Here is a 72,089-nt window from a genome sequence, read left to right on the forward strand (position 1 = left end):
CACCTCCTCCCGGTGCAACTTTCCTGGCTCTCCTTCTCCTGAGCCCTGAAACTTCATGGGAAAGTGTTTTTAATAAATCTTGCCTTGCACCCACTTTGCCTGGTGTTGTGTTTATCTCCCCGGAAAAACTTCACAATATTAGGGGAAAAAAAACAATATTAGAAAATTCTAATACTAGAATACTAGAAAAATATTAGAAATTTAGATTATATTAGAAATATTAGAAAAAAAGAAAACGATCCTGTTCTTTACTATCTGGAAATTTTGTTTCTCGTCATTCAGATTTTCGGCAATGGAGGTACTAACCTCGTGTTGTTTTTTGATAAGGATAATAATGTTAGTACTGGGGGCACCTGGGTGGCTCCGTCAGTGCAGCGTCTGCCTTTGGCTCAGACCATGATCCCAGGGTCCTGCGATCCAGCCCCTTAGTAAAGTTCCCTGGCTTCTCCCTCTCTCTTGTGCTCTCTCACTATCTCTCACTCTCACAAATAAATAAGTAAAATCTTAAAAAAAATAATAATAATGCTAGTGCTGCTAATAAGGGCTATAATTTATAAGGCTGTTATATATGAGGTGGAACTCCCTATATGAGAGTCCATTTCATTTTCCTAGCAACCCCAAAAGCATTAATGTTGTACAAGATTGTACAACGTGTAGCTGTGGGTCCAGGATTCTTAGTTTTGTGCCAGACTCAACATTCCCACTCCTTTCACTTTACTGGAAGGTTAACATCAGTCCAAATATCACTGGAATAAATAGTCTCTCATTTACACAAAGAGAGCCACCCATATATGCAGACATATATAAGAACTTTACAAACAAAAAGGCTCTCACTGTTTCAACCTCCCTAAGAACATTTGTATTACCCAGAAACATTTGAAAATCAAGATTCTCACTACTGTACAGTTATATCAAATGCCAAGAAATGCAAGATTCCCTTTTCAGAGATGCTGACTGCGACCTCGTGCCTCCCTGATTTATCCCAGATTTAGAAACAATGACCACGCTGGAGCAAACCTCATTCATTTCTGGAATGCTATATCACCAGCCAAACCTTCCAAACCCCTTGACACTGTCTTCAGTTTCAGTGATGGAGTTCCTTTGTTTGTTGTTTCTTTGCTTGTCTTTTTTTATTTTTATTTGCTTTGATGTCAATAATCCTGCTGATCCACGCAGGTGACCAAACTTTCATCCGTAATCTGTAGCATTCAAATTAAAGGAATGGTTTATAGATTCTAGGATTTTCTGAGCACCTCACATAAATCCTTCTTAGGCCCCTTATGAACAGATAAAGCCGGGAGCAGAGGATGAAGTTAAATTGATCCCAATCAATGTACCGCAAAGCACCATATTGCATGCACTACCAGTCTACAAACAAAGATCAGTTTCTCCCCACTTTTAAAATGAATCTTATTTTTATTAGCCTTTATGTTTTGTTTGTTTGTTTGTTTGTTTTTTGTTTTTTTCCTTAGTGCTACTTGAACCACAAGCTGGTGTTTCCTAGAAGGTATAGATTCATGGGGGTCATTTGTCCTTCGTTAGGTGAAAGACAGATTTTATATTCCCACAGAATTCAGTTTCTTGCTCCCTTCAACCAAACACTTCTAAAATGCTTACACTCCGCTACATTAAGAACAAATATAATCTTTTTATATGGCAAAATTCTATATCTCTTTAAAGAAAACAGATAGAATGAAAATAAGTGCACTTTTTTTCCCAGTCACATTAAACAGAAAGGTTAAGCTCCTACTGACAGGAAAGATGTATTTGCAAGTGATTAGTTATATTTCTATCATAGTACTTGTCTGTGTTCTTCCTTTGATGTTTAAACAAAGCTCTTGAACACGCTGGGCTGTATGCTCTGATGTTGATTTATAGGTAGAACTGAATTCCAAACACTAAGCCAGTAGGTAGGCTTTAATAAAAGGCACAGACTTTCCCCCTGCTGGTTAGTGTGTGACTAAGCGATATTGTTCCAGGGCCCCAATCTGTCAAGACAGGTGTACAGTGGGGGAGTCCTTCAGGCACAAAAACCGGAGCTAACCACAGAGGGCCACATTCTGCTCTACAGGAATGCTGAGTTTTAAACCCTTAGAAGAAAAAGAAACTGTGTGCATATGTGTGTGTTTTCTTTAAACTCTTTTCTCTTCAGTGACTGTGTGGACACACCTTCATTGAGAAGTAAGCTGTCCCTAGGAGGAAGAAGCTGAAGGTAATCGGACAGTCAAATGGCAGATGAAATTCAGACGAGGCACCGCCAGTCCTAAAGCAAGGACATCAGAAAGAATGGTAGAGCATCTTCTACTGGCTGATTCGTGCCTGACTGGCTGACATCTCTCAGTAGGCTAGAGAATGGGGATCCAGGCAGCATCATGGGTAGCTCAATGAAGCTATCTGCTCAAGGCACAAAAGGAGGAAAAATTAATGTAATAGAGATATTTGGTTAAATTAACAAAGGCATCCACATCTGGCCTAGCCCAGGGAGGTGTGAATTACTGTAGTCATTAAATGAGGGCACATGTAACACCTCACTCTGCCAACTTCATGATCTCAACACACATGAAATGCACAGGGCCACACCATCATCTGAAGTACAGAAGAGCAACTCACTCTTCAGTATTGCAGGAAATGCTTCGTTTTCACCTGGATATTTTGCAATACGTTTTTCAAGTAATGGATTGCAATTTCTACTGTACTTCCAGTCTATTTGGGGAAACTCTAGATGCAAGCCCAAAAATATGATGAATGTAAGCTTCTTGAGGAACTAGATCTTAAAAACAACAATCTAAAAGCACCAGAAGGTATTGCTTTTATAAAAGCAATCAATATATATGTGTATAAAACATGTGAAAAATACAAACAATAACACCAAATTACAGTTAACCAATTTTGCATTTCCTTCCAAATCTCTTAATACAATTAGCATAGGGATATATCAACATATATATGCACATATCTATTTTTTACAAGTGTATATATGTATGCATATGAATATTCATACTTACATATGCAGGTATAAATACATATCTACAATTCAGGGTATATATCCTGTTTTATAATTTCCTTTTTCTGTTTATCTTTTATTGTAAACACATTCCTTGAAAAAAACTAATTTACCACCTCATTTTAGTGGTAAAAGATTCTCAATAATTAAAAGTTTAGATTTTTCTACAAACTTCATTATTATAAACATATTACAAGAAATTTGAAATACAGTAGCAAATAAATATTTGCTTTCTGAATTAGCAAATGCATCCATTAGTGCACACTCACTTTTCTCAGTGCTCAATTTACCTTTCAGATATACTTAGTATTTTTTTCCTAAATGATGAGCCACTCAAAATTAGGAACTAACTTGGGACTTAGAAAAAAAACTTTCCTTATTCCTAATTTGCTCTAAGGAGTTAGACCAAATTGCATACTAACTCATAATTTTCTTATACATGAACCATAAGAGTGAGAAGAACTGGTATATACCTTTGCCTTCACTCCAAGAGGTGAGAAAGTTTATTAAAAAAATCTAAGAATCATAGGACATTGTAATAAAATCTTCTTAAAAATTGATGTTTGAAATTCAGATATCTCTAAGCAACACACTTTTCATAATGTTTAGTTCAACGTATAGTGTATCTACACTTAGTTCCCAATGCCGTAATGATAAACTAAAAGCTTTTGTTGCTTATAATTATTATTCCATGTATCAATATTTATGACCATTAGGTTAAGATTCCATTTTTCACCTGCCCACATGTATTTTGATTCTTTCCTAATTGATGCTACTTTCCTCTTCTTAATCACCTTTAAAAAAAATGCATCCTCTAATTAAAGGATGAACAATCAATGGCTCACAGGTAAAATATGATGGGTTTCCTGCTTTTGTATGGTCTTCAAGCCAAAAATATTTTTTACATTTTTAAAGTGTTACAAAAAAAAAAATAAAGAATATGGAACACTGACCATATGTGGTCAACAAATCCTAAAATATTTACTCTCTGATCCTTTAAAGAAAAAGAAAGCTGACCCCAACTCTAATCCCACCAGCAATCTAGGCTAATACCAGATTTTTCCAAAGAGATTCTTATAAATATCAATTTGCTGGTATTAATCGTGATGATGAGGTTGGTGTTGGAAGAAAACAAAGATGGGTATGGCATTCTGTACTCAACCAAGTTTAGGAAGCCCCAAATTAAATGAAATTAGCCCATTTGTGTTATTATAGCATGTCTTAGTTTTTTAATATGCTAATATGCATTTTGATCTCCCAAAGTGAGAAGACTATGCAACACAGCGCATTGCTTCTCAATCTTATTGATGTGGACGTTTTGTTTTATAGAGATAGTGTTCAATGAAAATTTGCTGAGGCACACTTATGAAATAAGTAGGGAAAGACATCAAAAGTAAAGGGAGGGTATAATAAATTTATTTTAGCAGAGTAATAAATTCTTATTACATTTATCCTATTCTTTTTTCAGGATAATTAGGCTAACAGGTTTTCAAGGTGACAGCTTTATCTACACAGAAATTCAGACTCCTTCAGATTTTCCAGGATCATTTTTTAACCTCAACTTTCTAATATTGATGATCAGAATTTGAGAGCAGATTAGGGATGGGAAACAGAAATATTTTCGTGTTGAATTATGAAAATAAGTACTTGTTCTTTTCATTATAAGTCAGTTTTCACATATCGTTAGATGTAACTAGTTCAATTTGTATGTATCTAGTTCAATTTTCCACCAGCAGCTCTGGGAGGGGAAGGACTCATTTAACAACACAGAAAATTTAATTACTAATAAAAGAAGGTAACTGATGAAGTATTATCTTTTCTAGTTCTCAGCTATCATCTATGTGGCCATATCGTGGGTGAATGTTTTCTATTTACCAGTTTTGTTTACACATTATTGACTTTCAAATCCTACACCTACTCTCGGACTATTTGCTCTAATCGCCACATGTTCCATTTGTCCATTTAGACATAAATATTGATGTTCACCTCTATTTCCACCCTTGACACACATATCACTGGAACATTTTAGGCAAACTATAAAAACTTACAGATAAAGCACATGCCAACCAACATGAAAAGATTGTTCAATAATTTCCCTTATAGATTTTTTAAAAATGGACTCTGTGCCCATTAACTCTTCAATTATTAGTATTTTGCATTCTGTAAGTCGGGCAATGGGACTAGAGGATCTCTAGAATTTATTCTGGAACTATAATTATAGGCTGTGTTTAGCACCCATTGTATATAATCAAATACTATTTAATTTAGCTTTCCATATATTCCTCTGCTTTCACAAACCCTCACATGCTCTGAAAGCTCCTCAAATCCAAATCTTCAAAAGAAAAATAATTTTTAAAAAAGCAGTCAGTTCCTTTTTTATAGAGTAAGGACATGGCATTTAACATTTCTTCTCTTGCCCAACTATTTTAACCAGCCTTTTCCATCCCACTGTTTGGATGTGGTCTCTATGATCTTTAATCATAAGGCACAAAAATTATTTTGCACAACTCCCAAAATAGCTTCAAAGATGAGAATGAAAGGTGGAAAAGAAAATTGAATAACCAAATTTATCCTTGAGTATATCAATCAATTTAACAAATATATCATTGAATAATGAAACCGAATTGTTCTGATTTCCTTTGTAACACCCCACTCAATACGACACAACCGCATTAAGTCAAGTTCCTTGTGATATGGTAATTTATAATTAGAAATATATATTTGGTCTTTGTCCCCATTTCTGGCACAAAGCTCCTAAAACCCTTAAAATTTCCTGAATCATGAGAACAATAAGTTATCTTTTGTTAGGTCAGTGAGGTGACACTTGTAAAGCACTAATGATGGGAACTGGTTGCCAGTGGAGCTCGTATGTTATTGGAATTTTGGGGCTTTCAATCCCACTTGATCCCTGGGAAGGAGGTTGAGGATGAAGATTGAATTCAATTGCCACTGGCCAGTGATTTAATCAATCATGCTTATGTAGTGAAGTCTTCATAAAAACCCAAAAAGTATAGGTTTTAAAGAGTTTATGATTTGAAGAACATGTGGAAGTCCTGGGAGAGCTGGAGAGGGCATGAAGCTCCACTCCCATCCCATACCTTGCCCTGTGCGTCTCTTCCGATTGTTCCTTGGTTATATTATTTTATAATAAACCAGTAATTCAGCAAGTAAACAGATTTTCTGAGTTCTGTTAGTCACCCTAGCAACTTAATCAATCCCAAGGAGGGGGTCGTTGGAACCTCTCACTGTTTGACTAAATAACTGTTTGACTAAATAACTGGATGCTAGAGTTGATGGAAGCACACATGTCCAACTGACCATGGCAACCAGACATCCCTTTTTCAGAATGATGTAGACCAGAATTTCATTCCAGGACTTCTTAACAAAAGGAGAAAACCAAGTACAATAATTCATTAAAGACCAATACACATTTTAAAATCATAGAATAACACTAATAACACTACCTTATAATTCCAGAGTTGATAACCAAATTTGCCTTTGCATCAGATGTTCCTTTTTTTTAAGTGTTCTTATAAATATAGGAGCACCTGGTGGCTCAGTGGGTTAATCCTCTACCTTCAGCTCAGGTCATGATCCCAGGGTCCTGGGATCGAGCCCCGCATCTGGCTCTCTGCTCAGCTTCTCCCTCCATCTCTGCCTGTCTCTCTGCCTACTTGTGACATCTCTCTCTATCTCTCTCTGTGTCAAATAAATTTTTAAAAAATCTTAAAAAAAAAAAAGGAAAGAAAGAAATATCTTCACTGGGGCACCTGGGTGCTCAGTCAATCATTAAGTATCTTCCTTCATCTCAGGTCATGAGCCCAGGGTCCTGGGATCAAGCCCCACATTGGGGTTCTTGCTCAGCAGGGACCTTGTGCTTCTCCCTCTCCCACTCCCCCTGCTTGTTTTCCCTCTCACTGAGTCTCTCTCTGTCAAATAAATAAATAAAGTCTTAAAAAAATAAATATCTTTGCTGATTTTATTTATTCTCACATACTCTGTGTAAGTTAATGCATGACTTCCACCTTCTGGCCTACCAAAGTGTGAAGCAAACTTCTTTGGCCATTAACATCACAAAATCAACATTGGTAGGGAGGAAAGGAGGATAAGCAGCAAATTTTGCATTTCTTAATTAAAGATACTACTAATTAAATGATGACTCCCTGCATGGTCTCAACAATTCAGAATAGTGAAGACATTGAGCATGAAAGAGACTACCTCCCCAAATAATAAAATATTCAGAGAAGAGGAAAGTGTTACTTTTTCTCTCTCCTTTTTTAGTTTATATACTTTTGTCATTTATACAAAATAATTCAGTCTAACATTATTGATATATGTGTTGCAGACCTGTTTTTTAAACATAGAAAGAAAATTTTCTTTTAGGATTCTATGATAATTTTATTCATATTTCTACTTTTCTTTTTTTTAAGATTTTATTTATTTATTTCAGAGAGAGAGCACAAGTGGGCAGAGAGGCAGGCAGAGGGAGAGGGAGAAGCAGACTTTCCATAGAGCAGAAAGCCTGAAGCAGGGCTCAATGCCACAACCCTGGGATAATGACTTGAGCCTAAGGTAGACACTTAACTGACTGAGCCACCCAGGCACCCTAGATTTCTACTTTTCATACATATGAACCATGTAGATGGCTCCATCCCAGCAATATTATCCAAAATTCTTTAGCTTAATGGAATGACACTGACTTATTAATATTTATAAGACTAGTATATAATTTTTACAAACCTCACTTAAATTCATGATAAAACACACCCATCTATTACTATATCAAAGCATTGCTATGTATTCCTAAATCTGAAATCAATCCTATTTCTTATTAATTTTAAAATTCCAAATTCTGAACTAGCATTTTCTGACTTCACTCTGACTACCAGGGCAGTATTTTCCCTTGTCAATTCTGAAATATGAAATGAGAAATCTGCTTTTATTAATCTAGTTAGAGGAATGAACTTCAGACTTCTAAAACGCAGCAAAGAAATTGAGTCAGGCAGGAAAAAAAAAAATAATGAGAAAGTTAGGATGCCTTAGTGAGCAGGCAGAGTCATTTTATGTAGAGGTTTCCCTCAAGCAACTAAATCGAGCCCAAACAAGCCTATTTCTCTGAAACTTGCTTTACCCGCCATTCCGTCGCAAAATACATTGTAATAATATCATAAAACAGCTTGAGACGAAGAAGGATTCTGATTGACTGTTCAACATTCCAAAAGGGTAGATTAATATCTGTGAATCTCACAGCTGAAGCATTTTAATGCAAACTTGCAGTTTGTGGGAATTGAATCTGTCCGCCAAAATCATTTATTTATATATAGAAAATGGGGGGGGGGGGAATAGACATTTCATAATAGCAATGAGTCCAGGGGATGCTGTTACCATGAGCTAATCACATCCCATGGGCATGATAGCAGTCAGCTGTGTCCCCTGTCTTGTATTGCTCCAGAGGAATGATTATCTCATGATAATAACCCTTATCGTGGCTTAGTGGGTAATAAAAAAAAAAAATAACTTTCTTCCCAAGTTCTTGGGTATTTATTTATCAGCTAACTTTTTTCCTCTCGAGCTCTGGTCATATGTTACTTTCTGCTTAGGAAACAAAAAGAAATTCTGTGTTCTTATATTTTCTGTTGACAAAGTGAAAAAACAAAAAACAACAACAACAATAACAACAACAAAAGAACCCCAAAACAAAAAACAAACAAACAAACAAATGTGTGTGACTACAGTGATTTGGCTGTGAAAGAGCAGCATTGCAGACAAGCTCTCATCTCCTGAGACCAACATGCGAAAGATCCATACTTGCATTGACATTTTATAGGAAGTCTAGACTGGCTAATCCACTTTGGAGAAACAAATATATTTTGTAGCATGGAGACAATAAGAGAAACAGACGCTTACACAACACCGCACTCGCTTTTGCGCCGTAACACACAACTATCCAAGAAGTAACTTAATTGGAGCTCACACACCATGCAACTTAAAATGGGGCTGTTCCCTTAGACACAAACCTCTCACCAAGGACCCTCACGCCGCCAAACTGCCAGGTTTGTCGACAGAGATTCAAGGTGGTGTCAGTCACAACAACAGGGACACCAAGGTTGTCAGTTTGTGCAGTTTAGGATGCAAATGGGAATGGGAATTGCTGAGGCAGAGTCATGGACATGCAGAAAATTGAAAAGGAATTTGCGCCAAAGACAACAGGGAGGAAGTGAAGTGGGAGAAAGATTTTACAACATAATTCTACTTGTTTATATGTGGCCTACAGGAGAATCCCCCAATTCTCTAATCTACCACATTTTCTAACAAAAATATTCACTTATTTTTTAATTTCAGAAGATGTATCATTAACACAATGTTTTCTATGAACCACAAAATATGAAAAGCACACTATTTATAAGCTGCACTTCCTTTTACACCCTGAGACCAACATCTAACATAGGCAGTATTTAATGTACGAGAAAAATTAAAGGTAAATCCAATGAAATAATATTAGCCCTGTTAACGAGCATAAAAAATACAAATGATGCAACTAAAAGAAACTAATGGTCTATGTATGTAATCACATGAAATCAAATATGTGAAAACAATGTTAAGAAATGTTGGTGCACAGAATTTTCATTCTAGAGAAGACATAAAACTCCACATGTTCGTATAAGTAAATGGAGACTGTAGTGTGCCGTGGGCTAAAAGAAAGAACAAGAGTCTGTTTTTTCTCCTGCTTGACTAGCAACAGGAAGTGGACCTGAGCAAGTTACTTTCTTTTTCCATTCATCAGTTTCCTCTTTTTTTTTTTTTAAAGAAAATCGCAGTTTAGATAAGTTCTCATGCTCTGTCCAACTGTGATTTTCTAAAAATTTATAATTATATTTGGATCACACGAGTTTATCTCACAATCTACCATAAACAATAATGGAGACAAAGAACATGACATAAACTAAGTCCGAGAGCAGAAAGAGGAAATTATACGAACATGGAGGGCATCTTTGGTTGTATAAGCAAGTTCTGGATCTGCCAAATTGGTCATCAGTTAAATAATGAGTTCTCTAAAAATATGTAAAACGTCATGTTAAAATTATTCACTACACTTGAAAAAAAAAACCACCTCTGAATTATTAGTTCAGTAAAATATCAGCATATTATTACTCATATATTCATGTATGACTGAAAATATTTTTACAAAATACAAAAAACAAACTACCTGCTTTCAATGTAAGATGGCAGGATGGTGATTTGTACAATCACACTTATTCTCTCTGCATACCTTTCGAACACCCCATAAAACTGATGGGGAGGAAAAGAACACTGAATTCAAAGAAACAGATAATTATGTTTATTTGGTTGGTCTAATATGTGTTAGGTCAGTGAATTCAGAAGATCTGGTGGGTAAAATCAATAAGATCAGAGAGTGTTTACTTTGGGACCAGAAAAGGAGATGTCTTACTTTAGTTGGAATTCTTGGAGAAGTAGGAAATCTACCTGAATCTCAATTGTGCCACTATCTTCGTCATCCATTATGCAGATATTCCTCACGTTGATGATTTATAATGAAGTAAGGAATGTGGAAAAGCATAATGATAATTAGGCATGAATGACACAAAGTCTAATTCTATCCTTCAGTGTACCAGAGGAAGTTTTTTAGGCGGTTTGGAAGTGGAAGAGGGTTAAAATCAGAGGGGATAGAATTTGTTTATTTTTTTAAAAGAGATTCTGGGAAGATGGTAGTGTGGCAGCACCGTTTTTCAGTCCCTCCTAATCAAAACTGACAAAACAGATAGAAAAGGCTAAAACACAGGATAATACTTAAAGCAAAGTTAAAATGGTGAGGGAAAATCACCATCAGCCACATAATATGGCATCTCTGTACATGAAGAAGGAAATAATGGGGCAACAATTCTTGGACTTGAAAATAAGAGAACCACAAAATAGTCGGCAGGTATTTATTGGAAAATATGCCAGCCATCTAGGGAATAGCAGCCAGAACTAGGTAGGATTTGATCTCTTCTACAAGGGGGAGTGTAAAGTGTCTTTTGTGAGAAGAACAAATGGGACTGGAAAGGTCTAGCCCTTATGAACTCTTCAAACTCACTAACCAGGGCTCTTCTAGAACTGAGCCCCACAGTGAGGAGGAACTTCTGGAAGTGGAACTGAAAATGAAAGAGAGAGGGAAGGGCAAGGTCGTGATCAAAGTGGTAGAGAGGAAGAGTCAGGAAATAATCAATGGAAGATGGAGTTCTGGGACGTTGGAAAAGTTTTCCTACCCGGTGCCTCTTGTTAAAAACCCAGTAAAACCAATGCCATCTAAAAATGAGCAACAGAAACTGATTGAGCTCAAATTCCATGCATATTTTTTCTTAAATAAAAGAAGAGAAAGCAGCAGAACAGTCCTGTAGGCAGCAACATTACACCAGGAAGACTTGCTTTTAAGAGGACAAATGCTATTTCAACACAAGTTAAAAGAGAAGGAAAAAATGACAATAATTATTAAAGAATGACATGGACTGGAATCAGGAAAATTTAAAAATAACATAGAACTAGTATAAGAGTTAAAAAGAGTCATTTCAGGAGCACCTGGGTGGCTCAGTCAGTTAAGCATCTGTCTTGGACTCAGGTCATGATCTCAGGACCCTGAGATTCAGCCCCCTATTGGGCTCCCTGCTCAGCAGGGAGTCTGCTTCTCCCTCTGTCCCTTCCCCTGCTCATGTTCTCTCTCTCTCTCTCTTTGTCTCAATTACACAAAATTCTTAAAAAAAAGTCACCTCAGAAATTAAGAATAAACTGTAAAGAACACATTAGCTAATAAATATAACAGATAACACGTAAGGGAAACTGGAGGTGAATGGAAATAAATTCAAAAACAAATAAAAAAAAGATACATGGTCAACAGAATTTACGAGAAAGTGACAGTACTGAGTATAGGTTAAAAAAAAAAAGATAAAATATATGTTTGAAGAAGAAAACCAAAGCAATAAAATAAAACAAACACTACAAAACTATTTCTCTGAATTAATAAAATATTTTAAACTACATATTGAAAGACCACATTGTAGACCTGGTAATACTGACTCAGAACAAACAACAATAGACATCTCCTAGAAGTATTCTTAAACAAACAGACAAAAAAAAAGTTATTTGTTTATTTAGATAAAAAGAGCATATGACTAATAAGAAAGAAAAATAAAGTATCATTAAACTTTCAACAACAATGTTCTACCTCAGCAGAAAATATATCTTTTTTTTTTTTTTTTTTTTTTAAAGATTTTATTTATTTATTTGACAGAGAGAAATCACAAGCAGATGGAGAGGCAGGCAGAGAGAGAGAGAGGGAAGCAGGCTCTCCGCCGAGCAGGGAGCCCGATGTGGGACTCGATCCCAGGACTCTGAGATCATGACCCGAGCCGAAGGCAGCGGCTTAACCCACTGAGCCACCCAGGCGCCCCAGAAAATATATCTTTAAAGTATTTGAGAAAATAAAACATGAAGGAAGGATTTTGTACCTAGTAAAGCAGATTTTAAGTAAAATGGTGTGAAAAACTACTACCAGCATTGCAAGAACTCAGAGAATATTATTCACATGATTCCAGATGAATTTATTAGAGAAAGAATTTCAGACATCAACAATGACTAGACAGACGTCAAAGGAAGACTGGTCATGAGAACTAAATCTATAGTGGTGACATGTAGAAGAGAGCAACATAAGACCTAAAAAAAGGATAAGAGTATACACTGCAATGACTGTAGGCTTTGATAGTTCAGATATAGTACAGTCAAAAAAATATTAAGGAAGACACATACTAAAAAAGTAATGTTTTCAGTAACCATATTGATTGTAGTACGATATTTGTTATTCTGAGATAGCTGTTCATATGAGATAAAATAAAAAGGTAATTATTAGTAATTAGAATATTCCTTCTAACCCAACATCACCTTATCTTTGAGAACCAAGATTTTTAGTGTGGAAGAAAGAAGATAAAGATGGAATAGAGAAAAAAGGGGAGAGGGGAAATGTAGTACAGAAGAGGTTGAAAAAAAAAGATCCATACTTCTGAACTTGGATTGGAAGTATCAAAATGAATTAAAAGGGCTTCTTAGAGAAAAAGTTGATTTCTGGGGTGAGAAAGAAATGTATATATTAGGCCTGGAACATTTTATTCTACCAGATAATAAGGACACTATTGGTGACTCTTAGAGAACTCAAGGACTGTCTTGAAAATGCTCCCACCAACCGCATATGGGAATTTTGAGTTTATTGTGATAATCACAAAAATTACAATGGATTAGGAACCATTAAAATGTTTAAATCCATGCTCATAATAATATTTTAAATATCAGCCACCCTTGGAAGACAATAAAGAACTGGTTTGTTCTCTTAAAATCTAGAAAATAAAGAGAAATAACCAAGTGTCAATTTTTTCCATTTCCTAGAACACAGGATAATATTCCCACTAACGAAGGAAAAACAAATGATATAATTAGAATATCATCATTTTTAATCTCTAATGAATAGATATAGGCACTAGGCATCAGTGGTTGCTAACATCATAAAAGGAAAGAAAACCAAATCCCATGTCACCTATATTTCTGGTAAATACCATCGATAGTTGTGCCAAAACAATGTAGCTGAGTGTGATCCAGTTTCTAAATCTCAGAGACAATTTATTAAAAATGCAGGGACATAGAAACATGCTGAACTGTACTACAGGTATATAATCAGCAAAGTCCAGGTTGTGGGAAACACTCAGCACAAATGGCATGGGCTTTTCAACAAGTAAAAGAAAGGACTAGATAAGAAACCTAGAATTAAAAGAGAGTTAAGAGACACCAAATTTAAAAAGAAATGAGCAAGATTATAAGTACATGGGGAGATACATCTGAATGATAAGCTTTTTAAAAAAATTCTCAATAAACACCATGTAAATTAGAATAGTGACTACCAACAGGAGAAGACTGGGATGGGGCATGGCACCTGGTCTTCTGGATGGATTACAAAGTTTTATTATGATTTATCTGGTGATAATGATAAGGTGTTTACCTTAGAATAATTCATCAGATCATGTTTTTATTTTTTCTACTCTTAAAACTAGCATTACACCATATGTTAACTAAAATTTAAATAAAAATTTGAAACGTTACAAAAGATCATATTTTTACTTGATGTATTTTTCTGAGCCTGTGTTTTTTTATTTTGTGACGAAAAATATAACAAAGAGGGGCACCTGGGTGGCTCAGTTGGCTCTCTGCCTTCAGCTCAGGTTGTACCGAGTGTCATGGGATGGAGCTCTGAATTGGGCTCTCTGCTCATTGGGGAGTCTGCTTCTCCCTCTCTGCTTCTCCCATTTCCTCACTCATGCTCTCTCTTGTACTCTCTCAATTAAATTAAAAAAATATTAAAAATTTAATAAATAAATATAAAACTGTATTCATCAACTTCAATAAAATGGAACTATTTCTTGAAAGACACAAAAATGAAAACCAACACAGCCATTGTTGGAGAAAAGGAGAAAACACAAAGCCATTAAAGAAAAGAATATATGCAATATACATAAACAGTCTCAATATTATGAAATCTAATCCAGTAATATGCACCAAGAATTATACACATAAACACGAGCTCTTTACCACAGGACTGCAAGGTCATATTAAAATTCAAAAATAAAAAAATTTATTAAACATATTAACAACCTAAAAGAGCAAATCCGTATAATTATCTCAATGGATACAAAATAAGAATTTGGTAAGATTTAACATCAATGTTGAGGAAAACTGTCAGGATGCTACCATTTTGAGGGAACTTCCTTAATCTGTTAAACAGTGTTTACAAAAACCTACAGATGGCCAAATGATGAAAATCAATATGATAACTCCCACTGAGATTGGAAAACAAAGGCAAGTCTGTCCCTTCTTACCACTCATACTAAATATTCTATTGGAGTTCCTAGGCAGTACAATAAAGAAATAAAAATAAATAAGAGGCACATATATTGGAAAGTAAGTAATAAAAATGTCTTTTTTTTTTCAGATCACATATGTATAAATTCTAAGGACTCTCCAAAAATCTATTTGACTTAATGGGTGAATTTAGCAACAAGCATACAATGCAAGGTCAATGTTTAAAAATCAATTATATTTGTATTATATTAGGAATATGTAATTGTAAAATGAAATAAAAATATTTCCAATGACATCAAAAAGCTTAAAATACTTAGGAATGGATTTACAAAAACAAATTCTGCAATACTTCTAGACTAACAATTAGAGAAGACTGTGAGAGAATAATTAAGGCCTAAATATAAAAAACATCTGACATGCTCATAGATTAAAAAACGAATAAAAATGAATCCCTAAAGACAGAAAGACAAACTTGATTACCTGGGACTAGAAGTTGGGAACTGCTTGCAAAAAGGGAGGGAACTTTTGAAAGTGATGGAAATACTTTATTTATTATATAACACAGTATTGATTGCAGTGGTACTTACAGAGTGTCTACATTGATCAAAACTAAGAAGTACATGTTTTAAATGGGTACCTTTCACAATGCACCTGCAGGCCTGGTAACTCCTTCGTATACAGTTAGAGCTCTCACTATGGTCACCAAAATATATTAAGTGAAAATATGTCTCCTCACCTCTTCTACCTGACACTTATTACTGGAAATTAGAGGACAAGGAGAAGATCAAACTTATTCTTGTGCTGGCTTTTAGAATTACTGAGTCCCTTATTGTGTGGAAATATTCTGACTTTATTTCTTACTTTGGTCTTTATGGCCATTCTAAGAAAATCCTACCTAACTTAATAGGGGTCCTAAATAGAGGAAATAATGAGTGAGCAATTAAATAAACAATCAAGACTTATCAGACATTCAAGAAAAATCAAGACTTACCAGACATTCTCATTTTGATGAAAAACAAGTAACTAAGAAAAGAAAAACTGAACAAACAAAAATAATTCCAACTGTAATGTTAAAAAATTTTCAATTATCATCCTAAAAGATGATTAGGAACATATTCCCTTAATAAATGTACAACAGTGTACCATGTAAAATACATCATCAGAACACAAAAAGAAACCAAGGGAAATTTTAACAAACAAGGTAAAAAATTTCTAATTGAAGATTGGAATATAGTTAAAGGAATCTCCCACCTGTTATTTACACATTCATCTATTTATTCAATATTTACTGGGACTTACTCTGTGTGGTGGGGATAATACAGTGAACTACACAAATTATAACAATGTCCACATGGACCTTAAAATTATATTTGCAAACAGAAAAACAGATGATTTATGTACAATTTAATGTCAAGAAGTAATACATATGATGAAGGAAACCAATGTAGGGAAAGGACATAAAGCAAATGGAAAATGGTAAAGCATAGTCAAAGAAGGCCTTTTGATGCACTAACATATATAAAGAAAGTGGAATGCAGGAAAGTAATAAGGTATCTAAAGTCTGGGGAAAATGGTTTTCAAGCCATAACCATATTCAAATTCCCCAAGAAAAGAAGAAGTGTAATATGGCTAAAGCAACAAGAACATCAGTGTGACTAGAACAGAATGAACTAGGCAGAGAATGACAGACAAAAAGGCAAGGGCTGTTTAAGCTTCAGGAAGGACTTTGTGACTTCTTACCCATGTGATGAGAAACCACTGGAATGTCCTGAACATGGAAGACCCATGGCCTGGTTTATATCTCATGATGCCTGTGTATGTAGAGTTGACAGTGGGTGAGGAAAAGCTGAAGTGTTGAAATCAATTAGGAGCCTATTGCAGTGATCTTGGTGAAAATTATAGTGACTAGTACTAGTATGTTAGCAAGGAGATTAGAATGATGTAATTGGATAAGTGATAGAGACATTTTAACAGTAGGGATAACTTGGATCAGATGTGGGATGTGAGGAAAAGAGAGAGAGTAAGGATGAATAAACATTATTTTACAAATTAATCAATGAAGTAAAATTGATTCCACTGTTGGTAGTGAGAAATTTTTAAATTTTTTTTTAAATTTTTTATAAACATATAATATATTTTTATCCCCACAGGTACATGTCTGTGAATCACCAGGTTTATACACTTCACAGAACTCACCATAGTACATACCCTCCCCAATGTCCATAACCCCACCCCCCTTCTCCCAACCCCCCTTCCCTCAGCAACCCTCAGTTTGTTTTGTGAGATTAAGAGTCACTTATGGTTTGTCTCCCTCCCAATCCCATCTTGTTTCATTTATTCTTCTCGTGCCCCCTTAACCCCCCATGTTGCATCTCCACTTCCTCATATCAGGGAGATCATATGATAGTTGTCTTTCTCTGATTGACTTATTTCACTAAGCATGATACCCTCTAGTTCCATCCACGTCATCGCAAATGGCAAGATTTCATTTCTTTTGATGGCTGCATAGTATTCCATTGTGTATATATACCACATCTTCTTTATCCATTCATCTGTTGATGGACATCTAGGTTCTTTCCATAGTTTGGCTATTGTAGACATTGTTGCTGTAAACATTCGGGTGCACGTGCCCCTTCGGATCACTACGTTTGTATCTTTAGGGTAAATACCCAGTAGTGCAATTAGGTCATAGGGTAGTTCTATTTTCAACACTTTGAGGAACCTCCATACTGTTTTCCAGAGTGGTTACACCAGCTTGCATTCGTAGTGGGAAAATTTTAAGAGAAATTTTGCTGATGGAAATCATGAATTTTGTTTTGGATAGGTAAAATATCTATTAGACATTTGGGGGCCAAGTAAAGAGTTTATATATAAGTGTAGAAGCTAAGCAAATACATAAACAGAGAGATAAAAGACACAGAGATAGAGACTCAACTCAAAAAGCCTATTTAACTCATAGAAAGAGCAAAAGAAAATGAGCTAAATTATTCTGAAGGCCATTAATGCCAACCAAGAGATATTTCAGACTTTCTGTTTTCTAAGAGCATGTTGGAATCTCACTCTCTGGCTTCCCTTTAGTGGGATGGAGGATGTAACCAGTTCAGGCCAGTGTATTGTTAACAGAAGAAAAAGCAGTTACTACCACACATTTAATTTCTGGTGAGGACATCCAGTGACTTCCTTTTTCCCCTAAACATAACAACTGGCCAAATTAGTTATGTTTTTGGTGACAGCTCCAAAAATCTGTCCTGAGTGACACCAGCAATACAGCCATGATAGACATGTAGCATCAGTGAAAATAAACCTATGTTGTTCTAGGACACTGATTGACATTGCTTGTTATGACAGAATGAGCTAATGTGTCTTGTTTGTTACAACTATTTCTCAAGGGAGAGGAAAGGAAATAAGACATTTGTGGATCCACACAGCCTCAGCTCTTTTGTCTTCTATGCATCTGTTCTTAAGTCATTACTTGAAAATATATTCCAGGAAAATGAGAGAGTAAAGGAAAAAAAAGGATGACATGGGTTCTAGGAACATATGATTCCATCCTCACAAAATAAAGAAGGAGAGTCTCAGGACGGGCAGGAGAACAGAAGTTAAAAGAAATGAAGACTCTGGGAAAAGAGGATGCTATTATATATATATATATATATATGTATATATATATATATATACACACACACACACACACACATATACATATATATATATATGTATATATATGAAGAACTTAAAAATATGACCAAAAATGTGCTAAAAAATGATGGGAGGGTTATAGAAACACTATCTACCTCCACCTCCCCTCCAAAGAAACAAAGCAAGTCAGAATTCAAAGATGATTCAAGTGCTACAAACTTTAGAAAAGTCAGGCAATTTCAGAGATAAGAATTCACAAGATCTATCAATAGGTAGAATGTTCAGGAAGTTGGAAGATACTGATAATAAGATAAAAATATAAATTTCACAAAAGCTGAAATGTAGAAATCAAAACTTTCCATGCCCTGTTGTAAACTATTTACAATTAAACTTACTCCTTTTCTTACCACACTAAAGCTATAAAATATGTTTTACTCAATCCAATCTGACAGTGAGGAAACAAATACCTGAGTAAGTTGTTCAAAGTCATGCAAGTAATAGTAAGTGGCAAAGTCATTGTGCGAACCCTAAAAGTCTAGTAAAATTTTAAATATTCTTCACTGTGGGATTAGAAAGACAACTAGACCCTCCAGTAAAGGCGCAATTCCAATACAAAAACCACTCAGCAATTTGAAGCAATTATGAAAGTATCTTAAGAAAGAAAAAAATCTATTCTGCATTAAAAAAAATGGTGCAGTCAGAAATATAGGTAAGAAATAAGTGCTCAATGCATAATACGTTGTTCTGTGGTAAACACTTCACATACTTATTGTAAAGTAAATTCTGGTTATTATTGTTCAATTATAAAATTAACTCATAGATAAAGCACCAGAATCTAAGTTTTCATTATGGAACAGAATTTAAATGGTAGCAACCTAGAGACTTGAAGATGTGTGAAAAATTGTTGTATGATGCAAGTCATATTGCAAATCAATAGGCTCTATGCACTTTTCAATAAATGGTACTGGGAAAATCAATTGTCTATACGGAATAGTAGTAAGTCCAAATAATATTGGATTCCCCAGAGATAAAGATCAAGTGGATTAAATGCTTAAGTACAAACAAGCAAAACTGCATAATAATCAGAACAAAATGGAGGAGAATGTTATGACCCTATGATAGGAAAGTATTTCTTAACCAAGGCGCCGAAGCACAAACCATGAAGAAAAAAGTGTTAAATTTGATCATGCTATAATCAGAAACATTCATACACTAGGAGACACTCTAACCAAAGCAAAATAAAACAAAAACAAGTCACAGAAAGAAAGAGATATTGGCCAAAGAATCAGTATACAGAGTGTATAAACAATTCCAGCAAATCAATAAACACACAAATTGGGCAAAGGGTAAAAATAATTCACAATTAAAAAAAAAAAAAACAAACAGAAATTTCAATGAAAAAGGAAAATAGTACTTTGGTTGCCTTCAGCTCATGTATTATATACAACATACTTATGTCTGTATGTATCTCTACATGTGCTCACAGAAAACTATGTATATGTAAATACATATATACACATACAGTTTGTTTAAGAATGCCGAATAAAATTACATTTCGGGGCACCTGTGTGGCTCAGCTATTAAGTGTCTGCTTTTGGCTCAGGTCATGCATGATCCCAGAGTCATGGGATTGAGCTCCCTGCTCGCAGGAAGCCTGCTTCTCCCTCTCCCACTCCTGCTGCTATGTTCCCTCTCTCGCTATGTCTCTCTCTGTCAAATAAATAAATAAAATCTTTTTAAAAAAATGCATTTTATCTTTCCTAAAGAACTGAACAGCACGAGTGATTAAAATTTGGGGAAAATGTAACACGTTTTTATCTATAGGTCAGATACTTCCCGCACAAGGGACATCTATGTTTCACAAGATATGTCTTCTCCCAGAGACAAATTCTTCAAAACTGAAATGTCCTGGGCTCACTGCATCTGTTTTAACTTCTCTCCCTAAACATCACTAAAACTAAAAACTAAAATTTAAAATTTAATTTTAAAAACTGAAAATGTCTCTCTTTGAAAGTGCATGGGGCACTGTTTTGTTTGAAGTGTACATATACCATATACTAAAGTACATATTCCATATGACAACCTTGGTATTGGGTGGGCTGGAGCAATTTCTCATTCTTCTTAGCATTGATAGGTCATGTTGAAGAAAAGTCTCTCAATTTTCTGACCTACACTGTTATTCAAAATAACTATCTGTAATGACAGGTTGTACTAGGATCAAGAGGAAGAAAAGTCAAAGACATTTCAGGCAGGTTCTGTAGAAGTTCCATTATCCTCTTAAATGACGAAAAAGAGAAAAATCCTTCCAGAATATACCAAAGCAGAATCTCCTATACAGAAATCTTAAATGGATTCTCACTCTAATCTTTTTGATTCACAGCTACAATAACTAGACATTTATTTATCAGATTTCAGAAGTAATCTAAATGACATGATTGGAAAAGGAGAATATTTTGCTAACATTTTGTAAAATATGGTCCATGGTCCCATATTTTTATTGTTTTCTGACTGTGTAGTTCTTTAAAAAAAAAAAAAAGAAGATTTTATTTATTTATTTATTTGAAAGACAGAAAGAGAAAGAATAAGTAGGGAGAGGGATGGAGAGAAGGAGAAACAGGCTCCCTGCTGAGAAGGGATCCCAGTGTGGAGCTGAGATCATGAGCTGACCTGAAGGCAGATGCTTAACCAACTGAGCCACCCAGGCACCTTTGTGTAGTTCTTTTTAAAATAAAATCATATATTATTAATCTTACCTATTTTGCTATTAAAAGTATTAATTTTGCAAAGACTGTAGGTAATAGAATGTTCTAGGGAACACTTTTTGGGCAAAACTTCATGATACAATATGTGCCCTTCAAAGACCACACAAGTTTTTAGGGCCACGGGGCCATTTTGTAAAGTATCTCCAACATAAACATTAGATGGCAAGAGACGATTGTCCTTTAAGATTCCAGAAGTTGTTTGTTTGCTTGTTTGTCTGTTTTCAAAACCAACTCGAAGAGAAAAAGAAGAAAAGGAGGAGAAAGAAAAGAAGAAAGTAGAGGAAAAGAAAATATAGCTGCTATTATACTAAGCATCTCTCAGGCACCATGCTAAGTAACATACAAATATAAATATCTGTATATAATCCTGGCACACAGCCAAAGGCATAATTATAATAACACTACATTTTACTGTTCAGGAAACTGATACAAAGAATATAGATTGGCTGCCAAAGATCACATATATATAAAACTTAGAGGGAAGACCAAGATTATGACACAGAGGTGCCTGGAAATCCCTGGCACTTTAGTGACGCTACTGTCATATGGGAAAATGATGTTCATTTGGATGACTCTCATTTGTAAGAGATATAATGTTGCCATGTAGAAAAAAAAATATGCTCCAGGCCATATGTACTTACTTGTTTATTGATTATAATTTCACAAAGATGTATTTAAATACAAGATAATGAAAATGAGGTCATTAGAAGGATTACCTTAAATTCTCTTCAACTCATGTGGGAGGGTGATTCCCAAACTTTCATATTTATGTCTATGTTTAGTAGTGAACTTGCTATCTACTTATGAAGTAAAAAGAGCTACTGTGGGGGCGCCTGGGTGGCTCAGTGGTTTAGGGCCTCTGCCTTCGGCTCAGGTCATGATCCCAGGGTCCTGGGATCGAGCCCCGCATCAGGCTGTCTGCTCCGCGGAGAGCCTGCTTCCTCCTCTCTCTCTCTCTGCCTGCCTCTCTGCCTACTTGTGATCTCTGTCTGTCAAATAAATAAATAAAATCTTTAAAAAAAAAAAAAAGAGCTACTGTGGCTTATATATTCTCTGTGGCTCCTTATCGGCATAAAAAGACTAGCAGTAAAAACTTTATCCTAAATGACCAGGTATCTGCGCTTGGATCTTAATTATACCCCAGGCAGGCAGGTATGGATTCCTGTGGTGAACCAGAGTCTAGCGGTGCAAGCATCTTCCCACAGTAGAGCATGGTGGTTATGGGCATAAGGTCTTAAAGTCACACTACCAGCCTTGCCACTTCCTAGGTTTGTGATTAGAGGCAAAGAGCCTTCCTTCTCTGCATCCCTATTTCCTCATCTCCGAACTAGGAATAATAAAAGCACTTATATAGCACAGGTTGCTTCCCTAGGAAACAGACTTAGAGAAGGATTTACCATGCAGGAGATGTATGTAAGGAAGGCATCGAGAATCCACACCTGTGAAAGGGTGTGGAGACAGCAGAAACAGGCAGAGAGAGAAGTTGCTTAATGCTGATCTAAGAACAGATTTTGACAATCGCTGGGAGGGCTCTGGAGCTAGAATAGTCTTTCAGTAGTGTCCAGGGTTGGACGGACGTGACCAGGACTTTTCATGCAGGTATGAATCAGTCATTAGATGTGAGCTGGCTTGGAAAGAGCATGACTTTGTACGAGGTAGTTATCTACAGCTGAGGCAATTGCTGTAGGAGCTGACTGCTGAAGACTCTGTCTCCTGCTCCCCTCTAAGCCTGGGTAGCAAGTACTTCCTTGAAAGGAAATCTGGCCCACATTTTATAGCATCCACCACACTACTTCATAGGAGTGCTGTGGTTTAGATGAGAGAGTGACAGAGAGAGGGAGAGAAAGGGAGAGAGAGAGAGAGAGAAAATTTTGGCTTATAGTCAAGACTATGGAAGATGTTGGCTATCATTATTATTGAATAGGCAAACTTATGCAAAATATACTGTTCATGTGGAAGAAAAGGATGAGCCTAGAGAAAAACTGGAGGTTTTAGTGGTTATAGTAAACACTTAATACCATGACATCCTTGGATAACATTATGCTTATTTGGGGAAATTAACACTCTCCCATTTGAACCATGTCGTTCCAGAGGGACTGTGAACCACAACACCTCATTCCTTCCTCTAACCCCAGGGCACAGTGGGCATGCAATTTACTGGGGCCAATAATGAAATTCCTTCTAAACACCAAGCCTAGTCTGGTCTGGAGTGGGGATATGATACAAACTTAGTCATTCAAATCCTAGTGTCAGAATATTCAATAGAAAAGATTCATTTCTCTCTAGCAATCAAAAAGCTTACAGTTTATGGACTCCATAATCACTGTAGTTAGACTCATATTTTAGGTCCTTGGAAGATATAACCATACTCACTCATTTGGCTGAGAAACTGGTTAAAGAGAACATATAACCCAGGATGCTGAAGACCTTGCCATGTAGTAACTCCAGGCACCACCATTTAGAAGACTGGGAAGCTCTGGGTGATTTGAAGGGAACCTGCCTTGGTTCATTCTTTGTGAAGACTAAGGTCAGAGTCTTCCGCAAAGCATATTACTCATAGAACCAGAAACCACAATTGACAAGTTACCTGGAGCATAAGCCTTCCCAGATCTAAGATACAAATCATTCAAGTCCCTTAATATCTCCTTGCCCTTTGCCTCCCTGTGAGGGCTCCTGCTCCTAGATCTTGTTTGCGGTTTGCACTTGTAGTTTGAGGTATAAACACTAGAGGTCTCTCCCTACTCATGAGCCTTTCTCCCTGCACACAGGGCTTTGCCTCATACTCCTGCCTTGCTGGGCTTGGGTTCATCCTAGTCTGCAGATCCTATACCAATTGTTAATTGTGCTAAGACTGGAAATGCAGAGTTTTGAATCTCCAGATCCTTCATCTGCATCCTAGAGCCATGTCACAGCCCATGAAAGGCAAAGTACATTTCTTTAAAAAAAAAAAAAAGAAAGAAAGAAAGAAAGAAAGAAAAGAAAAGAAAAAGAAAAGAAAGTTTCTATCAATATAGTGCTGCTCTCCCTTACCCCCTACTGAAAAAGAGCCAGTGACACTGGCTGGACCCAGTGTCCAAAATAACATGCAGAACTAATATTAACTCCTTGCTTTTAAATTCCCTTGGAGTTGACCCATCCCATTAGGTATTCCTCCTGTGACACTGGCTGGTCCCAGTGAGCCACAAAGACCGTTGTCAGCTGCAAGGAACATATTCAGAGTAACAATCGCACTGCTGAGTGACCACATTAGTGCATTATGCCTTAGACATCAATGTTAGCAGCTCCCCCTTGAGGTGTGCGGAGAACAGCCCATACAGCCGTGCGCTCAGACTTGGGTGCGACCAAATCACCGCCTTAGAGGATCACAGTCGGACAGAATGGAAGTCAAACCCGAGGAAGTAAAGATAAGGAGAGATTTTACCTATGGCCTGGACTAGATCTCTCTATCTCAGGCCAATTTCCCGGTGGTCTTCATTTGGTACTATAAGGAGGGAAGTGTATAAACCAAAAGAAATGTCAGGGCATGTTGGGAGACGGAGAATTCTTGAGTTACATAAGCCAAAATAACATGCAGAACTAATATTAACTCCTTGCTTTTAAATTCCCTTCGAGTTGACCCATCCCATTAGGTATTCCTTATTCCTAGAGCTGAAGACAGGCTGGGAAGGGTCGTAGAAGAAGTCTCTGGAAGGGTTAGGCTGGAGAGCAGCCTGGAATTTCACATGGAAACCAACAATCTTGGGTAGGCTGACTCAGCTAAATATTTGCAACTGTATTTTATGTCTGCTTACGATTTGCCCAATGATGAAATACGGAGCTCGAGTAATCAGACAAACTTAAATTTAACTTAAGCTTATCTTTCCTTCTTAAAGCTTCTACCACTATTCCCACTTTTCCTACCCAATGAATTGAGATTTGATGAGCATGGCGCCGCAAGGTGGAAAGCTAGTTTTGGAAACTGAAGTATGTTGAACTTGGCAGAAGATGTCCTAGAAACCTGGCAAGCAAAACCTTCACCAAAGTAACAAAAAAAGCTCTGTGCATTATTGACCTTACTAAGGATTCATCTCACAGTATCTGTTATTTAAATGTCAAGACTCCACATGCTTCAAATGTGATTCAATTTATAACTTTAAATTCACACAACTTTTCAGCATCACATAGACTACACTTGTGAAATAAACTCATAGAGCTAGAAATGTTGTAAAGTTAATGCTTTCTTTCATGGTCAGTTTTTAGGAAGAACATTGGGGGTTAGGTCCAATTACATGATTCAAAAATTTTCTGTTCAGGGTAATTTTCAGTGCTTGTCAACAAAATATGCTTATTCTTATTGGAAATGGTCTAGAGTTATAATGTGAGAATATGTGCTAAGTGGGACAATGAACTTCCCAACAGAAAAGGCCTTTAACCCCTGGAATGGTTACGAGGATGCTTCAGTCTTTTTCTCGAAAGCTTGGAAAAATTGAATTCACTCCCATCAACAAATCAGCTACAAATGCAACTCTCGGAGGGTTTACCACATAAACTCCCTAAATATTTTCTGGGTGATTATTCTGACACCTGTTTTGCACACACTGTATGTGTGAGTTGGAAGAAGACAGAGGTGCACATGCACATTCTTCCCTTTTCCTGCAAAGTCAGTGGCACACTTTGCCTCACTTTTTTAAAGTGTGATCTTGATGCTATTCACCAATGTTCTGCCCATGGCTCTACTCATAAAACAGTATTGCTTGCAAGGGATGTGCCATCACCCCTCTGGCCTAGAAGCCAGCCAGGCAACACACCTCTTGGATGCCCCATCCTCATTGTAATTCTGCCTGAGCTCTGCCAGTTCCCTCGCCTCTCCAAAGGTCAGCCTGAGGTCTGCACTCCACCGCTAATGGGTGCACGCAGTCTGCTCACTGCTCCTGCTGTGGCAGAGAAACTCGGTCCCTTTACATCTCTCTCTCCCTTGCTCTTTCCCTTCCTCCCTCCTTTCCCCTCTCCTGTGCTTGCTCCCTTTCTCTGCCTTGCAAATGACTCTGAGGAGCTAGGCTGGTGGATGATTTATATTAAGAAGAAAAAAAAAAAAAGCACTCAATTTTTTTTTTTTTTTTTTTTTTTTGAACTGGGCTCCCTGAGAGCACTCAGGGCTGCCTGGTACTGCTCAACGCCTACCTGCTCAACTGCAGGGAAACAAGCTTCTGAAGGCTTTAATGGGATTTTGCCTGAGGCTGTTTTATTAAGATGTCGGCTTTTTCTGCTGCCTCTGCAGCTGACACCATTCACTGTCAGCTGTCCCCTCCCCTTTCCACCCCCACTGACACCCCCCCAACAATGCACCAAATTATTCGCTTCATTTAGTGCTCATGGCTTGGTGTGGGCAAATTGGGAGAAGGAGCCCTACTGGGCCAGATGAACCAGGCAGAGGGGTGAAAAGCCACTGTGCTACTTAACTGGGGGTTTAAAGGGAGTGTGGAGGCAAAAAAAAAAAGGAAGACTAAATCAATGCCACTGGGGCACACTTCCATTCTATTAGGAAGAATCGTATTCCTTATCAACATACCCATTTTGGAAGTGCATTTCCATGACTCATTTACATGAAACCTTCGTTTGAGAAAGTCTGTATGCAAAGCCATGTGTAATTATCTACAATATATAATGTGCATTGTATACAATATATCTACAATATATAATGTGCATTGCAAAGCAGTTGGGAAATTATGCCATTCATTCAACTACATGTTTATTACAAGAGAAAAATCAGCATGAATACTTATCATTAATGGATGTGCTGAAAGAATATATATATGTATATATATGTACATATACATATTTTCTACCTTCTAGAGAGGAAGACTTGATTATAAAATGGAAATTAACATTGGTAGTGGTGGTGGTGATAAAGATAGTGGGTTTGTGCATTTCTATGTATATGTGTGATTGTAGGGGAAATGTGTGTTTGAGTTATGTTTACAAGATGGGGATAGTGCTTACAACCAAACAGTCCATTAATTACCTGCTATGTTTACAGCAGGAATAAATTAAATACAGCTTAGTAGTAGTAATGGTCAGGCTGTGGTAACAATGGTGACATCTAATTAGTAGTAAAATATTTATGATTCTATGGAACAGATCTATTAAGTGTTCAGGGTATTTTAAGAGTGATTTACAATGAGGGATATCGGGGAAAACCTACCATACCCCACTGTATGGATGGAAAACCTAGTGGCCTAATAGGCAATTGACTCAAGATAAAACTTAGTTCAGTATCAGATGCTGAGAAAACCATTGTATTCCATTTCTTTTGAATGACTTCTCTAATAACCAGGTATAACAGGAATTCTTTTGCTTAGAAGTGATTCCTCACTCAACAAATATTTACTGAGTCTTGATTTTCCATCTTCCACACATTATCCCATATGTTTGACTTAAAGTGAAAAATGGGAAGCAAAAATTGCCACTATGTCTCCTCTCATGGAAGTTCCAGTTTAGTGGGGAAGACAGGCATTGATGAAGCAACCAAAACTCTTACCTGCTGGAAGAAAGAGACACAATTTAATGAGAACCTTTTGAGGCAGTCTGGAAAATCAGATTAGGCTTCTCTGAGGACATGGTGGTGAGTCTGATATCTGAAGGATTAACAGGAGTTAATTCGGTGAAGCCATGTGTGTATGTGTGTGGCAGGGGTCTGGTGGGGTGGGTAGGGGGTTGGGGGATATACATGTACAGAAGCCCTCTGGCAGGAATGAGAGAATGCTTTTAAGGAAATAATATGTGACATTGTGACATAAGCACAAATAGTAAGTGGGCAGGTAATTCAGAGTGCTCCTAGAGAGGTCAGGTTCAGAGCTCAAGGAGCCCAGGAAGTCTTTATACTGAAAGCATTGAAAAGCCTTATTCCATTGAAGAGTTTTAAACTGTGGTGCTTTTTATGGGTGCCTGGTGGGGTGCAGTGGCTGTAGTATAACCCAATTCTCATTAGTAAGAGGGCCCCTCTTTCAGCATGAAGGAAAAACTGAGAAAGGCAGCACAAAGATATCTGAGGGAGTTTTACAAAAATCCAGGGAGGGACAATGGCAGGTGGAAGTTGACAGGAAAGTTGGAGAGAGGAGGACAATGTTGAGAGATACGTGATAGGTAGACCAGAAGGCTCTACTAACGTAAGGGAGAGAGCTGGAGATGTCAAGAATAATATCTAGATTTCTGGCTTGCAGGTCTGGGTTGCTCAGTTGGTTAAATGTCCGCCTTTAGCTCAGCTCATGGTCTTAGGGTCCTGGGATCAAGCCCCACATCGGGCTCCTTGCTCAGTGGGGAGTCTGCTTCTCCCTCTCTCTCTCTCTGCCTCTGTCCCCACTTATGCTCTCTTTCTTCGCTCCCTCTCTCTCTTTCTCTCTAAAATAAATAAATAAATAAATAAATAAATAAATAAATAAATAAAATCCTTTAAAAAAATAGATTTCTGAATTGAAAAATGAGTGAATGGTGGCCCCAGTTACTAAGACAGAGGAACACTGGAAAAGGTCCACTTTAGAGGAAGCAGTCCATAAATTTGGTTCTGGACATGCTACATGAGGTTCAGGTGGAAAGTTAAATTGCAAAGTACCAAGTACGAAGGCGTTGATTAGCTATTGATACACTCTAGTGCTCAGAGGAGCAGGGGAGAGGTCTAGCCTAGAGGTATGTGTGGCTTATCTGTGCATTGGTGGTAGTTGGTACCAAGGAGAACTGGTAACATTGATGAAAAGGAATAGAGGGAAAACTAAGAATACCAGCATTTGTTGGGTGGGTGAAAGAAATTAAACCTGAAAGAAAACAAAAATAGCCAAAGAAAGAAAGGAAGCTTCGAGAATAGGTCATGTCAGGAAATCAATTAAAAAAAAAAAAAAGTCAAAGTACTCAGAGGTTTCAGAGAGATGGCAGGTGCAAAGAAGTCTAACAACCAACCACCCACTGAATTGTGCAACATGGAGCCCATTGTTGTGTGAACACTGCTCGCTCCTCAGGACCTGAAAGTCCAGCCTAGGAACAGTGACCACTCTCTCAGTTTGTGCAGGTTGATCCCAATTCATACCTGTGTTCTCCATGCAGGTACCAATGCCATCTCTGTCACTTTCAAAGGTGTCACTCTTTAATTTTTTATGTTTTTATTAACATACAATGTATTATTAGCCCCAGGGGTAGAGGTATCACTCTTTAGATGATAAAATTTTGAGCACAAATTTTGAGTATAAGAAATTTTACATGTTTTCTATACTCTGTCCTTGAATTGCCCTTCTTCTACCCATAACCAGTCTCTATCAATTCTGCCTTACAGATCTAAAGTGTGACCACTCTCTTCCATTTCTGCTGCCAATGCCCCAGACCAAAACACACTCATCTCCTGCCTGTACTTCAGTAAAGAGCCTTTTCTGGCTTCCTTCCAATCTATTCTTTATGTAACAGCCAGTGTTAAAAATTTCATCATTAATCAGATCATACCACTCCCCTGTAGAAAAAGAATGAAAGAATGAATGGCAACCTTCAAAAGTTTTCCACTCACCTTAGAATAAAAACCAAACTCCTTAATACCACCTATAATGTTTGCCATGATACTGTATTGTACTGATTGTGTATCAATCAAGCTTCATTATTATTTCATCTAGCTAGTGTCTGTCCCCAAATGATGGTACAATTAAACTCATATAAGACATTCTGAGTGAGGCAAGCCTTCCCAATGTTGTGTGTATTGTTTCCTTGCCTAGAAATATTTGGTCCACTCTTTACTTGGTAAACTCCTTTTCATCTTTAAGATCTGAGTCTGAAAGCCAGGTCCTTGGCTATGTCCCATACATCCATGAACTAAATTAATTCTCCCTATTATTGTCTTATGTGATGTCCTGTTCTTCTCTTTCACAGCATCTTTCATAATTACAGTGAAACATTTATCTGCATCTTTATATATTTTAAATCTATAGATTCTAATTTCAGTGAAGAGAGGAATAATGCCTGTGTTTTTAATATGGCTGTATTCTGAACACACCACCTATTGCAACTTCTGGGTTCACAAAGTACATTTCAACAAATACTGGTTGTGTCAAACATGTGCTCAGCCCTATATTATTGTCCAGGTAAAGTTTTTCTGAGTTAATGACCATTCTAGAGTTAAAGCTTTTCAACTAAACAGTTTAATACAAGTCATTCTTTGGTTATCAAATAATGAGTTAAAGTTTATGGATCTCTGATAGAAAGAAAATGGATACATCCCACTAATGATGCTATAATTTGAGTTTAGATGTCAAGGTTGTTTGTAAGGGAAGTGTGTGACTGAGTTTTAGGCACATGTTTTTAAAAGAGTGAGTATTTTTTGCATGAACACCATTAATGTTCTTAGATACCCCAACTCTGAATAAGCAATCCCTTGATTGTTCTCAGCTTTCTTGGTCACCCTAGTAAATTCGAGAGCATAAATGACTGTCTCTCCAGAATAATCTGAAACAACCAAAGTGTTGATACTGCTATAACAACTTTAAGATCTACTGATGGAAAGCCTTTCTTCCTCTGGCCTGAGAGAGTATAGCTTTCAGGAATATGTTTATATATTGTACTTCTTCAAAACTGGGGGGAGACACCCATTTCCTGATTTCCAACCCTTAAGTCACCTCTAGATTAGGATCTTGTCTTTCTCTCTCTGCTAGGTTAGGGAGGTTCAAGGGCTAAAATAAACTTGTTTGAATTTTAGCCATCATTTTAGTTTGTGCCCCTTGAAAGCTATCCTCATCTGGAAGGAAAGAGCCTGCTCTAACTTTCCCCCTGCAGTTAGAATATTCATGTGTAATCTGTCAAATATAGGTATGACAGGCTAGGTACTGAAAATTCAAAAGCGACATATGAAAAAGGCCAAAGGTCAGCAGAAGAAAACAACTGGAATATTCACAATCAATTTGTAAGTAAATAGTTCTCTAGATACTCACAAAAGCTTACAGTCAATGTGTGTGTGTGTGCGTGCACATGCATACGCAAACACACAAAGCCTGGAGTCTCAGAGGCTTATGTCCAAAACTGGCCTGTAGGAATTGGAAATCCTCATCAATGGCCCATTTTTCTTTGTTCTATATTTTCCATCTCTGTAGAAGCTCTAACCACCTAGTTAGAAATATGGGTCAGCGATGTGGGTCAAATTCTTGATTTCTCCATCTGTCCCCTTCCTTCTATTTGTGTTAGTCCAGTTTCTTCAAGAAACAGATACAAACAGGATTAAGTATGCAAGGCTATGAAGGAAAATGCCCATGAGACAATGTGAAAGAGGTTGAGAGGATGGAAGACTTGTGAGACCGACATGCAGATATGAATGCAAATGAAAGAGAAGAAGAAGAAAAGTGGGAGGGATGGAAGAGAGGAACGGACAGAGGGAGAGAGGGAAAATTAGTGTCGGTGGAAGCTTCTTAGACTGTAGTATAGCTCTAAGTAATCTTTGGCAAGGCAAACAGGGAGTCTCTGAACCCATCAGAGGAGCCCCACATCTCCCAGGATTAACTGACTTACTAGCCCTGATGCACATATTTTGGTGCATCCATGGGACATGTGGCATCAGTGAAATGCAGCCACAGACTTGAACATGCAGCCCAGCTAGGGCTCTTGGTCAGTTATAATCCCAGCAGTTGACTATCTGCTAATCATATCTCAGGGCTGCCATACAACCCTCACTGGAGTTACTCTAGACCAGAACATCATTTCTCGGGGCGCCTGGGTGGCTCAGTGGGTTAAAGCCTCTGCCTTCAGCTCAGGTCATGATCCCAGGGTACTAGGATCGAGCTCCACATCGGGCTCTCTGCTTGGCCGGGAGCCTGCTTCCTCCTCTTTCTCTGCCTGCCTCTCTGCTAACTTATGATCTCTGTCTGTCAAATAAATAAATAAAATCTTTAAAAAAAAAAAAAAAAAAAAGAACATCATCTCTCAAATAGCCTAATGCCATAGCCTCATCTCTATTCTCCAGGGAGAATAGACACTCCAGGGAGTGTTGCCCACTCCCTAAACATTAACATTTCTTTACATATTTCACATGTGTATGTAAAAAGCATACACATTTCTCTTCATTATAATTTCTCCTAACTAGAGCCAAAGTTCTGTTTTTGTCATTATTTAATACAAATTAGAACATATAATTACTTGGTTTGCAAACCTCAGTGGCTCCCCAGTTCTCTCAAGATATAATCTAAATGTGTTATATTTGACCATAAAACATTGTATGACTTAAAAATCCCTCTTGCAGTCTGATTTTTTCAAGGGGTTACTTTTTATTTGGCATAGCTACTTCTGAATGCCAAGTCATTACCAACCGAAATTATCTTCTCTGGTTTTTAAGCTTTGCTGGTCCTGTTTGGGCTACCTGTAATGTCCTCCTCCATTTATTTAAAACTGTCTTTTTTAGATTTTGGCTAACATGTCATCTCCTCTAAAAAGTCTTTCTGAAGTCCCAAGGCAGGATACTCCTAATAGGTTCCTTCTCACAGAACCTAGAACCAAATTCTGACATTCTTCACGAAGCATCTTCAGCCCTGCATTGTGATTTCCTCTTTGCTTGTAGGACTCTTCCATCAATAGCAAACACTGAACTATTTCTGCATCCAGCTCAGTTTATGGTGAATAGCCCTAAATACCGGTTGAACACATGAATAAAGTAATCACATTTAATCCACATTGTAATACAGAATAAAAGGAGTAATAAACTGTTGATAATGAAGATCAGTATTAAAAGTTTGGATTCAAATGCATAGCAGAGAATGGGGACAGATTATTGTTACTCAATGTTATAGTGCAAATAAAAGAAAGTCTGAAAAAATAGTTCCAAATCTAAACTAGGAAAAATGTCATATTATATCTATGATGGGGGTTTTCATACAAACTAAAACACCCTTCTTATGAAATTTTTCACTATTAGTGTTTTAGCTTCTGAATTTGGTGAAAAATGTCTCCACTTACATGTGATATGAAAATGAAATTCTTCTAGACATTAAGGCATACATACAGATGCAGATGTGATCAAATTTCAAGTCTCCATATTTTTCAGGGTGAAAGTGATAGGAATACCTAGGTGATAAATTGACATAATATTATGTCTCAGATAAAGGAAAAAAATTAATATGATTAATCTTGGAGATTCAGAGATACCATAATTCCAAGTAAAATCTGTAAAAATTCCCAAGCATGATGACCACCATTGCAGCTGTACTGAGAGCCTACTATTATTTTCCTTCTTTCTCATCAATGTAACACTGTGGAAAATTCAATAATTATGTCAGTGCTAAATTCGGCTATATCCAGAACACAGTTTAAAGATTAGGTAGCTTTGTGATTCCTGGCATTATATTTTTTCATGACTTCCTGATAAAAAAATGCTAAATATTATTATGACAACAATAACAGTTAACTCTTTTGGGTATCTTAGATTTAACCTAAACTCTCAGTTATCTGACATTTAGGCAATATTTTTTTTCTTATTTGACATGTGTCATTTGTACAACATGATGATGAATACTGTCATAAAAAAGGCCATTAGATTATAAAAGGTGTTACAGTGTATTTTCTATTATTAAAGTAAAATTAAACAAGTTTCAGTTATATGACACTTTTCCCCTTCACAAAACACAGAAACTAACTGTGTTGTAGGACTCTTCCATCAGTAGCAAACACTGAACTGTAAAGAAACTGTAAAGAAAGGATATATGTTTTGGAATCAGGTAGACTTGGTAGAAACTCAGTTTCCCGAATTAAAAGCTTTAAGACCTTGTTCACTTATTTAAACTCTCTTAGTTTTCAGTAGCCATAACCTGGGTTGTCCAGATAGCAGAGATAAGGGTAAAGCTGACTTGCTGAAGCTTTAGATGATGCAATCTAAGGAAAGCAAGAGTGAGCAGAACACACGTATGAGTGAAGGAAGAATATAAGCAAGTCCAAGATGGTACGTTATCAATCTGCCCACCTCTTCAGGGAAAAACAAAAAACAAAAAGCAAAAACAAAACAAAACAAAACAAAAAAAACATAACAGGCAGGTGTTTTGTCATATGAGATATCTTCCAGACAGGCTTTGTGGAAATACTGCATTTTGGAATAATCTGTCAGAAAAATGAAAGGAGAGAGATTTATCCTGCTGATCTTTTCTAACTCCTGATTCATTAAAATTCACCTAATGCGGCATTAATTTCTCCAGTTATAGATTGGTTTTCCTTTAGGTTGCCCCAAAGCACACTGCTTCCTAGGACCCCAGAAAAGGTAGGAAGGAACCACACTCTCGGTGAGTTCAGACTGGATGGACTTGGACTTTGGGCATCAAGTGATATATGTTGTTCGGGTACACAGGGATAAAAAAGGACAGGAAATAATACTGACTGTCATAATGACGGCTATGATAATGATAGCTATGGGCATGTTATGCATTCTTTCTTTCTTTCATTTCGACAAGAATTTATAATTCTAAATGTCAGGACCATACTTGCTTGGGGGCTAAAATGATCAAGATTCAAATCCTGGTCCCCAGGAGCTTACAGACATGTGTGGGTATGTGTATGTCTATTTGTTGGTGTGCATGCATTCAGATCATTAAGATACTCAGAAAATTTATTGTGTAAATGTGAACATGAGTTGTTTTATTTGTAAGGAAAGAGTTGTCTGTTTGGAAGAGTCAAAAACTGCCTATGATTCTTACTGTATCATCGTTTCCAGTATTTCTCTTTACTTTGGGAAATGGAAAGTTTTTCTGGATTTCCCTCTTCCAGAAAAGAACCATGAGAAACAACTGTAGAAAAAAAAAAAAAAAAAAAAAAACACTGTGCTTACCATGTTTTTAGTGGGACTATTTCCTTTATGGTTTTGGTTTTCTTTGCAGTGATGAGTTAGCACCGAGTTCAGGGTCAGGTTGATTCAGAGCCAAAACAATTTTTGTTTTAAAGGTCCTAAGAGGAAGTCTCCTGAGGATGTCCAAATCTTATAATCCCAAGGGTCTATTGTTGGGGAAATACAATATCAAGGAACTGTCTTAACCCTTCTGCCTATTTCTAGTCCCTCTTTGTGTTCCTTCATCATTGTTTGGGATGTGAAATGTATTGGATTTGACAGAGACTTCAACAAAGATAGTTTCTATCCTTAGAGTTAAGACTACCCTCTAGAGTACCTAATACAATATTTCCAAGTATAGTTTGGGACCCTTAGTTAAAACCATAACCATTGAGGGGAAAAAAATTAAAAGCTGCCTATGAGTCAACTTGTATCTGAAAAAGAATAAGTGGGGGGGCAGTCAGCCTATTCTGCACAAATTAATATCTGTACCAATTTACCACCATATTTGCAGAAAAACTCTGTAGTTACGAGGCAACAGTGATTATGTCTCCCTGTTTTGTTCTATTTATTTACTTTCTTACTCCTTTCTTTTATCTCCTAACTGCTTGTCAAAGAAAAAACATCAAGTGTTTAAATAAAGGCAAACCTATCAAGAAATAACTTCTTGATTTTTTTTTAAGTCTGTGCACTACTTTTAAAACCCATTGCTGAACTGAGACTTGAGAGCAGTTAGAATTTCATGACTTTTTTCACAAGCACTTTGACTAATTTATAGATAGGAAGTAATGTAGACTGGTGGAATTGTCTATTTTGTGTCCTAATTTTGAGGAATTTTCTTTTTTTATTATTATCAGAACCTATTCTATTATGGAGTAACTAGGTATTGCCTCCAAAATTCTCAGGATCATTTCAGAGGTGGAATAGGGGTGCACCAAGATGGAAATAATGGCACGATGGGCAGACTTCTCTGAGCCAGGGTAAAAGCACAATAAACCCATGTGATGAAAAAAAAGGATTAAAAAGGAAAGAACATGATCACATTTAGGCACATCAGCTCCAACATATTTCTTAGTGGAAGGAGGCTGTAAGTTAACAAGTTAGAATCCTCTGAGTGCCTGTCATTCCTTGGTCTAGAGTTGATTGTTCATGAAGACATCGTCATCTTTTGGCCACTAAGGTACTAAGGAATGCCCGTAAGAATTCTGCCTTAGGCTTTGAGAGAAAAACTCCTTCTAATAGTAACTCATTAAAATGTTCTTAACTGAAAGAATTAAGGTCTTTCTTCAGTGCGTGACGTTCAGAGAGAGTGTGGGGTCCAGGAATAATTGGGTCCCCTGAACATTGTCCATTCAATTCTATAGTAAATATATTTTAAATTATTTCAGAGAAGGAGAACAAATTAGTCCAGATAGAGATTCATATGAGATTTAAAATAGCTGTAGTTGCATCTTGCTCTTACTACATAACTTTAAGACTTGAATAAGTTAATAAAGTTAAACAATATTATCATTAGCTTTAAAGCTTAAACCTGCATAGGAGTGGACATTGTTGGAATAGTCTTAAGGCAGGACAATTTTATTACCATTTTATTTTTAATCATGTCCCTGTCACTGATCATGGTTGCTATGCCAAGGGTACTCCAACTGCGAATGTATTACATTTATATGTCTTCCATGACAGAAAATGAAAGAAAGGCAATTCTAAGAGAAAATTGTCTCCCAGGTATGGTGAAAATGAGAATATAAATTTATTCACAAAAACGTTATAATTAAAAATTACAAGGTGAAATTTATTAACATATTACTAAATGCTAGAGATATATGGAGTTTAAGCTGAATTCTTTGTGTGTATATATTAATTCACAAAACACATCAAACCATCACTATCACTTATATAGTGTAAACTCATGTGTGCAAAGCCCTGCTCTGTAATGGTCGTTCTAAACCACAGAGATATTGGCAATGGCTGGAAATTTCGCAACAAAGAGAGATGTTGCTAACTTCTATTGGGTAGCAACCAAGAATACTACTAAATAAACATCCTGTAATGCACAAGACAGCACACTAAAACAAAGAATTATCCAGTTTGAAACATCCATGGTTCCTGTGTTGAGAAACCTTGTGTACTATAGTTAGGTAACACCAAGTGATATAAATCCTTTTTTTTGGTCCCCTCTCAAAGAGCTATAACATTCTAGGTGAAAACACAGAAACAAAGTAATCAGATGATTATACAAGGAATATATAGACAGAGCACTGGTTTAGTGACAGAAAAAATACAGGACAATGTTGCCCAGGAGGGAATTTTGAAGGAGTAATCAGCAGCCAGGAGAAGCCCACCCTGGTGAGGTTTTAATGAAAATTTAACATTGACAAATAAAGAACAGGGCTTAATGCCAATACGACTAAGATGCAGATATAGCCTCAGGTATGAAGGGGAGGGAGTCTACCAGGTAGCCAAGATAGAGGACTAAATTGGTGGAAGGTGAGATTAAAAATAAAAATTGTGACTCTTGGTTCTGGCTCAAGTCATGATCTTGTGGGTTGTGAGATGGAGCCCTGCATGGTGTTCACACTCAGCAGGAAGTCTGCTTGAAGATTCTCTCCCTCTGCCCCTCCCCTCCTCTCTTTTAAATGAATAAATAAATCTTTTTAAAAAATAAATAAAAATTGGGGCGCCTGGGTGGCTCAGTGGGTTAAAGCTTCTGCCTTCTGCTCAGGTCATAATCCCAGGGTCCTGGGATCGAGCCCCACATCGGGCTCTCGGCTCGGCCAGGAGCCTGCTTCCTCCTCTCTCTCTGCCTGCCTCTCTGCCTACTTGTGAATCTGTCTGTCAAATAAATAAATAAAATCTTTAAAATAAATAAATAAATAAATAAAAATTATGGCCAAAACACTCAACATTATACAAAGAAATTTAGGCGTCAGTCTATAAAATTATGAAGCATCATATATAAGGTTTTAAACAATGAAATGATAAAATACTAACTAACTTTACATTTTACAACTTCCTTATTTCTTTATTTTAGTATATTGTACTACATTTACGAAGCTGCATCAGTTTATCTTTCTTTAAAACTATTTTTGACATCTTTTGTTTGCTTGAAATGAACTCAGCTATATAAATGCCAAGCTTTTTTTTCCATAATAACTTTTTATTTTTATTTTTATTTAAAAAAAATTTTTTTCAGCATAACAATATTCATTATTTTTTACACCACACCCAGTGCTCCATGCAATCCGTGCCCTCTCTAATACCCACCACCTGGTTCCCCCAACCTCTCACCCCCACCCCCGCCACTTCAAACCCCTCAGATTGTTTTTCAGAGTCCATAGTCTCTCATGGTTCACCTTTTTAAGGATCTGCCAATTCATTTCTTTCATCCCATGTCCAGGCAAGCTACATATCCCAATTTTACTTGAAACACTGAAATACAAAAGACTATTTATACCTACCTGCATTATTTTTGTCATATTCTACCTTATAGTTATTTTGTTTGTTTCTTTTTGCATTCACACTAAATTCCTCATGCCAGGGAGTAGGACTTACCCATCCTGGCCATTTCAGTGTTTCAAGAGCTCAGTGAGCGTTCATTGACTGAATGTCCGTGGGCATCCAGGGGAAAGTGCACTCTGCATTTTGGGGAGATATGCAGCAGGAATTACTCAATTACCATTTGTCTATGTATAATTTCTTATAAATTTCTTATTAATTCCAGTGTTTGTGGTGAAACTTAATCATCAATAGTCAAATAGTGTTAATTTTACATTAGAGTTGATATTAAGGGAAAGAAGGAAAAGGAAGAGAGGTAGAACTACATGAAAAGTTATAAGTAAAGACAGCAACAAAAGATTTAAACAGTTGTGTGCAAATATGATTTTCAATTAAAAAAAAAATTAAGTCTCGATTCACAGACCTGTACCCCTGGGGATAAAAATACATGTTTATAAAAAAATAAAAAATTAAAAAAAAATTAAGTCTCACATGAAAGCCTGGTCAGTAGAATGGATAGAAACAGAGTTGGCTCATCAGAAGTGGCTCTTCCCTACTTCTACCCACTAGCCACTGAAACTCCTCCCCATTTGTCTATGATTCAACTGTGAAGAATTTAAAAACCAGCTGACAGAGCTCCTAATAGGAAAAGAACATTTTCATTTCAGTTCCATGAATGCCCCTAAAAAGATGGACACTCTGACATTTCGTTTTCACATTGTTTCCCTACTTTGGTTGCAGACCCAATCAGAGGTCAATTTTACATAATATGAGTTTATTTTTTTCCGCTCAGGTAAAGAGACAGTGATATTCATTCTTAACTAGAAAACTGAAAAGAGCAAATAGGCGTTTCTCACTAAGAAGGTCAAATTAGTTATATTGAAGTGACCAATTTTTTTTGCCTAAGGAAATACCCAGCTTTCATGTATATTGCATGAGTGTAAATTAGAGTTTTTCTGTGGGATTGCAGAGTTACTGACTTCACTATTTCTAGAAAAGAAGTGTTGCTCCACCTTTGGAAAATCTGAATCAGATCCTAGTAGTCATGGGTTTTCTCAGATGGGGGCTGACTATTCTCCCTACAACAACACTGATTGCTCCTACAGAAAGACAACTGGAATGTAAGATCTTTTTGAAATGGATTGTCTTCTACCTATAAGACCATTAGCACTATACAGATAAAGGCAGATAAAGCACATTACCTGGATATGGAGTTGTAGATGTAGATGAAGAACTCCTTACAAGCTAGTACTTATTTGTTGTATGGGCTTTAAATATCTAAGATCATGAAAGATATCTAAGATAATGAAAAAAATAGCAAATTTTATTTTGGACTGAGCAAATGGAATCATAACTTATGTTTTTCAATGTGCAGTCTGCAGTGTGCTTTTGGCATTTCTGACAGTTACTATTGTTTTATTCCTTTGGGAAATTAAGGCTGGCTACAGGGAACAGTAGAAGGGTGCCCCCCCCCATTGTATTCTTGAACCCATTGGGATCTACTTTTATGTAGCAATCACCAAAAGTGTACAAAATCATATAACTGGGGAGGCCTTGAATGAACATGAACCTTGGATGTCTCTAGTGTCCCCTCCCTCAATTATTATTTAAAGGAGTTGCTGGCCACCTTAGTTGGTAGCGTATGTGACTTTTGATCTTGGGGTTGTAAGTTCAAACCCCCCATTGGGTGTAGAGATTATTTAAGAATAAGTAAAATTTTTGAAAATAAAAAAATAAAGGAGCTCCTGGTTCTATGATTATAATTGAGACTATGTTATTTCCTAGCCCAAACCTCAAGAGACAGTGCAATGAAAATTGGGAAATAGGGGGATCAAGACAAGTTATCAGTGAGTTTAACTCAGTGGCTTTAGGTACTCATTTATTTATTTTTTTTAACTTGATCACCCTGTGAATCATGCCATGCTAGTTTTAGTTATAAAAGATGAGATAGTGAGTGATCTTGTCCTTTTCAAAAACACACACAAAAAAATGCCGTCTTTGATTTCTTTAAAAATTGCATAGATTTTTCATCTTGTTCTTCTTCTCTTTTTCTCTTAAATTTCTTAGTGGTTTTATTTGTAGTTTTGTGCAAAGACCTAGAAGAGAGGGAAGTAATATCAACCAAGCTTCAGCACTATTTAAAGTCCTGGTTTGCTATAATCTTTTAGCAGTGTATATACATATTAAAATTCATTTCATCTCTAATCTCTTTCAATTAAAAAGGCAGGGATGCCTTCAGCTTTATGAAATTTATGATATGAAACACCTTAGATATGCTAAAACTGTTAAACTGAATTTTATTTAGTATTTTGATTATAAATTAGGGAAATGGTACATTAACTCCTTTCTGAGGCTAAGATTAAAAAGGCTCCATTTATTTGCTGTTGTTGTAGTGTTTTGCAACATATGTTATATTTATAATTGCCTTATTAAATCTTATACATTGTAAGTGATAATCATATTGCCCAGAGCTATAAAATCATCAAAATATATAATGGCATTTTAAGTTGTTGTATCTACAAATGGGAATTTTTATTTTTAGCTTTTTAATAATGTTTTCAGCTGAGTGTTGGAAACAGTCATCAGCTATTCAGAAGGGAAATATTATTTCCACTAAGTATTTGGTAAGTGATATTAAGAGGAAATCATAGTCAAGTCTCAGCCAGATAAACATGGACATTACAGAATAATTCCACTGTAGCAAAGAACTGAGTATAGCCATGGTTTGATGGAGAGGACACAGATAAAATCAAGTTCATAAGGTCAGTTCAAGCACACACTCTCTACTGGCAGATTCTTCCTTTCTTATCTACTTAGTTATGCCCATGAACCTAAATTGTAATACCCCAGTTGATGGCTCCTTCTCCTCTCCTTTCCCCACTCCCCTCTTACTACTTGAAGAGGATGTTCTCAAGGTTTTATCCTTGAAACCCATCTCTCTTTTCCAGCAGCATAACTTTTACTATCAATATAGTTTTTTCATAACATTGTCTAAATGCAAAAGTGAATCCTAAATTAGTAAGTTACTTTTAGCCCAAATATCTTTCCAAAGTTCCAAAGAAGAATCAACAATGGTTGGTTGGATAAATTCTCCTGAAACTCTTCCTGATACCTTACTTCCCCTTTAAATTCGCCATGTTCAGAAACAAACTCATTATCTCCTCTCAGTAAAATCCCTATTCTAACCTATTAATTATTTCAAAAGTCTTGCACTGACTAATTCATAAAAGCATCTCCAGATTAAAAGGCAGATAGGGATTTTGACTCGGGCTCAGTATAAAATTTCCTTCACTTAAGTTTACCACCAAGCCGACCATTTAGCAATCAAAGGCAGAGACAAAATCAAAAACTTGAACAAAAGAGTCAATCACACAAGTAAGTTGGCACAGTCTCCAGGGCCCCTCCCTCTTCTATATAGAACCATGATTAAATTTTGGTCTTCTGGAATGCCAGAGTGGCTCTGTTGGTTAAGCAACTGCCTTTTGGCTCAGGTCATGATCCCAGGGTCCTAGGATCAAGCCCCACATCAGGCTCCCTGCTCCGCTCTCTTGATCATGCTTTCTCTCTCCATTTTTCAAATAAATAAATAAAATCTTAAAAAAAAAAAAATTCTGGTCTTCTGAGCACCCTGGATAAACTCCTCAGGTCAGGGAAGCCCAGGACCAAAGTCTGTATCTCTTCCTTCTGGAGGCTAGAAAAGGTATGCTTTCCAGAATAAAACTTGTAATTTATTCTTTTTACTTTATCACTGGGCCTATAGTAATCTTTTCTACCACAGGGACTGTCACCCTGCCTGGCTGTCACTCCAGCTTATAGCTTTGAGATCATCTTTGCTTCTTCCCTCTCTATTGTCTCCATATCCAATTAATTTCAAAGTCTTACTGATTCTACCTCCACACTGACCAGCCACCTTTCCCTCTTTTACTTTTACATCCCATCTCTCCAATTTAAATAATTAATATCCCCAAATGCCAGAAGTAGTAAGCTTCCCCAGGCATATAAAAACATTTTTTAAAAGACCAGCTTTATGCCTGCAAAGATATTATTGTTAAAATGGGTTTATATAGGTAGGCATTACATGGGAAAAGAGGAACCCCACTGGTCCCTTAGGAAAGGAATTTGTGTCTCTATATTGCCTAATGCAGAATAAGTGTTCATAAAATACAATTGAATTAAATTCAGATGTGTTTTGATTTATCTTCTGCAGGAATACCTTACTAATTGAGAATGTACTATAATAAATCCCATGGCTTCTCTAGTGAAATATCATTACATGGGATGTGTGAATTAATGAAGAAGAAGTGATGTGTTAGAATGTGTGAAAAACAAAATAAAACTTCACTTGTTGGATAAAATTATTCATAAGAGATCACAGTATACCCAAACAGCTGGAACTAAATTGTAAATATTTACTGGAGTCTCAAATGACAGACAATCCTTATTTATAAATGTTCAGCATAGGAAAAAATAAATAAAGCCATGAAGTATGAATCTATTATTTCTATTCTACCCTCAGACAGAATTCAAGACCCACCGTAAGTATGTCTCTGGAGTATACAAAGTTTGTCTTCATGATCCCAAACAAGTGTATTCGTCCTTACTTGAGGTAATCAACATCCCACTGAAGAAAAAGCAATGGAAGAACTATCCAGCATATGTTTTTCAAAGACCTCATCTGGAAAAGAGCCTGGGAAAAGATGATGGATAAGACTGGAAAATGTGCAATCCTCAGAAGGCAAAACTTTTGCATGTGAATGTGTCATGCATGCGTTCATAAAGTCATTCAAATTAGGAACCAAAAATTAGAATTATAAAATTTAGGCTTCCTAAAGCTTATTTTCAGTGGAAGATTTTCTTTCTTAAAAACAGGAGATACAGAAACCCCCATGAGAAAAAGCCATTATCCCTTTGAATCTTCTGTTTTGCTAGAACGTTCTGCAGGGAAACTGAAGAAAGGTATGGACGTGTCTAGTTAAACTGGACCTTGGGCAAGCAGAGCTTGGGGAATAGTAGATGAGAATTGGAAGTCCTGACTTAAAAATGTACCGCTCTTGTTTTCCATAAACTGAAGATGTGCGAAGTCTTCTGATTATTTGGGTAACTGAACTGGGGGCAATGTGGTAGGTGGGAGGAGAAAGTGAAACCAAAACAAACAAACAAAAATTAAATAAAACCTAGAAATAGCAGAGAAGTCCTTGGTTTTATTACTGGTTCTACTTATAATGAAATATGTCTCCAGGAATAATTTTCTTCCCTTCTGGGCCTTCTGTGTGGTTGTCTGTGGAAAAACAAAATCAAAAACAAAAACAAAAACAAAAACAAAAACAACAACCAACAACAACAAACACTGTGGAACTTGATCTTCAAGGACCCTCCAAGACCAACCTTCTAAGATTCCACAGCCTAAAGGTCTTCTAAGCCTGGGATGTTTTAGAATTCTGTCTTCATCCATACTGAGCTATAATATAATATAATATAATATAATATAATATAATATAATAATCCTGGTTCCTTAAGAGACTTTAGGCCTTCAGAGTGGAAACGCGGACTGCAAGGAGAAACCTCCATCTACAAAGGAGGACTTCACATTCAGTGTGAGATCCAAGGACTCTTAAGAGAAGTCCTAGACCAGTTAAATAATCGGTCTTATCCACATAACAAAGTAAAAAGATAAGAGAAAGATCACTATGTACTACTACAGCACACTGTTTGGACCTATCATTAAATCAAAAAAGTAAGGTATGAAAGAATGGGTTGTATGCTATTATTTTTGTTAGAAAGTAGGTACACAGATGTATAGATATATATTTTTTATGTTTTCAAAATAAAATGCTGGAAGTAAACAAAAGGCTAATACAATGAAAACCAGAGTTCTTTGGAAGATTGAAAGATTATAATTTTCAATTTGGAACTACATAAATATTTTACATATATTTTTAAATATACTTAATAAAACATAAAATTGATCTTCAGGAATTAAAAAGACACTGGAACAAATGAACATAATTGTATTTCTTATTGGAGGTAAATCCACACATAGAAAATTATTTCAAGCAATTTTGAAAAACAGTAATTTGTCTATACTCAGGACTATACAGGAGCACACCCACACTTACATGTAATCATAAAATGCAGTCATTGGGCTGGTGTAGTGATCTGGGGTTTATACTAATATAATTGAGAACTAAAGTTTTAAAAGTGAGTAAAAAGAGAGGCAAACAAAATCAAAGCAATTAATGGATGAACTCACACTCATCTAAAGTATATCTTATGATCCTAGGTTACAGCATCAGGGCCATTCACTTAGTTATACTCTTGATTTTATTTTAAACTGTAAGCAGAAATATGCTTATTAGATTAGTCTGGGTCAGTGAGAAATGCCTGACAAAACAGGACAAAGGAGAATAGCATATTAGAAATACATATGGTAGCTATCAGTTTTGCACACATGCTTTGTACAAGGTACTGTGATAAGAGCTTTCCATGCATTCTCTCATTAAATCCTCCCCAAAATCTTGGGATGTAGATGAAATTATGATCCCCATCTGTGAGCACTAAGCTGTACAGATTTGGGGTAAATGATATGGAAACTAAACAAGGAGTTTAGAATAATAGTATAATGGAAAAACTTTGGATTCAGACATAGCTGAATTTGACACTAAATTTTATCAATACATGTTTATGTTACTTAAATACTCCAAAACTTTGGTTTCCTCAAAGTCAAGAATAAATATTGTGATATCTACACAGGATTAATCTAGGAATCTAGACTGACTGATTTGCCTTCCTTTGGACTGGATAATAGAATGTTATTAGTGAAAAGACATTGCAAGAATAACCCCAAGAATAATTTCTGTCTATTTAATAGTTTTCTTCTATGAAGACCCTAAAGAAAAATTCCCACAGTGGCTTTATACATCTTTTCACTAAGAAATTACCAAGTAGCCAGGAGATCTAGATCCTAGTCAAACAAAAGTTGCTAGTAAGTTCAAGGTGGGAGGGTGGATATGAAGTAGCTGAAATACGTAAAGAAAATTCACTTCTTTTCTTCAAAGACAAATTCGGTTTTTACTAAAAGAGTGCTCAGACTACTAAAATTCCTTCCTTCATCAAAATTCTCTACTTCCCATGGATTATTTCTCATTTGGATCTTCTTGCAGGATTGGATCCTACCTCCTACCATTTCTTATCTCTTGCTTTACCTGTATCCCTTCTCTACCGAATATAAAAAAGACACCAATATAAAAAGCATGGTCTATTATTGGTCTTTAAAATCTCTTTTTATTCCACATACTTTACATTGATTCCATCTGCTGACAACTACTGGCTCATTTCTCCATGTTTTTTGTAACAAAACTAACCAAAATATGTATTTTCCCCATCTTCACATATCCTTTTCTCATCCCTTCCAAAGGGAATTCTATAGAAGATCTATAAAACTGCTATTGAAGGTCGTCAATAGTTAGTAACCAATAACCTTAATTAATAACTCCAATGGTCAGTTTTCTTCCCTCTCTGTATTCCATCTTTCAGCATTATTTCACATATCCATACCATCCCCTTGCCATACATTGGGTCCCATTGGAGGCAGAATCCATTCTGGAGGAAGTTGATTTTGTTTGATTAACACTGAGCTGCCTTACAGGCTAGTGGCTTTCTTGCTTTCCCCACTTTCATCTTCTCCACCACCTTATGTCCAGGCTCCAAATATATAGGCTTTCCATTCGTCTAAGGCCTACTCTTCCTTCAAGGACTGTTTTGCTCCTCTCCTCCTCTTATGATTACCTTTGTTCCAGAGTTGTGATATTATTCACCTACTTGGCACTTACTATATGCTGTCATGCATTGAGTTGCTTTTTAAGCACATCCCTACCTATTATCTATCTATCTATCTATCTATCTATCTAAGATCTATCTCTCATTTCTCAGTCCATCTATCCAACAAGACAAAAGTTTCTTTGTACAGAAGTCTTACTCATAACTTTTTTGTTTTGTCTCATGTGAATATGCACTTAACACAAAACCATTTGCTGGAAGAGATAATTTTTCCTGATCTTACTGTAATGTCAAATATGTCATAAATTAAGTGACTACACTGTTGAATTTGTTCCCCCATTATAAATAATGCTTCAATAAACACAGGGGTGCATGTATCTTTTTGCATTAGTGTTTTCATTTACTTTGAATAAATACCCAGTAGTAGAATTACTGAATCATATGGTGTTTCTATTTTTAATTTTTTGAAGAAATTTCATGCTGTTTTCCACAGGGATTGCACCAGTTTATATCCCCACCAACATTACACAAGGATTTCCATTTTACTACATCTACATTTTCACCAACGTATCTTATTTCTTCTCTTTCTGATACTAGACATTCTGACTGGTGGGAGGTGGTTTTGATTTGTATTTCCCTGATGATTAGTGATGCTGAGCATCTTTTCATGTGCCAGGTGACCATTTGTATATCTTCTTTGGAGTAATATCTATTTGGTCCTCTGAGCATTTCTTGAGGGAATTTTTTTTTCTGGTATTGAGTTACATGAATTATTCATATATGTTGAGTATTATCCTCTTATCAGATATGTCATTTGCAAATATTTTCTCCCATTAAGTATGTTGCCTTTTTAATTTGTTAATGATTTCCTTTGTTGGACAAAACTTCTTATTTTGGTGTAGGCTCAATAGTTTATTTTTGCTTTTGTTTCCCTTGCCTGAGGAGGCATATCTATAAATATGTTGCTAAGGCTGATGCCTATACTACTGCATATTCTTTCTTTTAGGAGTTTTATGGTTTCAGGTCTTACACTGCAACATTTTTTACAATAGCCAAGATATGGCTGAAACCTAAGTATCCATTAATTGATGATTGGATAAAAAAGATGTGGGATATATAGAGAGAGATATATCTCTCTATATATAGATAAATATATAGATTTATATATATTATATAGATATATAGATCTATATCTATATCTATATAGATCTACATAGATATATTTATATAGATATATCTCTATATAGATAAATCTATAAATATATAGATTTAATTATATGTTGAATTTAAAACAAAACAAATGAAATGTCATAAAAAGAAAGGCAAATACCATGTGATTTAATATTTATGTTGAATCTAAAACAAAACAAAACAAAACAAATCAACAAACAGAAAACAAAAACAGATTCATAAATATAGAGAGCAAAGGGGTAGCTGCCAGTGGAGAGGGGATGGGGGATGGATGAAATAGATGAAGGGGATTAAGAGGTGCAAAGTTCCAGTTATAAAACAAGCAAGTCACAAGGATGAAAAGTACAGCATAGGGGATATGGTCAATAGTATTTTAATAAGATTGTATGGTGACAGGTAGTGACTACACTTGTGCTTAGAAGTATGTGATGTATAGAATTTTTGAATCACTGTGTTATATACCTGAAACCAATATAACATACTGTACGTCAACTATATTCAATAATAACAAATTTAAAAATAAATAAAAAGTAAAAGAATAGAAAAGATATATCATGCAAATATTAATAAAAAAGCAAAAATTACTTACTATATTAATGTCCTGCAAAACAGACTACAGAGCAAATTACTAGAGATAAATTTCATAATAATGAAAAGATCAAGTCATAAAGAAAATATAATCTTCCTAAATGTGTACGTGCCAAACAGAAGAGTTTCAAAATGCATGGAGCAAAATGTCACAAGCTAGAAGGAATAGGCAAATTAACAATTATAGTTAGGGATTTTAATAGCCAAGGCTGATAGAACCGGAAGTAAGTCTGATAGCAACTGATGGAACTACTAGAGAGAAAATAAGCAGTGATAAAAGGGTGAACAGCACGATCAACCCAGAGAATCTAACTGAGTATGAGAAAGCCTTCTGGTAATGACATATCTCTGTGTCTTGATTGTGGTGATAGTCATATAAATTACACCTATGATAAAATTACAAAAAGCATAGCACACACGGCATACACAAAAATGGGTGCATATGTAAGTGGCTAGAGAAATCTAAATAAGCTCTATGAATTGTACCAATGTCAATTTCTAGGCACTGATACTGTAGCATAATTATGCAAGATATTAATATTAGAGGAAGATAGGTGAGGGGCTTGTGGATCCTCCCTATACATTTCCTTGAAATGTCATATAAATCTACAATTATGTCAAGATAAAAGGTTTTTTAAGACAGAAAAAATATTAGTGAAAAAATACATGCAGAATTAAAATCTAACTATTGTCTCTCCAGGTTATACTCACTACCCTTACTCACTGAAAGAAAACTGAGGCTCATGGAAAGCTCATTAAACATTCCACAGTCTTCTAGGAAGTGAAAAACTGAATAATTCTTCAAGTATCTACATAACACAGAGAAGGAAAATTTCTAATACTAAATTTTTATTTATCTGAATATCATTCACAAAGACATCTCAATTTTTCACCTCTATCTGCTAGTGAAGATATTCATGGAATAGGGATCCATTAACAATTAAAACTTCCTAAAGCAAATAATAGAAACTCAAAAACGCTGTAAATCAAATAAGGCTGCCTTACAGATACTATGTCATGAAAATTATCAAAGTCAGCTGAGCTTTTGTCTTTAGATGGAATTGGTGGCAAAATGTTAATTTGCATAGCGTGAAAGAAGCAGAACCTCCTTTAATACTTCCAGGGTCATGTCTAGCTTTAGCCACAAGCTCAACCGAAAACAAGTTCACAACCCTATTTTAAAAATAAATAAATGAATAAGATCTTATCGTCACTTTCCATAGTCCTCTTTTCTCTCTAGACATCTCTCATGCAAAAATGTGACTTCAAAAAAATTTTAATGATAAATGTTATTCAATATTTTTAATGGCAATTTGGTGACAGCATATTCAGCCTTTCCTAGTTAATATATCTAATTTTATAAAACAAATCACTTAAGAGGCAAGTCAGCTCAAAAATATTATGACAAAAATAACTCAAGCCTCAAACACTCTATGAGCATAAAGGCAGAACTAAAACCTCTGTAAACCAATCCATCCAATACTCCTGAAATCTACACAGTAAGGTGAATGTTTTTGCATAATCTATATAGAATTTTGATTTGCAGTTACAAAATTTCCCTCTGCTGTAATCTATATTCATTTTTAAAAGTCAGGCTGAACGGCATTCTACAATTTCATAAATTATCAAGCCATTTAGGATGCATAATTAATTGGATTGTTCTGTGCCATATTTATGAGGGTTATTCATGCACAGTATGAGATAATCATAAATTATTTTGTTAACAAAATCTCGAGAGACTTTTTAAAGCACTTTCCCTTGAGTAGCTTCCCTTGGTGTGACTGCTGTCTGATTTTCTCCCCCTTGGTTAAATCAGGAATGAGCTATTTATTACTTTATAATTATAAATCTAATCTGAAAAATACTGACACAATCTGAAGAGGAGGTGCAAAGCAATCTTGGGACTCGGGATTTTCAAATGTTTAAAACAATTTAATGAAGAGAATGAAAGGGGATTTGTAGATTTGATGTCTACATTTATATTTAAGTTTACCCATGAGCTGCTGCTATATCTTGATCTGCTTTTCTTGGCACAAAATTTATGAAAGCCCAGAGGTTTTTTTTAATAATTTTTCTGAAGCAAGTTTTTAAAAGCATAGGTCCAAGCAGAGTTCATGACCATAAATAGGAGAAAGAAAGGGAAGTTTTTTCCCTAAAAAATATAAGGCCAAAGCACATCAAATGATATTTAATTGGGACTGGAAATACTCCAAGTTTGACTTTCAAAAAAAAAAAAAAAAAACCTTTGATTTACAATAGTTCATGTTGGGCTCATGTTGAGCCTGCCAAAAAATCCAAGCTAGATCAGAGCCTTTTTTGAAATAAACACAAGCTTAATCTGCTGTAGGTATTTTCAAACTCCCACTGCTTTAGTTATAACATCATCTGTTACTGAATGATTTATAAATCACCCTCTATAGACAAATTTCTACAAGATGGAGTGTGAGATATTTTAACCTGAGGACATAAGGACACGTCTAACTCATACATTAAAGCCACATTTAAAACAACTCTTCTTGGAAACAAACAAAGACATTTCCTGCCCACGCTTTTCCAGGACCGTGACTGTACCTGAGAATGTACAGTACCTAAAATGTTCCTCCCTTGTTTCTCAGTGATCAGTCAATAAATGGTCACTGCCCTCATTCCCCAGTGCCAGTGGAAGACATTACTCGGAGTCTGCTGTGAGCCAGACCCTCCACCACGGGCTTTCCGAGAACGATTCAGATTCTGTGCTCTTGAGTCAGACTAGGGGGCTTGAATCCAGCTTCTGCATTCAGCTTCTGCTGTGGACCCTGGGAGAGTTACCTAACCCCTCTGTGCCTTACCTTCCCCACTGAAAAGGACTCCACTTTTTAGGACTGTTCTGAGGAAGAAGAAGTTAATACACATAAATCCCTTAGAACAGTGCCTGGCATGTTCAATTAAGTGTTAATTACTATTGCTATTTTTACTATTATTTTACTGTTTTTACAGAGGATAAACCTAAAGTTAATGAACTTTCCCAAGGTTATATGACATTTGAATACTGGCTCATCTGACACCGTGAACTTTGTGCCTAATCACAACCTTGCACGGACTCTTGGAGAGACCGCTCATTGGTCCACATGGGGACAAAAAGTAATAAGACTTTTCTTTGTTATATTCTCTGATATGCATCCTATAGCTAGTTTTAAATTTCAGCAGATCTAAAAATCATTTGTGCCTATGAACTTCACTGGAAGATATAACCTACCTAATATTCTATATACAGTTTGAGGGCAATCACTGAAAATGGACACTAGTTTATAAGCTTTGACTGTATTTCTAGGAGCAGATATACCACCTAATCTTGTGGTATGTGGTCTGTGCAATGTTAGTGCATCTAGATGGGAAGTGGTTGAATGGGTAATTAAAAGACAGTAGCAAGTCAAAGTAAAAACTTCTTATATTCAATCTGCAATCTAAAGTTTTTAGGTTCATAAGGAAATGTGCTGATTTCATTTGTAGAAAGACCATTTTTTAAAATTTTTTTATAAACATACAATGTATTATTAGCCCCAGGGGTGCAGGTCTGTGAATCGCCAGGTTTACACACTTTACAGCCCTCACCATAGCACATACCCTCCCCAGTGTCCATAATCCCACCCCCTTCTCCCTCCCGCCTTCCCCCCAGCAACCATCAGTTTGTTTTGTGAGATTAAGAGTCTCTTATGCTTTGTCTCCCTCCCAATCCCATCTTATTTCATTTATTCTTTTCCTACCCCCCAAACCCCTCACGTTGCATCTCCACTTCCTTATATCAGGGAGATCATATGATAATTGCTTTAGAAAGACCATTTTTATAACTATAAGACAGGTCTGAGACAGACTTTCAAGTTTCAAATCTTCATTCTACCCATATGATCTTGGATAAGGATTTAGCCAGATCTTTCATTGTACCTACCAGGTAGATTTCTGTAAAAATTATATAGGTAATGCTTATAAATCTTCTAAAGCACTTACCACAGAACCTGAATATTTGCAAACACACTCAATAAATATCAGCTGCTACTCCCAGTGGGGGTGATAGTGTTCTTTTTTATATCACACTAACTAGTCTTAACTCAGATTGTTTCTCAAACTAAGCCATTATGAACATGATCCATTAAAAAAAAAAAATGGCACTTCCATGGTTCTTCAGAAGGAAAACTGATACAACCTGAGGGCTTCAGAGGGGAAAGGAGTGGGAAGAGGTGGGTAACCCAAAAATAGGTATTAAGGAGGGCATGTGTTGGGATGAGCACTGGGTGTTATATGCAAATAATGAATCATGGAAGACTACGTCAAAACTTAACAATGTACTGAGTGGTGGCTAACATAATATAATAAAAAATAAGGAAAATTGATAAATCCTTTATGTCAATATATGGGTAGAGCTATAAGAGAGATTCTCCAGTTAAAAAAAAAAATACAAACAAACAAACAAAAAACCACCATATATCTGAAACTACAGGAAATGACTCTGTCATAAAGCAAAGCTATTTTCTCCACTTTACAGGTCAGCCCAGAGAATTTAAACAGCTGGACATATTGTGGATGCAGATCCAGCCTATAGCATCTGAGAATCTGAGAACCTGCACCAAAGAGGCCGATCATGAGCAGGTTTGCCCCCCTACAGGGATTTTGTGATATCAGCACAGTTAGAGAGAGCCCTATAGAAGCAGGCAAGGTGAATGTCCCAAGACAAAATATGAAAAGTCCTTAAGAAAGGAATGCAGACCAATTAAGTTATTTGCTATCTTGTTGGTAGTAATTGCTCTCTGCAATAATGGACTGAAATCTAATTATTATTATTAAGCAATTATATAGCACTTTATTTTTGCAAAGTGCTTTACAACAATTTTTTATTAGATATTCATCACAATAACCCTGTGAAAGAGGTCAGAATATCTCTAAGAAAGAAAAGATGAAGCTATTTTTTCCCCGAAACATCTTACAATAAAAAGCTCTAATTTTCCTAATGCTAAATATAAAAGTTTTATGTTGTGATTTGTTTTGGTGCTCTAACACACGACCTGGTTTAATAATGTGCAATTTGGAATCACCCTACTTCTTAACTGCTTCATGCCATAGCCGAGAAAGTCTCACGCCCTCAGGGACAATACAAATAATCATAGAAATTAAAACTGTGAGGAACAGATAACAAATAGAACAGAGATTCAGAAAAGAAATGGTTAATGGAATCTTGGAAACTGTTTAATCAGAGCCTATAAGAACAAGGAATATTTGCATTGCTTTACAATACTACAAACACTTTTAGTCCATGTATGTTAATTGATTTCTTGTTTAATTATCACAATTAAACATCACAATCTTAAAAAGTAAAAAAAAAAAAAAAAAAAAAAACCACCAAAACAACAACAACAACAACAACAAAAACTTTTTTATAGATGGCAGAAAATGGAATGTAAAGAGGCGAAAACCCAGCTCAAAGTAACACAACTAGTACTTGGTGAAATCGGTAGTTAACAATCTTCTTAATCTAGACCAAGTTAGCCCTATTTAACCTATGGGTTTATTATAAGTGGTATAAGTAATTTACTTATTAATGCTGACAGGTTACAAAGAAGAACAGAATTCCCTCCTTTGCAAAATTGTCAGCGAACTTATTGCGTAAATCTTCTCCCCCAAAAGTGTGTTAACTAGTTGATAGGGAGTAGGATTCATCTTATACTTAGGTATAGGTCCTAGGAGAATGAGAAAAGATGGCCTTTGGGAATCCTGATGTTGCCACAGGCAATCCAGGTGGCTATGTGCCGCAGTGCCACTGTATAGTTCCTGGACAGTATCTGGAGTTGTACGAAAGCATCAGCTACCCTCTGAACAGTCAGAGTACTCGGCTCTCCAGAACACCAAAGGAATGGAGCTGCCAGCAGTTAGGGTGGAGTTGAGGAGGAAGAGAGGCTTTTTGTTGAAGTAGCTTAGAACATGGAGGCTTCTCTCTCAGAAGATATACTCTTGGCTGCATCAGGTATGAATTTCTGGTCTCCTTTAATTGCTGTTTCCCTTACGAAGCATGGAACTGCTACAAGGTACACACATGGGAGACTAGACAGTGCTGTGGACAGATGGACTCCAGACAGAGGGGAGCAGGTGGGAAGCCAAAGAGGAAAGAAATGGAGAGTCCTGTCAGTACCCACAGGGACTTCGCCTAGCAGGAGGAAGAAATTCTGTACCCAGCAGCCAAAAGCCGAAGCAGACCCTAAGAGACAAATGCAATGGAAGAAGTTAACGATCCGGGGCCAGGAGACAGCTCCGGGCCTAAGGCTGGGCCAGGGCTCAGGCTCTTTGCCATTGGTGCAGAACTACTAGTGCTCTTTTTACTCTCTTCTCCGGCCTTTCCATCCAAGTGCACTTGATGTCGTCATTCTGCAAAAGCAAGGTCTCAAGAAAACTCCCGTGAAAGGAGTGTCTTAGATTCCTGAGGATATCTTCTGGAAACAGAAAAAGTAAAATGATGTGATCCTATTGGATGCAGAAATCTCTAATGCGGAGTTTTAAATGTAAGCTTCTTTGATGTCAGAAGGCAAGATTCAGACTTTTTCATGCCAGGCACGATGACGCAGAGGCTTCCTGGCAATTTACCTGCAACCTGAACACAGATTTCAGGAAGTCACAGAGCCGGGATATGTTGCCAGATATACTGACTGTGCAAGATTTCCCAGCCTACTTTGTAAAAGAGGTATGCTTTTAAAGCAGCCGTCCAACAGTAGATATTCCTGAATTAAAAAAAAAAAAAAAATGATCGAAGTCCTTCGTTTCCTACAGATATATTTTTCTGTGAGTATAATTCTATAAGCAACCCAGAAAACTGATCCATTAGGATGTGAAATCAAATAAGAAAGGGGAAATGAGGGTTTCTTTGCTTGTTTTCCTTTAAGAAAAGTAAAGAAAACACATAGCAAAAATTAATTTAAGGAACTTTGCCTATAAACTTTACATTTACCCTGGTTTTTAAATGGTTATTAAAAGTACTTTACCGTGCTATTTCTGAAACAAACAAACAATGTTTTTCTATATTACAAAGTGTTAATACTAATGATGATTAAAGTGAAATAATCATATAAAATAATTACCATGACTATGTAAAGTCCCTTTGCCCAAGGGCAGATTCACGTTCCAAGAGGACCTCTTTTCCCTAAAGACTGTCAGATTTTCCAATTTCTCTATTAAGAGCTTTGTCCATCTTTGTGGGTGAGATTTGGCCCAGCATGGGGAAGCAAAGGATGTGGGGGATGGTTACTGGGTTCTTTATTTTCTTGGTGAGAGGTGAAGCACCTCCTGCCTTGTGCATTCTCTTTGTGGAGATAGGCGATCAGACCCTTTACTCCCTGGAGTCTTGGGGCAGCTGTCAGGAGCACAGCCCACTACCCGGCCCCAGAGCTGCATTTTGATTTTACAGATGATGGAAATGGCCTCAGAGCCTCACAGGAGTTAGGGACATTTGGATGGGGGCTTGATAATAATATACAGATTTTTTCCCCTATAGCCTTTATAATTTGGTAAATCTAATCTCAACTTTATTTCAGGTCTGATATGCAAAATGAGGAATATTCAACTGAATAAAAAAATTCATCTACCAGAACCTAAAATACGTAGTCAGTTATGTAATGAACTTAGTCAAATGAATTTCTTGACATTTTACAGATAATGCATTCAAATATGTTAACTGTATATCTACATATATACAAGTAAATGAAGATAGATACTGATACATAATTTTCTATATATGTATGCATCCACAAACACACATAGTTTTTAAGACTATGTTGTTTCTTTTATGATTCATCTTGTAAATTTTTAAAATATATATGAAATGCCAGAAGAAGTTTAGGCATGTGAATATCTTTGTCTAAATTTGCCCCAAATAATCTCTTTTATTTATTACAATAAACTAGAATTTTTATTTTTTTTGCATTCTCAAACCATATAAAAATGTGTCACACGATTTAGAGTATTACTATCTAGTGTTCTCTGCTAGGCTTTCAGCCCCTTGCGAACCTGGATTCTATTTTAATTTCTTTGTTTTTCCAGTCTAATTATATTCACAGGTATGCACTTAAAACGCTTGTTCATTTGACTTCACACAGACAGGTGCCTATGTATATATTAGAAAGTGTTACCAGGTTGAATGAAACAAGATGCCATGCTACCAATCTTAGGAATGAACCATTCTCCTGAAAGTGTTACAACCCTGGGCCAGAGACCCACCCGCAGAAGTCTTACCAGAACCAACCCAGGTCATTGCTTTTGTTTCCCATTCTTCTCACTTCTTTCAGTCATGGTCTTACACTGGGAGAAGCTGGTAAAATAACTAGGTTGTGTTTTGACAAATTGATACTTACAGAACATATATTTAGCTAAGAAATCTTGGAATATTACACAAGCTAAGGTTTGTCTTTAGGGAAAACATATTTCCAGCAGGGCTAGCCAGCGCACTTACTTTTTAAATTTTAGCTTCTCTCTATTGAGAAAAATAAGAAAAATTTGTGCCAAAAGACTTAATTCCATCAAATGACTCTTCTGGGGTACTTTTATAATGAATATGTTTGGTTGAAGAAATAAACATTTAATTGAATCAAAATGCAAAAAGGAAAAACCATGAGCTTACATGCACTTATTAAACTATTTCAATGATTTTAGTTTGGGGAATTAAACATCATGAAAAAATATATAGCAAGTTCTCATTTGCATTCTCTGCCAGATATCTATACCAGTGCCTAAGGATTCCTTTAACTGCCCGGAGCTTTTAAAACACAGAGAACAGGAAGGAAAAGACCTGAAGAACGTAGAGAAGAGGTTGTTGCAGTACCTGCCTCTCTTCTTACAGCTCTTCCTTTTCAAATATTGTCAAAATGAGAGGTGCCAAAGCTCTCCTGATTTTCCTCACAGCCTTTGTCTTCACATGAACCTGTGACCCCCTGACCCTAGACTAGTCAAGAAATTTAATATATTTTTTTTTCTTAAGCACCTTTTTTTTTTTTTAAATGGAAGGTGTCCACTGTTTCAATAAGCACTCTGTAAATGAAATGTAATGATTGTTGTAATACTGGTTTATAATACACTGTTTCAAAAACCTAAGGAAGCTGTAGAAATTTAAACTGACGATTAAATATTTACATTTGCACATTGCATCTGCTCAGATATTTGCAGCTGCATCAAAGCTCCCACTTGGGGTCCTTTGTCGAGAGTGCAGCTCCATCATGCTTACTATACAGATGACAGGTGGGGACAGTCTGAGTCTAGCTGAGCGTTCTTTCCTTCCAAGGGGCTCCTCCAGGGCCACCTCAATACTGAATCTGAGTATCCTGAAGTCAGTATCTCTAGTGTCTTAAAATCCTTTATAATCTCCATTTGGACCACATAGTTGAAACTCTAGGTTTCATTTCTCTTCCAGAGATAAATCTGGAGAAAACTGTCAAAAACGCTGTGTGTCCCCAAAGCAATGCTCCTCTTCTTTCATTGCCCTGTCCACACCATTGGTGATCATGATCCCACAGAGCCTGCCACCCGCCACCCCCACCCCATGCCCTGTGAAATGCATGCTGGGACCTGGTCTGCCCTCCTGACCAAAGGCACTCTCACAATAGGAAGCAGTTAGTACATGGTAGCTCTATGTCAGTCCCTGTGCTAGTGCATCCCAGAGTAAGGATTATCTCATTTCCCCAATGAGGAGACTGGGGCTGCTAACCAGGCATCTCAGAGGAAGCGGCAGGACTTCACAGAAGTTCAGTGGCTTCTCAAAACCACAGAGTTCAAGGGAGTAATAAACAATGCAAGCCAGTGATTCCGGATGGTAACAAATTAAGGTGACACTATCCTCAGGGTCTTGCAAAGGAAAACTGAAACCACTAAAAGTGGGCAGTAATTTATTTAATATTCAGAACTCGTGCAATGCATGGGCCTCTTTTGCGATGCATTAAATTCTTCCTAGGATTATCCTAAATATATCAGAGACTCATAATATAATCTGTACTTTTCTTTTTCTTCATTTTTGTTGGCCTGGCGGTGGAGGAGTGAGAGTGGGAGTCTGTCTTGGATGCCTAGAAATCCTGCGAACCCACAGGACAATTGCAGGAGTGTTTGGGCAGTAGAAGGCTGCTGAACTTAGGAATTAAACGACCCTGTTCAAAGATATTTGAGCTAAAAATGATGTTTCTGATGGCAAACTGGGAGAAGGGATTCTCCTCTTCCCTACTTAAGGCTTATATCCACTCAGAAACAAGTCAGAAAGTGATTATATCCTTTTATCATTTGTTCAGCCCAGAACCATGAACTCAGTATATCTCCAACAGTTCCGTAATCTAGCTGTACCATGGTCATCACCTAATTTAGTCCAGGTTCCTAAATCACCTCTTCCCTGATGAAAAAGTCTCCCTTTCCAAGGATTTTATAATGCTTTAAATGGAATAATAAATAAAAGGGCAACTAGTACAATTACAAACATAGAGTAACGCTCAATGTACATTACTGTTTTCCTTATTTCCTGTTCTTTCTTTCATCCTTCCCATGTGCTTTATCAAGGTGGATGAATGCAGTTGCACCCCCTTAGGTGCACCCCATTGTTCACAGGGCACAACCTCATCTAACGACCAGGCAGTCCAGAATTCCTGGGCAGTTGGAACCACTTGTTCGCAGCTCATTCTAATTCTGAGTGAAGTCATGAACAGGTGAACTTAGAGGACAGATCTGGCTCGCTGGAAAGTGATTGAAGTGGCATTCCAGCCATGACTAATTTATTTAGTATTCAAAAATCAGTAAAGATTCTTCATTCACATCATTCTCCCAAATAAAAAGGAATAAAAATAAAGTAGAAACCTGTTTGATGCCTCAGGCATGTTCCGTGTGTTGTTCAGGTCAGTTCATTTCAATACTTAATCTGTGGCACTTCATTTAATGGAATCATTTAACACCCAAAAAGTAATTATAAAAATGAACAAATTTGGTTTCCTGGGGTTGGTATATGACATCGCAGAACACTGAAATCCCTACTGCTGGTTCAAGCTACGTTTGTCATTCAGTAAGCAATTAAACTAAATTAATCTGAATATGGGTTGTGGATGAGCTCTCACATATCATTGTCTTAACCTATTTATATTGTAATTGAACTTGGTAATAAATAAAGAATGATTCCTACAACATTATCCCTCATAATTAGGTAACATACCAGAATATCACCTTGCAGATTGACAGAGCTCAAAGTAAAGTGACCAGAATTTGGAGCTAAAACAAAACCAGAGGTCATCTAGTCCAGTTCATGCTCTACATGTAAGGAAAACAAGGCTCAGAGAAGCTGAAGGACTTGCATTAAGTCACACAGTTAGTTAACAGCAAAGCTAACTCCTCTCTTCCAAATGAGTACATTTTCTATTAAATGGTATCATTACTAGTTGATACATCCTATGTGAATGTACTAGTTGGTACATCCTATACACACACACACACACACACACACACACACATATGTATAGATAGATATAGATAGATAGATAGATAGAGAGAGAGAGAGATATATATTTGAAACATGTTAACAAAGAATTTGTGGACTAGTTACTCCAAGTGTTGTATCATATATTCAGTACAAGATATACGCCCAGGTCATATATACTCAGCTCCTTTTTTAAAAAAAAATTATTTATTTATTTAAGAGAGAGAGTGAACAAGACAGAGAACAAAAGCAGGGGCAGAGAGAAAAGGAGAAGCAGACTCCCCTCCTGGGCAAGAAGCCTGATGCAGAGACTGATGCAGGGCTCCATCCCAGAACCCTGGAATCATGACCTGATCCAAAAGCACACACTTAACCAACTGAGCTACCCAGACACCCTTACTCTCAAGCTCTCATATATATAGGACCAGGAAGTCTGAAGTCAGGAAGAAGTGAATATGAACCCATATATATGAACCCACATCCCTCTGCAACCTGTAGGTGTGGTTACAACCTTGGTTTAAATATGTAAAACTTTCTGTATAATAAACTCAGAGAAAAAGGTTTTTGGAGGCTGAGTGGTGAATTAAATAAAGAGGAAACATATTTGGAAAGGTAAGCAAAACTTATTAAGAGAAGTTATTCAGCCTGGAAAACTCTGCAAGCCATTCCAGTTTGGTCTTCATTTACATCCCCCAAAGTGATCAATCAATAAATGTGGATGAAAAGTCCATTCTGTGCAAAGCACTATGGTATGACCCTGAGAAGTAAAACAGACAAGTCATGATTTCTGCCCAGTGCATAATAAATCAGTTGGGGACACATGCAAATAATGAGACAAATCATAATAAAAATGACATAGAATTTCCAAATGTTAAAAAGCAAAAAAAAAGTTATAAATTATGAGAAATCATAATTAGTGTCAGAAAACATTATCTAGAGAAAAGTAACAGAAATTCACATTGATGATACACACAGTAGGTGCACTATATTGATCTATTTGATCTAAAACTCCTAAGAGACAAGGAAAGACATAAAACATGACATTGCACTTCAATATAGGAACTTGCATAGGGCATAGCTTACCTTGTGCTTGGTACTTAAGAGAAACTTAATCAGTGTTGGTTTGGTAACTAAAACCACTAGATGGATATACAGTAGGTAGAGAGAATGTGTGTTCTCTTAGTCTTTTATTTCTTTTTCTGTATACATGTTTTACTTTTTTCTACATAAAGATCAGCTTTCTCCTTTTTTTTTTTTTTTGTGGTACATTTGGTATAAGGTGGAGTTTCTATAGCCCAAAGTATAAATTATCTCAGTTAAGCAAAAAGCTGATAAATCATTATCTCAGTCTCAAATCCAACTTTTCAGAAGGAATTGACCCAGTTTGAGTCATGGACATAATTCTAGCCCAATCATTCTGGTCCAATCAACTGTGACCAAGGCAGGAACAGAACCACATAGTACAAATATTGCTGCCCAGGATCACCACTTGACTGAAATCAAGTAAATCAATTGTCAGATAGTTAAGAACTCTTGTGAGTCAGCTTCTCTCTGACAACTGCCCTTTGAAGAAAGCATATAACTCATAAACTATCTACATTACTGAAGCTCCATAGCTATCAAGTGTCAAGGCAAGGATTCAAACCTAAGTCTTAATTCCAAATATGTTGCTGTTAACCACTACACTGTTACCTCCACAAACCCCTATTGATTAAAATGTTTTCCTATGATACAACATTTTAGAACCAAGATGCCCTTCAAAGGATGAATGGATAAGGAAGATGTGGTCCATATACACTATGGAGTATTATGCGTCTATCAGAAAGGATGAATACCCAACTTTTGAAGCAACATGGATGGGACTGGAAGAGATTATGCTGAGTGAAATAAGTCACGCAGAGAGAGTCAATTATCATATGGTTTCACTTATTTGTGGAGCATAACAAATAACATGGAGGACCTGGGGAGATGGAGAGGAGAAGGGAGTTGAGGGAAATTGGAAGGGGAGGTGAATCATGAGAGACTATGGACTCTGAAAAACAACCTGAGGGTCTTGAAGGGGCAGGGGGTAGGAGGTTGGGGGAACAAGGTGGTGGGTATTAGGGAGGGCACATATTGCATGGAGCACTGGGTGTGGTGCAAAAAACAATGAATACTGTTACTCTGAAAATAAATTAAAAAAAAATTTTTTTTCAAGTATCTATTGCTTATGTTATAAATACCAATATAGTAACTCTAAGCTGGGTAATAAGTTATGAAAGATGACTCTTTCATTGTTAAGGTTTACCCTGGGAACAACTTAAGAGCTCTAGTTATAGTCTTGGGTAACATAAGAATGCTTAGATAAGTATCTCCAAAAGTCTTCATACTATGGGAAAAGCTTAGTTAGCTTTATGAAGCATCATCTCACTAACTTAAAGAACACTTGTAAGTTAGAAAGTTTTGAGAACCACCAGCATTATTTCAATTACTACCGTCGCACTGATTATTAAATAATTGCAAATGTAGAAGTAGGTATAAACTTCTTGTGACAGCATCTCCCCAAATTAACTCTAAAATAGATACAAATTATTACCAAAACTGCTGCAGAAATAAAGTTTCATTTAACAATATGATTTAGTATGATGTGTGCATTTAACTAAAATTAAGTCAATGACAGCTTTGTGAATATGCTTCCTATGACTGTGACAAAAACCATGTATTTTCTCATGGTTATCTTACATTACTAATACTATCAACAGTACCATGTGACATGAGGAAAGTTGATTGGCCCACACTCTTCTCTGTTTAAATTATTCTGGAACTTTCCCTTGTACCTGATGGCATATTGCTGTTTGGTCCTTACATGAGTAAATGGCATTTATATTTGCAGTTTGCCTCCATTCTTTCCTCATTGGCCCAAACAAATGACTCTATATTTGAATATGAATGAGGTTGTCGTTCTAGATGAGTCAAAAGTTGGTTAGCCCACATTTCTTAAATTAACTATTGAAAAGAAAACACAGAATTTTGGGGTGCCTGGGTGGCTCAGTGGGTTAAGCTTCTGCCTTCGGCTTAGGTCATCATCTCAGGGTCCAGGGATCAAGCCCCTCATCAGACTCTCTGCTCAGTGGGGAGCCTGCTTCCCCCTCTTTCTCTGCCTGCCTCTCTGCCTACTTGTGATCTCTCTCTGTGTGTCAAATAAATAATTAAAATCTTTATTAAAAAAAAAGAAAATAGGGGCACTTGGGTGGCGCAGTGGATTAAAGCCTCTGCCTTTAGCTCAGGTCATGATCCTAGGGTCCTGGGATCAAGCCCCCCATCGGGCTCTCTGCTCAGCAGGGAGCCTGCTTCCTCTTCTCTCTCTCTGCCTGCCTCTCTGCCTACTTGTGATCTCTGTCTGTCAAATAAATAAATAAAATCTTAAAAAAAAAAAAAGAAAAAGAAAATAGAATTTTAAAACACATTGCTGACTTTACTTCTGAGGACTCACAGAAACACTGAATTTACATATAAATATAATGTGACTACGTTCATGAAACAAATACACGTCAAAGACACAGCTAGTCTCATTCCTACATGGTTTGGCGACTGACTGCATGAATAAGAGTGATTTGAGGTCCATCAACTACTGCTCTTTAAAAAAAAAAAGGCACTATTCTTACTGGTGTGACAGGGTATAAAATTCTCAAATCAGTTTCACTGCTCAAGGATTAAGTTACTCACTTCTAAAAATGTAGCTGAAGGGTCATTCAACCACTTCAAATCTCCCAAGACTGCCCCTCAGGAGAATGGCCAGTTCACTTTGCAGATAATTTGTCACCCAGGGCAGGGAGCACTCCCTGAAAAGCCACACTCTCAAGGCACATCCTCTACCTACATCTCAATGCTTAGGAAAATTGAAAAACAGACCTTTTTAATACACATGCACATGTGCACAAATACTTACAAACAAAGACACGTAATTTTCTTTTCAAAGGAGAACTATGTTAGTCACCGAAGTATAATGTGGAGACTAATTTCTCCATTTCAATTGCTAGGACTCTGATGGCTCCAATACTAGTTAGCTAAGTTTGGATGCATCACCTTAGATGAATCATAGCAGGACAGCAGGTGTGGATCAATAACGATTCTGGGACGAGTTCACCCTCTTGCACTTCCTGTTTTACCGAACTTCATTTTACATGCAGTTCTCAAGCCAGTAAGCCATTCCTTTCCTCTCTTTTATTTTTTCCCTACCACATACAACATATCGTCATTTCTTCTGAGTGTGCTATTTAAATAACTCTGGAGATCACACACTTTTATTTTTTTAACATTCCTGTCCCACAATCCAGGTCCACCTGGATTCAGAGTAATAACATCCCACTCCACCCACAGTCCATTCTCCAAACTGCAACCTAGAAAATTATTTCTAAATTTGTCACATCCCTTCTCCCAGAACTTTAAGGGATGCATTGCTCATAAGATAAACTGTTAATATACTTTGCACAACACTCTATAAACTAGCTCCTATATACCTCTTTAGTTTCCCTTCTTGCTACTTTCATCTCCTACTCTAATGCTTCTTTCAGATACATTGTCTCCCATCTAAAATTTAACCCTCATCAGGAGCACCTGGGTGGCCCAGTCCTTTAAGTCTTGGTTTTGACTCGGGTCATCACCTCGGGGTGGAAAGATCGAGCTCCATGTTGGACTCCACACTCAGCAGGGAGTCTCCTTCCCCTCTCCCTCTCCCCCTGCCCATCTGCACCCCGCCCTCCCCATGCACTCTGTCTCTTTAAAATAAATTAATTAATCTTAAAAAAAAAAAAGAAAAACAAAAAACAAAAAACTTCACTCTCATCATTCCTCTGCCTAGTACACTCTTCCTGGACTCTGACTGCCCCATTTGCATTTCCAAATTTTATCTAGTACTAGAATGATGTGGTTGAGAAGCACAGCATCAGGGTCTGAGACAGGACTGGAACCAAGGATCACTGGTCACTAACTCCATGTCGTAGAGCATGTTTTTACTCTGCATATACTTCATCGATATAGATAATAATAGCACCCACTCTAGAGTGTTGTTTCATGGATTAACTATTTTTGGCATGGAGCTTGACTTATACTAAGTAGTAATTGCTAGCTGAACACCAATCAAGGCAACAAAAACTCGGGCATTTCCTACTTGTCATTTAGGATATAGTTGTATCTTCTTGTAAGCCATTCTTGATTCATTCCCCTGATTCCAAGTGTGACTTTGTTACCTGTATTATAAACTCTTTAAATGCCCTATATTTTGCCTATCATAACATCTATTACACTGTATTTTAATGACTAGTTACCTTATATGTATCTCCCAACAAAACAGCACATCAATCAGTCTGTTTTACTGTTGAAAAGTGCCTGGTACAGCACTCTTTTGAAAAGTATTTTTTTATTTGAATTAAAGTCAAGCAGCATTCCCTGCAAACTTCATCTGCTTTTACTCTATAGCAATAGCCTGCATATAACCTCTTAAGCTTTTATTTGTTCCATTTCATAGATTATCTTTCTCATTTGAGCCTGAGAACCTCGTAGTGGAGATTTCATTCGAAGATAGGCAGTAAGCAGCAAGGGGATCTGGGGTGGCTCAGTCAGTTAGGTGTCTGGCTCTTGGTTTTAGATCAGGCGGTGATCCCAGGGTTGTGAGATGGAGTCCCACCTTGGGCTCTGTGCTGGGCATGAAGCCTACTTAAGATTGTCTCTCTCCCTCACCCTCTGTCCCCCAACCCTCATTCATGCTCTCTCTCTCATTCTCTCTCTGTCTCTCAAAAAAAGTGTAAGATTTTATTTTTTTTTAATTTAAAAAAATAGGCAGTAGCAGAAGGTTTAGTAAACTCAATTCTACTATATAAAAAGTAATCCCAATACAAGAAGGCCAGGTAATAGTGGTCATCTTCCAGATTCCAAACTTGGAATAGAAACATTTTTACTGGAAGCAAAAAGATTTCCAACTTAGTTTATTTAGTTGTTTGTTTCTCTGTGAGGGATATTTCTTTTTAGAGCCCTCCTTTTCTATCTATATGACTTCAATACATTAGTTAGCTAACTATTGTGGTTATTTTCTTAAATTTCTTATCTTTCTATCTAAGTAACAGATCTTGGAGAACAGGTACAGTGTGTCTTATTTTTGTTTGATTCCTCCACAGAGGAATGAGAACAATAAGCAATTCACTATTAAAATAACCAACAAATGTGAAATGACTGGTGCCTACTTTCATTTTTAACATATCTCTTATATTTTAATTTTTAAGATATGCTATTATTTCATCATTGTGTCAATTGAAGCTGCTGTAGTTACTCTCACTTTTCATTGAGTTGGCAAGAGAAATGGAGTGTGAGGATAAGGAAGAACCTGTTTCCGGGGTTCTTATTCCACTTATATCCTCTTCAGGGTTGGTAAATCTCCTGTCTAAACACACAATGGCATTTTAAGTCAGGGTCTCCCACAGGAAGCATTATGCCTTCAAGAGAGGAAAGAAAAAATCATGATGGCATGCCAAGCAGGATGTCACTTACACTCGATTGGCCACATCGTCAAGGTTCATTTCCATTAAGCTTTGTGTCAGTTCAGAAACTTTACACATGAGGCTGTGTGTAGCAGTCTACCACTGCTGACTGCCCTGGGGCTAGCCCAGAGTCCCAATCTTGTCATTGGTTTTCCAGAATGCCTCCATGAGAATTAGTTGCATATGCTGGCCAGCCTTACCATTTGAGACAGGACTGTGGTTTGGTTGTATTTTTATAAATCACTCTCCTACTAAACATTTACCAACCTTGACATATTTAGATAGGAAAAGATGATAATAAGAAGAGAGTGAAAATAGTCACTCTCTCAAATAGATAACGGTAGATAGATAGTGGATGGATAGATGGCTATGGATGGAATGGATGGATGACTTCTGACATTAATAATAGAAAACAAATGTGAGAAGGGTATTGCTTGCAATTTCTGTCCAGTGCTTCTAAAATGTGTTATGAAATGTACATTAAAAAGATATTCAGACTCTGTTTTTTGGTAGCGACCATATTCAACTACCCACATCAACTTAGAACAAAAGAGAAAAAAAAAGCACTTTTAACTCAGATTAACACCAGATAGAGAGGGAGTAAGTGGGGGTGTGTCTGTAAACTGAGAGAGTAGGGTTATGTCCTTTTATTTTTGGTTGATGTAAATCCAAGAAACTGTATTGATTAAGAGTATAAGAAAGCTAGTTATTATATTAAAAATATATTTTTTAAAGTTTAATTATCTCTTCTAAACTGCTTTAATCTATTCTTAAGCAAAGTTCTCTAAGTCACTAAATGATTTCTATGAAATGAGGTTTTTTTTCCACTCTATTTTATCTTCCACTTTTAGTTCCTCACCTATATGCTTCCAACCACTTCATTCATTAAAGACCAGTTTTAAAATGGCTTGTCATTTATATGATGCCATGTGGGAGTATTAAAAATTTCTCCTCATGAAAACTATTTCATTCATACTAGTTTGTACAGTGATTAGATTTATACTATTTGTGACAGATCCATTATTATAAAGAATGCCACCATTAAGTTTCATGTTATTATGAATCAAATTTTATAAAGGGTAATGCATTGATTCAGTGTTTATAAAGAGTAATGCGTTGATTCAATAGAACTGTGTGAATCTGTGACAGTTAAGAGGACCAATGATGGCATAGCACAAACAAGTTTTGACAGAAACTGAAAGAGAACAGGAAGGTTATGCATATATTGCATAATATAATAATAATTTTGTTTTTGTTTGGTTTTGTTTTGTATTTAATAAATAATAATTTATTATTATATAATAAATTTGTTTTCAAAACTTGAAAACAAGTTTTGATAGAGACTGAACGAGAGCAAGAAGGTTATGCATGTATTGCATATCTTAACTGACTTCCATTTTCTTTCTTCTTCTACCCTCTGTGATTTTATGTAGGTTCTATGGGTAAACTACAATTTTGTCCACAGTTTGCATAATATGCAGGCAGATTTATAATGCCAAAGAAACAAATGATACCCCAAGTTAACTGCAATAATTGTTGAGATTTTGGACATGTCACTGGGGGGAGAGGGTAAGTGCATTTATTGTGCATATAAAACATATAAAAGATTAGAGATCTATTTGCATTACAATATGTAAGAGTACTTTACTGTGTGTTTCTTTATAAATTGGATGAAAAAAAACAAAGGTATATAATGAACTGATGGTGATTGTTGAAGGTTGCTCAGAATACAAATAACCTTCCTATATTATGGAAAAGTCAAAAACGATGAGATCCATACCACACTACCCATCATAAAAGCTCAAAGGGATACAGAGATCTCTCTCCCCAATTCCAGACAGATCATCTGGGGCCTGACTAGACCCAGTCAATTTAAGGTTCCTACCAATTTTCTGAATCTTGGGAGTTGTGGAAAGACGTTGCGTTTGTGAGAAATTATTCTTAGAGATTACTGGCAGAAAGTACAAGTCGGCATAATCTTGGTTTTGCCTTCCTTTCTCTTTCTTAGCTCCTGCCGGTCGTCTGTGACATGTTGTCCAGCTGCTCAGTCAACTCTGGGATCTTTTATGTTGATCCAATAAATTACATTTCTGCTTAAGTCACTTCGACAGGATATTCCTTGTTTGCAAGTACATACTTAGACATATAACATTTTTTTCTCTCTTTTTTCTCTATAGTTCTGTCAACATTCATTCAGGAAGGATCTCATTTTCCTTTCTAGGAAATTTTTCAGAAAAATATCAGTTGGTTTCCCTGTGTTGCATTTTTCACTGCCTTTTCCCCCCTACTGCTTATTCAAAGCAAAGAATGAGTTTTTTTTTTTTTTTCTGTAACTCCAAGAATATCCTATCATACTTTACAAAAGCTGAAGGCCAGTCCTTAGTGTAGCAATTTTTGTGATTACCTAAAGACATGATGTTAAGAGTGTTCCAGCCTGCCATAAATGCCAATATCTCACATCTATTTCTTTGAATCAAGTTATCATGTGTTTTTATTTTTTCAAAAAAAAAACCCTAAAATGTAAATCTTCATAAGAAAAGCTATTTCTGAATGAGTACTAAAAGTTCACATTATCTTCATCCAGCTAGCTAGAAAAAAGGGAATCCTTTTAAAAATTAGCAGAAAATAACTAGAAATTTAAAAAAAAAATAAACTGAGATTTGAGTCATGAGACCATTCAATGATTCAGTGATATCTCTCATAACTCAATCATTTTCATAGATGGCTGGAAGAAAAGGAAGAGTTATCTAAGTTTTGCTACATGACAAGGAAAATCACTAGAGGGAGTGTTGAGTACCTAGTGGTAGTGTGCAAAAGCACTTGGGAGTAGTTAGAATAATGGGGGAAGAAAGGCACTAAGTACAGTATCTTGTAAAGAATGCTTTGTTCTAGGCATGACAACACAGGTTCATATTTGAAGACTTGCACACCCTGGTCAATTTTTTTTGAGCAGCCCTAGGAAACCAAGCAGCTACTGCTGCTCTAAGTTGGAAGGATAGCTTTCACTAGAGGCTATGAAATTGATTAAAAAAAAAAAAAAATCTCATGCTACAAAATATTTTTTCAATTACATTGACTTGTCACTCAGTCCAAAACAAACTGTTTCTATTAGGATTTTGAAGGGTGATAATTTGAGTTTTGCTTAAAAAATGAAACACAGAAGAGAAGGTATTATCATTATTTTCTTATGTTCAATGAAAACAAACAATTCTAGTATATGCTCCTCCAGGGGAGAAAACCCTATGTGTGATGGTGTATAATTGAAAAAGCAAAAATGAAGAAAACAAACAAAATGTTAGTTCAGTTCAGCATATGTTGATATTAACAAAACTATTTTTGTTATATTATTGAAGTATTTAGTAGTCTGATGAAAAAAAGTCTTTGTATTTTCATCGCACTAACAATTTTATAAACATCTTGTCTGCCAAATTTTCTGATGTCTTACTGTCTAGCTGAAATGGGGACCACACAGTGTTCTACTTTAGTGAACAAAATGCTGGTGTTGTAGATTCATGCTTCTGTAAATACAATGCTGAGGACAGTGTCCTTGATCAATGGAAAACTTCCTTTATTTTACTCATTTCCTATCGTCACCTTCCCAGACCACTTAGATTGCCTTAAAATCCTTTAAGCAGTTTCTCATCACCTGGTCGGTTACCTTCAAAGTACCTATCCCAACCTGTAATTCTGATGCCTGCTTTCCATTTTGCTTAATGTTTGTCATTCCCACAGAAATGTAAACTTCTGGAGGAAAAAGTCTCCTCTGTTTTGTTCAGTGCTGTAACGTCAGTGTTTCACACATCGTTAATGCTCAATAAATATTTGCAGGAAATAAATATTTGTTGAAATATTGTCAGCCTGCTTTTCTGAGTTCTCTATACCATGAAGCACAGAGTTACTTTTTCTGCAAGCTCAAATTCAAACGGTTTTTGAGTCTGGTCATTGTTTGCACTGCTAATGTTTTTCTCAACACTGATTTGTCCAAAATTAGTCTTCCTATCAGAAGCTCCATATCCAAGAGGTATGTGGTTAGTGAGCTTCCATTGATCCACAGCCTCCCCTCTCTCCATGGTCCTACCCTCCTCTGGTAGTCTCTTTGCTTTCTGCCCTATACTTTCTCAAATTCCCTTTTGGAACTGAAGTCTGGCTTCATCCCACAGCTCACTTTCAGGGGGCTTAAAACTATGGCTAGCCTTTGGAATCCCATCCTTTTGGAGTCTGGTTCTTATCTTCATTCAGAAAGAGAATTATGAAAATCAAATTTACCTGCCTTCCTGGACTTCCATCCACAAAGAAATTAAATTAGGGACTTTATAGTTTCATATAAGAAATACTTTCTGGGCTGTAAGATGTTTCAATAGTAAAACAGAGTATTAAGCAGAGAAAAAGAAATGATCTTTGGTGATCATTGAGTATCTTATCTCATTTTCATCTTCTTTGTTTATTTTTCTTTAAGATTTTATTTATTTATTTGTCAGAGAGAGAGTGCACAAGCACGGGGAGCAGAAGGAGAGGAAGATGTAGGCTCCCCACTGAGGGAGGAGCCGGATGCAGACTCAACCCCAGGACCCTACAATCATGACCTGAGGGGAAAGCCTTCTCATATAAATATATGCGACTGTTGTATTCACCTAATAAATACTTACTACCTCCCTAGAATGTTGTAGATACCATGGGAGATATTTGGAATGGTAACATGTAAGGCAGACGCTTAACTGATAAGCCACCAAGGCATTCTTCCTCTCCATTTTGTACAATTTTAAGTACGCACTTTCTAGCTTGTCAGGGGTGAAATCAAGTCATTCTATTAGCCTATCCATGAATCTGTATATCAAGTCCCTAAATAGCCTACTTTAGTGCCTCCAGAATAATGGTGAGAAGTACTCATTTGCTTGATATTTTGGACACTGATATGCTAGTCTCACAAGAGAATGTGTGTTTTTTTATTAAAAAGAAATTTGGAAGTTTTTCTAATATTGATGAGAAGGCTTTCCCCTCACTCATATCTTCCTAATGAAAAATATCATCAAATATGATTTTCTTTATCAGACAATTAAATTTATTATTAACATAAGACAGAAATCTTCTTTGTCCATTTCCTTATTTCCTATATCCCAAAACTTATTACTACTTGTACTCATAAATTTTTCTCCTAGACATGCAATTACTAATTGGATGATTCTGAGCATTAATATCAACTCTCTGAATTCATATAATTCCATCTACCTCTCCCTCTTGGTTGGGTGGTAGGAATAAGTGTCCAGGAAAGGCAAAAGGGTGGTTTACTTGTAGCCACTCCCTGCTTCCCTCAATAAGAAAGATCTTAATAATTGTGGCCCTTTACCCACTGAACTTAAGAAATCTTTTGAGTATACTTATCAAGGTAGCTGTTCCCAAACAACTAGATTTCTACTACAGGAGTAAAACTATTAATCCATCCCTGAAAGATTCTGGATTGTGGCCCATCCTGGGCTCTTTATCATCTAGACTTCCTTATCCAGGAGTGAGGCCAACAGGAAAGAAAGACATTAGTTGATATATTAGTTGATATATTACTCTACCTTTATTATATTAAGATAACAAACCAAAGCACAAAAGAAAGGACTGATTTATCTGAAGCACGATGTACTGTTTAACTATTCAGCCTAACTGCGTATAAATTCCTCCCATAGTGTTTTCTTTAGAAGACCATGGCAGGAAAAAAAAAAAAAAAAAGAAGACCATGGTGGAGATCTGTTCAGTATAGCACAGGTATCACTTATTTTCTGACAAGAATGGGCATAAATTCATAAAGGAGCTATAGGTGGTATTGAATCCTCTGAAACAAGGATTACTAAGATTGACATATACCTTCTGAAATTGATTCTTCCATGTGTATTGAAGTTCAGCAGCTAGACTCAATTTACCAGAATTGAGTAAACATGGAGGAAAATGATACCTGTAAACACTCATTGAGAAACAGAATGTGGCGACTATGAAAAAT

This window comes from Mustela erminea, chromosome 4 (assembly GCF_009829155.1).
Source record: "Mustela erminea isolate mMusErm1 chromosome 4, mMusErm1.Pri, whole genome shotgun sequence".
In the NCBI taxonomy this organism is placed as follows: Eukaryota; Metazoa; Chordata; class Mammalia; order Carnivora; family Mustelidae; genus Mustela; species Mustela erminea.